This window comes from Camelus ferus, chromosome X (assembly GCF_009834535.1).
Source record: "Camelus ferus isolate YT-003-E chromosome X, BCGSAC_Cfer_1.0, whole genome shotgun sequence".
Classification (NCBI taxonomy): Eukaryota; Metazoa; Chordata; class Mammalia; order Artiodactyla; family Camelidae; genus Camelus; species Camelus ferus.
The window spans coordinates 66,080,026-66,152,114 of record NC_045732.1 but is presented as its reverse complement, the minus strand read 5'-3'; the positions used below and the strand labels follow the sequence as shown (position 1 = coordinate 66,152,114).

Here is a 72,089-nt window from a genome sequence, read left to right as displayed (position 1 = left end):
TTTCTATGTCTGTGAGTCTATTTCTGGCTTGTAAATAAGTTCATTTGTATCATTTTTTTTTAGATTCCACATATAAGTGATGTAGTATTTGTCTTTCTCTGTCTGACTTACTTCACTTAATATGATAATCTCTAGGTCCATTCATGTTGCTGCAAATGGCATTATTTCATTCTTTTTTATGGCTAAGTAATTTTATATATATATATATCTGTTGATGGACATTTAGGTTGCTTCCATGTCTTGGCTATTGTAAAAAGTGCTGCTATGAACATTGGGGTGCAGGTGTCTTTTCGAATTTGAGTTTACTCTGGATATATGCCCAAGAGTGGGATTGCTGGATCATATGGTAACTCCATTTTTAGTTTTTAAAGGAACCTCCATACTGTTTTCTATAGTGGCTGCACCAATCTACATTCCCACCAACAGGGTAAGGGGGTTCCTTTTTATCCATGCCCTTTCCAGTATTTATTATTTGTAGACTTTTTAATAATGGCCATTCTGACTGGTGTAAGGTAATACCTCATTGTAGTTTTGATTTGCATTTCTCTAATAATTAGCGATGTTGAGCATCTTTTCATTTTCATGTGACTATTGGCCATCTGTATGTCTTTTTTGGAGAAATGTCTATTTAGGCCTTTTGCCCATTTTTGATTGGGCTATTTGTTTTTTTGATATTAAGCTGTATGAGCTGTTTGTATATTTTAGAAATTAACCCTTGGAGGTCTCATCTTTTGCAAATATTTTCTCCCATACTACAGGTTGCCTTTTCGTTTAGTTTATATTTTGTCTTTTCAGCTCTATGCTGCATTTTAAGCAGCTCCCATAACTGCTCTTTGGGTCTGAAGTCCTAATGTTGTCAATGACAGAGGTACTGTAAGTGTAAGTAAAAATAATTGTGTCTGTTTGTAAAGGGCAAATAGATCTTTTGCCCTCTCCTTCTAAGTTTGTTTCTTTGGGAAACCCAACTCCACCAAAGTCCTTACTGTAACCTTTTGGAATGTAAATAACTCTCTTCAAGGCTCTGGATTTCATCCACTTCGCAATGAAAACACCTAGCAAAGCCTTCCTGGCACCTTGATAGCTTAACCAGCTATTTGTCTTAGGCTGTAACCATTTGCTTATAGTGGAGATAAGAGAAGATTTAGTATTCCTGTGGGTGAAGGCAATTAACTAAAACAAATAGCAATCTCAATTCTCAAGTGAATTTAAGATGAACTATATGAAAAAAAAATATACACAAATTGTCATATTAAGTCCTCTTATAGGAGACTCAAGGATACCACAAAAGCCTGAAGGACATGCATTATGTATGGCTGCAGACTATTTATATAAATGGGTGTGAAAATGCCCTGACTTCATAGTATTATGCAAACTACCTATGTGCACATAATTTGGACATGCTTATTCAACAGTAAAGCATTGTTCTTTCCTTTCTACACTTTGTGGGGAATACTTTGCATTGTTAGTAGGATTTTTATTTCCGCAATACTACAGACATCCACAGGTTTGAGACATAGTAAAGAATGGACTAAAATTCAAGTGCACAGGCTATGCAGTGCATGGTTATCCAGGCAGGAAAATAGCTGGAAATTTGAAATCACACCCAAATCAAAGGTCAAGGCAAAGATCAAATCAGAAACCAGGTCTGCAAGCAGAAGACACAGGATTGGTAGATACATGTGATGGGGTAATCCTGAGGACAAGGACAGATTGTCATGCTGAAGAAATTCAAGGAAGACCAAAATACAGAAAGATAAGGTAAAGAGGGGGTAGTCAGAAGTTCAGACACAGTTAGGAACTCTATAGAAGCCAAAATAGGTGGGGTGACTTGAAGAGCAAATATATTGTCCCCTATTTTAAGAGACCTGGCCCCAAAGCAAGCTGTCCTGTCCAGAGGATTCACATATTTTCTGCAAGATGAATGCCAGTGTAGGGCTGGCCTACAGCAGATAGAAAAAAAAAATGTGCGGGAAGCTTTTGATTTCCTCTATGAAGTAAGATTGTCTCCATTTTATTGGAGCTAATGTCTACTCTTCTGTTACTTTTTGGTAGTTTGGGGAGAGTGAACTTACGAAACAATGTGTGCAACAAATCTAAAGAGAACTGTTGAGTCTAATTCTAATAAGAAAAAAATGGACACAACCAGAGTACTGGTTAAATAAAGTATGCTAACTCCATACAGTGAGAAATGATACAGCCATTAAAAAGTGTAATGTAGATCTCTTATATTGACATGGAAAATATCTACAATATATATGAATGTATAATTTTTTAAAATTCAATAAGTACACATTGGTAGGGCTACAAAATGTGAGTTTTTTATGACTATTGTCTATTCTGACTGGTATCAATCCTGTACTATTTGTTACATATTTAAAATATCATCTCTCTATATATGCATAGAACATTTACCAAAAGTCTAACTGTGGCCATCTCTGGGTAGGGGCAGGTTTGAGAGATTCTCCCTTATTCTCCTTCAGACAAACAAACATGCTAATTCATTTTGCCCACTTGCCATAAGTGTAGTAAAGTGAATCCCAAACCTTATAGTGCATCTGAACCACAAGATACTTTTAAAAGCTACGAATGCTACGGTGTCAGAGGTTTGTTTTCACGTGGTCTTGGTGGGGATATGAATATATGTTAAAAGCTCTCTGGGTGAGTTTAATGTGTACTCAGGATTGAGAATCAGCCAAGGTTAGGAACACAGGCTAGGAAGCTGGACTGCCTGGGTTTAGATCCTCGCTCTGTCACTTACTCCTCCTCTGATAGTGGGCAAAATAATGTACCATTGTTTTCTCACCTGTAAAAAAAAAAATGAAGATTTTAGTAACATCTGTCTCTTGAGATTACCACAAACACATGCACACACACATTTTTAAATAAAGTAATACAAAGTATGTGTAATAGAGTTAGTTATTATTATGTCAATTTACTTTTTAAAACATGGTACTGATCATATCTTTCAGATGCCATTCCATATTTCCCTACTGCATACTGGACTAGATGAAAACAACTCACCCTGGCATGCCAGCTTTATCTGTCCTTTTACTTCACCTACACTCCATCTATCCAAATAGGAGTAGGGATTTCCAAACCCTTTCAGAACATTCCCACATGTCAAACAAAATAAGTGCTCCATGTTATCATGATGCTCAGATATGCTCAAACGAGCATCTGCCCCAAAGCAGTAATAATAGATAAGACTGATGGCTCATCTGGGTTGTGAAATTATGTTAAAAGTGCCTGCCGACACAGGAGCCAGCATTTTCCACCCAAACATCTACATGCTGCACATGTAAGCATAGTTCCTGATGTCTTTTCCTACCTTCAGCTTTTGAGAAGCTCTCAGAGGGTACCAAAAGGATAATGGATGGTTACATATAGGTGGTGATCATAGGCCCTGGAAAGCCACTTATAAGTGTGTCTATCCCAGAGACAGCAACTATATGGCATTTATATTGCCACTCCTCCTTCTGACAGTCATAGTAGCATCAATAATTGAACATGGTTCTCGGTACCAACGCGCCTTTTTACCACAGTCCTCTGAACAGCTACACCAAACCAACCAGATAGGATATCAGAAAATATGGCAAACCATCCTTTGTCTCTTCAAAATCTGCAGCTCATCCATCATTTCAGTAACATCTTCTGTTTGATTTCTTTGAAGAAAGGTCCGGCTTGATTTTAAGGGGTTAGAAAAGTTTCTTCTCTCCTTACCAATCACATAGGAAGCCCTTTTATTTTCTAGAGGTAACATAAAGTAATAGTATTTTTTTGGTTAAAAAATATAAGATGTCAGTCATCAACAGTTATACATGGTAAAATGCAGCATTCACGCCTTCTCTCTTCTATTTCCCTTTGTTGCATTCTATATTCACACTGGCATGTGAACTTGCCTTCTGGCCAAATGTGTAAGTTGACATGAGTAAGTTCATTTCTTTGAGAGGTTATTTGATAAAGATCTAAAAGAAAGCACTACCAAAATGGCACTGAAAAGGTGAAAATACAAATCTGTCCCCTCCAAAATCTGACCCATCTTTTCTCATAAAGATTTCATCTGAATTTGGAAACAGCATGTTGGAGCCCTCAGGAGCATCTTAGCACTCTTCCTAGAATATTTTCAAGGAAAAAAATTGAAATTCAGGAAGAAAAATAGCTTGAGTATCTTTCTCTGGATGGAATTGTGTTTTCATCTTCTCAGCACCAACTATGTGATTGAAACAGGATTCAAGTCCTGTCTGGCAGGCTGTAAAGTCCATTCTCTTTCTGTTATAAGACACAGCCTGCTGTTAAAACACACACACCACCACCTGACCTGATGTATCTCAAAATATTTTCAAGAATGGAAAGATAGAAGGAAAAGAAAAATAAAGCTAACATTTATTAAATGCTTACTAGATGCAGGCTCTGTAGGAACTGCTTTACATAAAGCACTTTGTAAATAACAAAGCACTTTTCAAATTTTATTCATTATACTAAAAGCTAGGTGAGATTTATCACACCCCAGTACTCCTTTTAGTACTTCTTTAGACTTCATCTCTCCAGTTATTCAATGTCCGTCTTCTGTCCCATTACTTTTGAGGCTGATACTCCAGTGTCTGCCCTGGTCTGCCTTTCTCTAGTTGTACATTTTCCCTTCTTTCTTTTTCCTTATCAAAAATGACTTGGCCTATGTCCCATCAATCAATGGCTTAGCTAAAAAATTTTATAGCAGGCCTTCTCTTTGTGCAAATGATTGATGAAGACAGATGGCTTAACACAAAACCTACATCAAAGAAAGTTACTACTGGTGCAGTAGGCCATTGAAGGAAATTCCTTGTGGGTGGTAGTGGGATTTTGCTGTTGGAGAGACATGGGTTAGATTCTCAGTTCTGCCACTAAGGAGCTTTATGTTATTGAGTTAGTCCCTTTTCTTGTAGTAATCTCATTTTCTTTGTCTATAAAAAAGTGACAAAAAAAGATTGTTACTGTCTATTTTAGTACTAAAATTGTGTGATTTTATTAGTAATGGGCCTTCTTAACAAAAAGTTAAGAAGAGCATTATAAATGGTATATTTCACCGTCTTTTTGCAATCCCCATTAAAAGCAGGTAAAAAAGACACATTTGCACAGTGATTTAGGAACTATAACCTGGTTACCTGCATAGGAATCTTGGGTCCATCACTTAATAGTGCCTCTTAGCTGTATGGTTTGGGCAAATTGATCTCTCAGTTTCCAAATCTGAAAAAAATGGGAGTAACATGAGTACTTTTTAATTAAATTGTTGTATGATATAATGCATGGGAAACACCTAACAAATGTAGTTATTACTGTCATAAAGCTCTCTATAAATTCTAGTATCTTAATCTGTTACAAGAATTCTTAAGAAAAGTAGAAATAACCATTAGAGAGGGATAGTTTAGAAAAGGATGTGTGTTAATGTGTGTGTTGTGGGGGGTCGGATATTAAGTAGTAGTAATCCATGAGTTGCAAGTGACAGGGTGAGGATGAGTCCAGATTGATTCTCATCCATATCTTGTATGTATTTCATGGACTGCTGATCTTTCCTGTCTTTCACCCATTATCCTTTGCCAGTCTCTGTTTTGATTTGGAATACTCAGAGCCTTGACAAACGGGATGGATGATGTCTAATTTCCTCAGATTAGCATGGAGTTATTATGAAGGGGTTGGTTTGTGCCATGTAGGGTTTGCTAAGAGTACTGAAATCTTTTCTAAGTGAGACTTTGGCAGAAATGAGTGGGTGCTCTTCTCAATCTTTGAGGCACTTCATTTTAAAGTCTAAGTGTCAAAAATAATTCCAGAAATATCTCTAGAAGCAAGATATTATCTCCCCACACTCACCCTTTCCACCAACCTATGTGAGTTTTTAAAAATATATGAGATCTATTTGGACACTTTTCGTATCCAAGATTGTTCTGGAGACTGCTTTGGATGATTATAGGATCTGATCAGGGGTGAAGCTGAAGGAAAACCTTAGAAGAGCACATGTCTGATGATTAAGGGTGCCAGTTGAGGCAGCAGAGTTGATTTTCTGGTGTTTTATATGATTATATTGCCAGGGTGGTCTTCATCATTTTACCCCATATCATAGGTCTCCAACAAGTTCAGTGTTGATATTGAACAAATATTACTTCTACATAATTGCTTCCGTTGCATTCCTCCCCAATTCTTTCCACCTCTTAAGGAGCTGCTGCTCTTTTTGTTAGAAGGAATCATCTACTCAGGACCCCTGTACAACTGAGTAAGGATCTTTTCCGAGTTGTAGCCAATCTCTCCCCATTTCCTGGCAGGCTGCTTTTGCTTCTCTGTGAGAAGTGAGGGTCTTGGGATCAATTGGTTCAGTTAACCTGTTACTCTAAACTAGAAATTTTTCTGAGACCTTGAAACATTTCAGCAAAGCCTTCCTCCATCTACTTTTGTATTCTACACCACATGAGACCACACTCGTTCCTGAACTCCATCTAAAATTTTACCTCTGCCCATAATGTTAGCTTTTCCAGTTTCTCATACTTTTATACCTGGAATACTTCTCATCCTCTGAACCCTGTCCACTGGCTGAAAATACCACTGTAATCTCCATCCTTTGCAAAATGCTTGCCACTGACACTCGGCTCTCATTTGAGGACATTTCCTTTTCTTGCGGCTTTTATGGGAAAATTGATAGTCCTTTCAAGCCCCCATACCAGAGTCCTAGAGATGTCTCTGAGACCCAGTTGCCATCTCCAAATCATAATTTTTATACCCTCATATAAAAACTTCCTCTTGTGCCATCTGACTGTATAAAATTAGCTACCCTTCTTGATCATTACTGCCTACCAACCCCCTAGTCATTTCCCTCATATTCATGTCCTTACTACTTATCCTGTCTTTTTCGTCTTCACTGCCTTCAATATCCATTTATGCAAATCACCTAATTCCCTAACTTCATGGATTCTTGGTTGACTCAATTTCAGTTGTCTCCACTTTTCTTTTATACCATGAATACCCTCTCATGACCACATCCTGGACACAATCATAATTCATAACTTCAATTTTACTAACATTTTAAACTGTAGTTCTACTTTCTACTTGCCACCTCCTACCTTTTTACTGATGTTTCCTTTCTTTCCACTAGAATTAGTGTATGGTCTCACAGAGAACTCAATTATTTGACATTCTACTTGCTCTGTCAGCAATCTCCTGTCTTCACGTCCTTCCTTCTCTTGCCAGTTCATAACTTCAGCCACTTTCTTGCTAATGCACTCAACCCTCTATCCTTCTTGACCATTCTACCCCCTTTCTTGGCAGCATTCAAACCCAATTTATTTAACTGCTTTTTTCTACTTCACCTGAGGGTGCTAACCACGCTCAGGAAAATAGCATATCTCCAAGTGCATGTGCCTTTATAAGATCCAGTTCTAGTCTCAACTTGGCCTTCAGTGCTAGCCAGAAATGCTCCAATGAATTAACTTTTTAAAAAATGCTTCTATGTATCTTTCATTGGCTCCCTTTACCCTTTAACTCAGTAGTTACTTCAGACATTCACTACTGTCCTTGAGTCCCCTGTTTTCATCATGACCTCATCTACTTGTCAGAGAAAACAGAGTCCAGAACATGGGATTCCCTAAAGTTCCTCCTCCCACTCTCATGACAGTATCTGTATCTGCACTCATCCTTACAATCTTCCCTAGAAATTTAGTGGAATGGGAAACTTCCTTTTTCAAAACTAAATCCTTTATCTGTGTTCTGAAATTCTTTTCCCCTCCTGTGACTTCAGGATCTTCTTCCCTAAATTATCCTCTCTCCTTCCTGAATCTTTGACATTTCACTATGTACTGGCTTTTTCACGTGGCCAGTAAACAAGATGGAGATTCTTTGATCACTGTTTTCACAATCAAGTATTTTTTTAAAGAATTGTCTCTTATAGTTATCTACACTTTTCACTTTCCATTGCTTCTTCAACCTACTGTAGACTATACCCTCCCTATCCCTCCAGTAAAATGACTTTTACCAAGGCTAACTACAGTAGACACTTTTCAGTCTTTATCTTATTTAAACTCTTCATCAGTTGATACTTCCAACCCTTGATTCTCACTTGCTTGTGATTCTCATCCAATGTGGCTGGCACTTCTCAGTCTCTTTTGCTGTCTTCTTTTCTCTGACTTTCCCTAATGTATTAGCCTTTCCCATGGTGGGCTTTATTTTTAGCTCAATCTCATTTCACTTTATACAAGCTTGTTACATGAGTCCAGTTAGGTCCTTCGCCTTAATGGCCACCTAGAGGATGATGGTTCACAAATCTTAATCTCCTGATCTTGTTCCTAAGCTGTAGACCCATACATTCTATTGTTTCTAAGACACTCTTCAGGGTTCATCAAACTAGGCATACAAAGTAAAAATCTCCTCCCTTTTCCTTTCCTCTCCTTCCACTAAATCTGTTTCTCTCTCTCTCTCTCATATTTTCTATCTTAACAAACAACCACATGGTCCAAGTCAGAAATTTGAGAGTCATTTTTGATCACTTCTTACTATTCTCCTTCATCCACTTAACTATCAAGTCCTACCTCCTACTTATCAATTGGATTTGTCCCCTCCTCCTTATTCCTATCATCAGTGCCTTCATTTCAGCTATTGTTACATCAATAAAACTATGGATTACTGCTAAATTCTTTTAACTGGCCTCTCCCCTTTCTTACTTAAATTGCCCTCAACAGTGCTGTCAAAGTGATATATTGCAAATACAAACCTGACTTTATCACTCCTCTGCTTTAAACTCTTCAGCGACTCCCACTGACCAAAGAATAAAGTCCAGACCCCTTGGCATACCACCTAAGGCCCTTCATGATTTGACTCCTGACATTCCCTTCCTTAGTTTCTTCTCTGTGTGCCCTAGACTTCAGCTAAATCCAGTCACCCACTGAGCTTTGAATGGACCATATTTTCTTGTGCCTCTCTGACATCACACATACTCATCTCTTTTGAATTCTGAAGTGTTATGTCTAAAATACCCTCAAACTGGTCCTCTCCTTTTCACCCTTATTTGCCCAGTTTAGAAGTCACTTCTTTGTGAAGGCTCACTGAATCCCCTGTATGCAGTTAATTAGCCAATAGGGATCTCTCCTTTCATCCTGGAATATCCTCACAACATTCTTCACATGTATTGTAAGCCTGATTACTTGTCTGTCTACTCCACCAGACTATAAACTCCCTGAGTACAAGGACTATGCTCTCTTATTTACATTTCTTTCTCCAACATCTAGTGCAACTCCTGGAACATAGTAGATATTTAGTAAGTGCATGTTGAATTAATGGTTGAATTTGCTTGTATCATAGGAAAAGTCTTTCCCCTGTTTTTGGTTTTTCTCTCCAAAAGACAGAATCCTCCCCCCCCTTATTTGGTTTTCCTCTCCAAAAAAGACAGATTTGTCAGATTATAATATATTCATTATTTCTCAGAGTTCCCATTTCCTCCTTTTCATGCTCTGCCCTTATTGCTTAAGTGGATGTGTATGTGAAATGGTAGTGGTCTCCCTTTTCAGATTTGCTGCATTGAATGGTATAGAATGGAGCCTGGGGACAGTGGGTGGGAGCAGAGGCCTCTGATAAGATTCATCTGGGCATGTGTACCTGCTTGCCTAGGCAGATTTGAACCAGTTGGAGAAACGACAGCCTATTCCGATTGTTTTGGCTGTTGTGGAGGGTGAATAAACCCTCTTGTTATAGCAACTTGACTGAGACTTCTATAAAAAACAAACAAAAAATGAAATTAATGAACGAGTCAAATAAAACAGAAACAGACATATAGATACAGAGAATAGAATAGCAGTTACCATAGGGGTAAGAGTGGAGAGGGTAAAATGGGTAAAGGGAGTTCAACTATATGGTGTTGGATGGAAACTCAGTTTTAGCTGGTGAACACACTGTAGTGTATACAGAGGTAGAAATATAATGTTGTATACATGAAGCTTATGTAATGTTATAAACCAGTGTTACCTCAATAGATAAGTAAATATTTAACAAAATAAAATAAAAGATCCCTGCCTGCAAATATTAGGATCATATATCAAAAATCAAGACAGTAGTTCTTTGGTACAATCAAAGAAGATGTGTTACTCACATAGGTGAGGAAATTCTGAGGCAAGACGCCAGGAAGATGGCTGTCTAGAAGAAAGTCTGAGAAAGAGAGAGAGAGCGACAGTGAGAAGTAAGTCCACAGGCATTTTATAACTAGTGGTTAACTGGCTCGTGGGTGATACCTATAAGGACCCTAGTTGGGGTGTGTCGGAGGGTGGCTGAAAGCTTCTGACATGAATCCTGAGCTATCTTTAAGACTTAAAAAGCAAAGTTTTACATTTGAAAAAATATTACAAAAGTGGTTGAACGTTTCCTTTTTGCCCCCCTCCCCAAAGGTGCTATGGAGTAATTTCTTAGGGGGAAACTGAACTGATTAAATACTCCAAACAAGTAGGATAAAAAGGAGCCCAAGCAGTTTGGCATTGAGCTGAAGTGGTGGAATCCCACATCCAAACCATGAGCCCCTGGTGTGCTGGGAGTGCCTGTTTATTATGATGGAAGTCGCAGGTATTTTCATCCCAGATCCTGTAGAGGCTCCTCATTCGGTATTACTGTAATGAGATGGATCCAGAGCTGGTATCCTATTTAATAATACTAGCCCAGAGAACTAAGTTAAGATCTTTCTTCTTCACTGGAAGATCCACACAGTTGTAAGTATGGTATCAGGTGTGGAGACTTATATTCCAGGGAAAGAGGAAACTCTAGTTAACCAAACTTTAAAACCATCATATTGGGGCAGGACAGCAGACTTTGGTGGAAAGATTCCTTGTGGCATACAGAGTAAATTTGTGGAGGTGGGGCAGACTCAATTTTCAGTGAGTCTCGTTCTATTATTTGCCCTTCATCCAGGCACCAGTTCAGCATGATTTGTACCAGGATAGAAAACAGATAATAGAATGGGGATGTCATTAAGTTGAAGGTGCTATTACATTTAGGTATTGTATACCTAGACCTATAAGTGAGAAGTGCCCATTTATGGCTAGAAAGAGGATGACAAATGGTTAAGGAAACAAATGGCAAATTCTAAAAGAGATCCAGTATATAGAAATATTTAATAAAAAACCTGACTTCAAACTTCTTTCTGATTGCATGATAATTGACCAGAGTTACATATTTTCCCTAAATATTTATTTCCTCGTCTGTGAGCTAGAAGTGGATGTACACATCAAATAACAGTGTAGTAAGAGTAAAAGAAAGAATGCACATAACTTAAGCAGCATTGTTCCTGGCATTTAACAAATTCTCAATGTATGTTAGCTGAACATATAATTACCTGTATTCCTCTCAGCCAACCAGGAAAAGAATAAAGATTAGTGGTTGGAGACTGGGGAAGTTAATGCATTTTGTCCAATCCAGTATTCTCCCCTGGCACTGTTATGTGAACAGACCTGAAGAGATCCTCTGCTGGGAAATGGGCGGTGTGGGAAGTTCCTTGCTGGCTGAAGTGAAACTGGTGAGCTCTGGTTGTAGGTAGTTGACATTCTGGCATCCACTGTTTCAGTCTGCATCCAGGCCATGGTCTTAGGGTTCCTAAGTCCCTGCCCACTGTGGACTCTGCTCTGACTTCAGGCCTTTTACATCAACCGACCCTATCAGCACCATGTGATAATGTAAATGTGAAATTGTACTATTTGCAGCCATAATAATAATGTAAGAGAGAAAAAAGGTTATCACTGAATATGGCTATTAATTATGGGTTTTTTCTATACTTTTCCCACAATCTTTATTTAAAACAGATTGCAATAGATACTGTTTTTAGCCATAGGTCAGTGCCATCTGGTGAAGACATCCAATATTATGACAGAGATTTGAGGGGATGTCAGGGGATTTTATTTGTTATAAATATCACATTTTGTTTTATTTTTTAAAGTTGTGGTTTCTTTTCATTTTATTTACTTTAGGGGGGAGGTAACTAGGCTTATTTATTGATTTTTTAAATGGAGGTACTGGGGATTGAACCCAGGACTTGTGCTTGCTAAGCACTGCACTCTATTACCTATTTTATATACAGTAGTGTGTATCTGTTCATCTCAAACTCCTAGTTTATCCCTGCCCCCTACTTTCCCTTTGGTAACCTTAAGTTTGTTTTCTATGTCTGTGAGTCTATTTCTGTTTTATAAATTCATTTGTATCATTTTTTAGATTCCATATATAAGTGCTATCTTTCTCTGTCTGACCTACTTCACTTAATATGATAATCTCTCCATGTTGCTGCAAATGATATTATGTCATTCTTTTTTATGACTGAGTAATATACATATATATTATACTCTTTATCTATTCATCTGTCAATGGACATTTAGGTTGCTTCCATGTCTTGGCTATTGTAAATAGTGCTGCTATGAACATTGGGGTGTATGTATCTTTTCTAATTAGAGTTTTCATCTTTTCTGGATATATGTCCAGGCGTGGGATTTCAGGATCATATGGTAAGTCTATTTTTAGTTTTTAAAGTAACCTCCCATACTGTTCTCCATAGTGGCTGCACTAATTTACATTCCTACCAACAGTGTAGGAAGGTTCCTTCTTCTCCACACCCTCTCCAGCATTTATTATCTGTAGACTTTTTAATGATGGTGGCAATAATGAATTTTTAATTTCCCTATATTATTCCCAGCAATGCATATTATGTCTCACTGTAGAACATAGTGAAAGAACCACTGGTATGCTTATGTTTTTTGACGTATTTCTCAGATATTCAAAGATGTACTCCTTATTTCTTTTTGACACCTCTGACTTCTGCCTTAGACGCACTCTCCTACCTCCTTCTTCTTTCTGTGATTTGGTGAATCAGTAGTTAAAATTCATTTCAGCCAATACTGTCCTCCTTCCTGTGGCCCAGTGATATAAACAGACCATTTCAGTCAGTAAATTGAAAACCATGGAAAAGTTAATTACATCCATAAGAATGAATGCATTCTTTAAATAAGGTTAATGAGTCCAATGTAACATCACTGTTGTGAGAAGATTGGGAAACTATGGGAAAAGTCTATCCCATAGCAGGCTTTCATCAATTGTTACTCTCTGCCACATTCCACCTCCTCTCTCCTGTGAAAGAAATTACTTTGGCATTCACTTAATCGCATTACTGTCATAGAGAGGGAAACAGGAAAGTAGGTGCTTAGTGTCATAACGTATGACTGAGATGATTGAGATTTGGTGGCATTTTTGTGTTATGGCATGTCACCAAATGGAGTTAGGGAATGGGGAGAAAATTAACTAACTACTTTCTTTTATTTCATGCATTATTCTCTCTCTTCTTTTTACTGTTTGATTGAACAGCAGACAGAGAATTTTCCATGAAGCCTAAGAGGGAAGAAGTAACTCCATAATTTAATATATATTTGTTGACTGCTATAGTCCAAAGACAGAAAATTGTAAGTGCCACACAGAGGTCAGCGGGCTGCAGAAAACCACTGCTAATCTTACAGGTCCTTCAAAGCCTTTGGGTACAAGACTTGAAGAAGAATGTTAAGGCTACCACAAAAACTCATGTTTTATGTCTGTCAGAGTCTATATAAAGAATGGCTTTTATCTCCATTCTATTTTAAAATGTTTATCGTTGATGGGACCTAAAACATATTCAGAATCCTGCTGGCCACAAAGTCTGGGAAGTGTAATTCATAGGCTTCCAGATTCTGCAACACAGGGAAGAGCATAGATAAAGATGGATGCCACATAGAAGTGATATCACATGGTATTTTTCTTTCTCTCTGTGGCTTACTTCACTTAGTATGATGATCTTCAGGTCTATCCATGTTGCTGCAAATTGCATTATTTTATTCTTTCTTTATGGCTGAGTAGTATTCCATTGTATAATTATACCGTAACTTCTTTATCCAGTCATCTGTTAATGGATATGGTGAAATAAGCCACAAAGAGAAATACTATATGGTATCACATGTAGAATGTAAGAAAAAAAGGACATAAATGAACTTATTTACAAAACAGACAGACTTACAGACATAGAAAACAAACTTACGGTTACCAGGGTGAAAGGAGGTGGGGAGGGATAAACTGGGAGTTTGGGATTTGCTGATACTAACTACTATATATAAAATAGACAAACAACAAGGTCTCACTGTATAGCACAGGGAACTATAGTCAATACCTTGTAATGGCCTATAATGAAAAAGAATATGAAAAGGAAAAGATATATGTATAAATGAATCATTATGCTGTACTCCAGAAGCTAACACAACATTGTAAATTGACTATACTTAAATAAAAAAAAAAGCAGGGGATGGAAAGGCTTCCCAGGGCTAGCTGACAATATCTGGAAAAGCCCTCTGAGTTTTATTACTCTAACCTTTCTGATTTAAAAACAAATCCCTGATTCTCTATATTAACTCTTTTCTGTTTGAAATACCTAGTGCAGTTACTATTTTGCTGACTGAATCCTGAGTGATGCACACTCCCCAGAGATTCTGATTGAATAGTTCTTATACAATGGATTGTGATTCATATTTTGAGGAACAATGCTTTTGAGAGAGTTCCCCCTCCCATAGTGAAAGGAATAAAATTACACTCCCCTTTTTATGCTTACCTTGTCCTGCTGGCTATTTCAGTGAACTATTTCCTGTCCATGACCTACCAAGTAAGTTCTTTGATGAGTAAAAGCTGCAATAACTTAGAGAAGGACAGAATAGAAGACTAGAGAAATGACTCAGGTAATAGTGGATCAATTACTAAGCCACAAAAACAACATAAAGATATGTCCTTAAGAGCCCAGCACTCCAAGTTTCTGAATTTGCTATTTAGCTCCAGCCAGTTGTTGCCAGTCAGGAATCCACAACCAATACTGCCAATCTTCAAATGACTTTAAGAGATTTTTTTCCTTTCATGTGAAATGCCTCTTTTAAATGTTGACCAGGAAGTAAATAAATAATTGTGTAGTTAAAACGAAACATATCTGTGGGCCAGATCTGAGGACTTAGGGACCCAGGCCTAGGGACCACTAGTTTGCAGCCTTTGCCCTAGGACTTTACTGTGCTGGATCATGAGGAGTTAAAATAAAACAAACTACCTTTTGTTACAAAATGGTCCCAGGCTATGCAGAAGAGAGTCACACAAAAATATGCACGATATAGGTGTAGCACAGAGGAGGGTGTAATTAAGTTTAAGCAGGGACAGAACATGTTACCTGGAGGAAGTGATCTATTACTTGGGTTTCAAGGGATATGTAGGGATTCAGTAGGCAGGTGCCTAATGTGGGGGAAGGGGCATTTCAGGAAGAAGGAGCAACATATACAATAAAATTACATCATGAAATAGCATAGTTTTTATAGGAATCTGTAAAAAGATTTCATATTGCTGAATCATAAACTAAAAGCAGTGTGGGGAGGTGGGGACTGTGGAAGGGGACAATAGGGAAGTGAAGGGGAGACTAATAGTGTGAAGCTGTGTCCCTTGTCCAACAAGCAGAGGGGGGGCAGTGATAAATGGCAACAATATGGAAATACATTGGAAGGATTGAGATCAGAGGAAAGGAGACCAATGGGACAGATTTCACAGTTCTGGTAAGAGATTATGAGAACTTGAAATAGGTGAATGGAACTGAGACTGGAAAGGAGAGCATATCCAAGAGAAACTTTTGCACAGATGCACCAGGACACATACCCATCAACAGGGAAATGGATGGATATTGTACATCGTTGACAGTAAATTAAACTGTAGTGAGTGAACTACAGCTACATGGATGAATCTTAGGAACAAAATTTTAGTGAAAGAAACAAGTCCCAAAATGCTAGCTAGAAAAATATATCATTTTTTCTGAGATTTTAAAACAAAAAACTGAACAACATTGTGTAGACATACATCTATGTGCTAAGAATTATGGAAATAATATAAATCAAGATACTGATTTCTTTGGGAAGTGAAGTTGTGGAAAAGATGATGAAATTTAAATGATCAGTAATATTCTAGTTTTTTTGTTTGTTTGTTTGTTTGTTTTGTTTGGTACTGGATTCCTAGGTTTTTATTGTAATTTAGATGGGTAGATCCATAGATAAGCCGTCCTTTAGGGTCCCTGATGAAAATACGTCATGACCAAGGCTTCTGCTTTTTTTTGTTCACTGTACTGAGGGCTGTTAAGATAGACAGGAGATGTATTTTTGAGGTATTTTTGAAGTGGACTCAGCTGGTTTTCAGACATTTTTCCCCCTTAATTTGGTTTTAGATTAGCTCTTCCAACGGAGGACGCCTCACTGTGTGAGGCCACGTGCTTTTACATCCCGCGCTTTTTGCCCTTTGCCCTTGGCCACCGTCGCGTCCCCTCCAAAGGGAGGCGGGTGACGCCACGCTGTGGGGGAAGGGGAAGGGTGGCGCGCGAGTCTGAAGCGTTCCTATTGGTGGAGAGAAGGAGCGAAAATGAGGCTTGAGCCCAACCGAGGAAAAGAGGGGTGAGGGGGCGGGGCTAAGCGGGAGGCGGGGCTATAGAAGCTTAACGGGAGCGAGGCGCAAGTGCAGTTGTCGGCGCGTCGCTGCGATGGCCGCGGCGCCGAGCCCATTCACACCGCTGGCGGCAGAGTCTTCCCCTCAGGAAGCTACCGTCTCTGCCGCCTCCTACACCGCCTGCGCAGCGGCGGCGGCGGCGGCGGCAGCGGTTGTGCCTGCCTCCTCCGCCACCACCCCTGCCTGCCCGCCTGCCGGTGGCTGTGGTGACGGCGGCGGCGGCGGCTCCACTATGGCGGCGGCGGGGCGGGGGGGCAGTAGTTTTAAAGTAGACACCCGCCCTTGCCTCAGAGAAGGTGAGTTCCCGTCCCGGGGTGTGGGGGCGGCCCCATCTCCTTTGCTGCCTCTTCTGCCCGTCTGAGATCGGACTGGGCGCGGTTCGCCTCCGCCCCACCCCCCACCTGCTGTGGCGCAGTAATGGCCAAGCTTGCCCCGCCCCGCCCCGCCCCACCGTTGTAGCCAGTGTGTCAGCCGGACTGAAGCAGAGAGGGGCTTTCCTACCTCCCCCTCCCCCGAAATGGATCGGAGGGGCACCCCAGGGAAAGGAACTTAAGGTATTCACAAGGCAGAAGTTCGAAGGGAAAAAACAATACTACATAATTTCTTTCCCAGCCAGGGCGCTTTAGTATTCTCTAGGAAGCTGAGATGTGATTTGGTGAAAGAGAGGAGGCCAGGTAGTGAAGTGCAGTAGAACTAGATGGTCAGGGAAAGGGAAGGGGGACTGACAGAAAAAGGAGACAGAGATGAGAGAGGAAAGGCCAAAGAAATAAGTGGGAGGAAACCTCCCTGTGGTGAAATTCAGCATCTTGTAGTGTAGAAACTTGCCGTAGGGTATTTAAGGAGAGACCAGATTAGAAATTTGAGGAGGTTAGAGTGTATACTTGAGCTTTAAGGTAGGATCGGTTGGATTTTAGGATCTTAGGGTCTGGTGGAGGGGGTTGTATTGAGCAAGAGACTGGCAGAAGCACAGACTTCAGGAACCACTTTGGAGAATTTTCTTTGGCTATTTGAAGGTGTGACCTTGTAAAGCAGGGTTTACAGGCCCATCTTTAAGGTGGTTTGGGTTTTAAAACATGTTGTTTTACTTACCAACACTTATTACTCCTAACAAAAAGATATTTCTTGATTATTTCAGTAGTAGTGGTATTTAGTTCACACAAAGTATTATATACTTGTAAACAGCCTACTAATAGCAAACTGTAAAATTTGCCATTGAAATGTGTTTTAAAGCAGTTTTGGAAATGCTTCTTAGATGGTCGAGACCGAGTCCACCACAGAAGATCTCAGTAAAGCATTTTGCCATTGTAAATTTCATAGTTAATTTCCAGTATTTTCTGTGTTACCTTGTGCTGCTAATTTGCCTCCAAAGTGAAAGGTCGTGGACACCAAAATAGAGTAGAATAATCTAAGTTACTTTTTCTTAGGAGGACACCCCATTAAAATTATCCCATAAAAATAATTTTCTCTTCACATTCTTAAATGATCCCATAACCTTTGACACCTTTCACTTTGGAGGAATGGCAAAGCAGTGAAAAAAAATCCCTTACAGTATTTGTCATAGGCACATTACATAAATGGCACTAATTAAATATGGAAGTTAGAAATACACTGTAATATGATAATGTTTTTTATTTATTAACTCTCATACTGAAGGCAACCTTTGAAAGACTATTTTGTGTCTTCAGTCAGCCTGGAGTTGTACAATTTTTCTGGGATGAAAATATGAAGTCTTCTGAATTTTTTGTTTTTATACCAGAATTTCTGTGTACAACCAGCATGAAGGAGAAAATAGTTTTATAAGTGATCAAGATCACAATTCATTCTGGCTCCCATGGCCTTTTCACAGTAAGGTTTAGGACCAACATCTCATAGAAAAATGGCTTTTTGCCTGGCTCTGTGACTGGCTTGGTTGCAGTATCTTTGAATGTATGCAGTTATTAATGGCTTTAAGAGATATAAATTAAGAAAGCAGCAGCAATACTATGTCTATAATGTTGTTAGCTGGTAAAAAATGAGGATAGCCCTAGAATAGGGGTCTGGTGCAGTGAACCTAGGTTAGATTTTTCTGACTGTTAACAGATCCCAAGCTTCCTGGATTTGGGTTTTGACATTTCTGAAATAGAGGTATTGAACTAACCAGACTCCGAGGTTTATTTCAGATCTGAAAGTATAAACCATGATTTTGCAGTTCTGCATTGCTATTCCTTCGATGGCATTTCCATGGCTGTGCACTAGAACAGTGATTCATAGGCCATAGAAACCTTGATCAAGAGTTATGACCTGACATTCAGTGAGTAATGAAGTCTTTGTTGTTAGTGCTGAGACAATTTACTAGGATATGAGAAACCAAATACAATTGCTACCTAAAAATTACCTCTTGCCATTTCATTTTGGGTAAGTATCCTTCGTTAACTGTTCAGTCCAAGCCAAAACTCTTACCTTTTCACTTAACAAATGGTATAGTACACTGTCCAAAACACTATTGGATCTCAAAATATTTTTGTTTAGATATTTATAAAGGCCATAAAAGATTACCAGTTATGATAGTGGATAAAGGAGAAGAGAGAAAACTGTTTCTATGTGGTATGCCAATATCTTTTGCTTGTTTGTTTTCTAAGTCCTAGTTAGGAGATGGCTCTAAAAGGTGGCAAAGAATTGTTAAGATTCCGATATTACAAGTCCAGTCCAGATAGGACCCTTAAAAGTGATTTGATAAAGCATTTGCTGATCCATTTTCAACTATAATCAATACGCCTGAGGATTTCATCTGTCTTGGGGTTGGTAATGAGCAATGTCAGTGAAGATTAGAAATTGCCAAGCAGGGAAGATTAGCTTTCAAAAGTTAGAAATGGGAAATTGGGCAATCAACTTAAAAACAAATCAGCAAACAAAAGAAATGCCAAGTGAACACATATGAAAAGATACATACTTACCCCAAATTCATGGTAAGGGGAGTCATGAGATTTTGTAGGACCCTTCATATTTCATTCAGTGAAGTTTTTCAAAAATGTTTGATGGCTCAGAAATGAATTTTCACCTACTATTGATGTTGTGATGTAATCATAGTAAAAATCAACACAAAAATAAACAAAATCCCTCTTTTTTTATTTCCCTCTTCCTTTTAAGAAAAATTATTAAATAGATTATCTTTTAGATTGGAGGACATCCTGGCTAATTTTATTTAGTTAATAATCTGCTTACATAGCAATTACCTAACAAGACTTTCCTTTGTCTAAGTAGTATTCAGTAAAGTTTCAAGTACACCATAAGAAAACCTAGTTAATAGCCTTTCCTTCATGTGTTCAAGAATCATTTATTGAACACGTGTGTGTGCACGTGTGCATGTGCCAGGCACTTGGCTCAGTGCCCAGAATATACAAATGAACTAGACCCAGCTATATTATGGAGCTCAATAGTAGTGCTTGATAGTAAAATTATAAAATAAATACAATAATTGTGAAAAATGCAGTCTTAAGTATAACTAGTCAGACTCCTGAACTGTCAAGACTGTTCCATTGTTTATTATAAATCTGTACTCTGCCCATGGTGTCTCAAATACTATACGCACACTTAAACTCATTATATTATACATCTAATGTTAGTACTAAGGAAAAATAACTAGCCAGCTGTCAGAGTTAATTTGTACTTCTCTGCATTTGTCAGGGTGGGGATCTGTGGAGAGAGGTTAATAACCATTTCTTAGTTTCTGACCCTCTGTCTTTATTAGGTGTCAGTATGTGAAAATATTGACTAAGCATCTATATTCATCAGCATCTACTATATTCATCACATATAACTGTTAGGATATGAACTTTGATTCTTTTTCACCTAAAACCAGTCTTGCAGATCCATCCTTCCATTTACTAACCTGTTGGAATGAAGGGCATGGTGGCCTTCTGATGCCATGGGATCAAGTAAGTTAGTGGATTTACACAGGACTTAAATTCAGTTTTTAACTTCACAAGCATTACTCCTGAGCTGGCTAGCCACAGAGTACTTACGATTATGAAGGTCAAGGACTTAGTTTAAATAAAGACAAAGTAAATATTAAACATAAGTACTCCCAATTATTTTGTTAATTCCATTGCATTTTGTAATTGTTAATATGCCAGGAGAAAGTCTTCATTATTTTTTGATTGTGATAATCTGTGCAAAATAGCCAGAACTTGCCAAACTCATAGGTCAGGTACTAATCTTCACTGAGAAAGTAAGCATACTAGATGGCATTATAGCTATGAGTGTTCATAATGCTGACAGGTACAGATCTACATTTCTGGTACAATTAATATATCTGAAAACTCCTTAAATGGAGTGAGTGTGACCTTTAAGAGAAAAAACGAGTTAAAACTCCTTGGCAAGGTTAACATGGTCAGTCTCCTATAACTTAGTGTTGTGTTCTGCTCATTCTTTCCTAACACTATGATGGTATTAAAAGATTGCAAAGGCCAAATCAGCTATTTAGAAAAATCCTTTTTAATCGAGATTGTTTGAGGGAGGTTATCTCTCAAGATACAATCATGGAGAATATAACACATGTGCTCTGTGTAGAACTAAAATGATTATTTCTCAGATTTCTTAATGTCTCCTGATTTCAAATCTGTGACTAAGAATGACATACATGTTTTTAGTATTGAAGCCAACTCTTGAGATTTGTTCCATTCTTGTCACTTAAAATATGATATGCAAGGCATTCATTTACAATGCTAGTTTTTTTTTTTTGCATCAAGATCAGTTGGAATATGAAATTCCCACTTCCACAAAGCATAAAATAGTTAATAGCTATTCTTGCCATAAACATCTGATTGGATTGTCTTGAGGAGGAAATTTTATGTTTTGTACAGCTAAATCTAATTGTCATGTAACAAATGCAAGTAAGATTCATTTTTACTAAATTTAGCCAGTTATAAAGTTGTCACCTAATTTGGATAAGCTTTAACTTCTTATCAGTGTAACTGAAGAAAACGAAACAAGAGTGAGCAGAGAAAGTTCTGTTACTTAGAACTGAAGAGATGTGATGATCTTCTGGTTCCTTTCCTGAGAGATCTTTCAAGGTTTTAAATTCCATTAGCGAGAGTGAACCAAATCATAAGGACAGATTTCATTATTCTTTTCTGACTCAAGCCATAAATGTTACTATTTTGTCATAGAAATCTATTTCATCCTAAATTGTCTGGTGTTATCTAATAGTATTAGAAGAAAATTTCAAATATGATAATATACATTTCACACTCAATTGCGTTTTTTATACAGAAACTTTAGCATAGTAGTGCAACTATTTGGAGTAGGCCCAATCAAACAAAGGCCTCTAAAAAGTGAGTTTCTGGCAAGTGAATCTTTTTTGCTTTTTATATCATCAAAGGCACATATTCTGGTACAAGCTGAGTGGCATATTTTTATATCAACATAGGGGAATTTAGTAATGTCCAAGTCCATAGAATGTGAATTATTAGTACTCATATTTGTATTTCACTGACTTAAGAACATCCCTCTGTTATTACAAATGTTTTCCCCAGACTACTTGGCTTATTTTATGGTCCAAGTCTACCTGAACCTAGAATCATATCTTAAATTGTAGCTTCCCCAATCCTTTATTTTCTATAATCTCTCTGGGTCTTAGCTTCCTCATTTATAAATGAGGACATTAGACTAAATCAGTTATAAACTGAAGGCAGTTTTGCCCCATAAGGGACATATGGCAGTGTCTGGAGATATATTTGATTGTGACAATGGGGAAATGCTACCACCTTCTAGTGGCCAGGGATGCTGCTAAATATTCCTACAATGCATTGAACAGTCCCTCACAACAATGAATTATATGGCCCAAAGTGAAAATAGTGCCAAGACTGAGAAAGTCAGGACTAGATTATCTCTAAAATAACTCTAATATGAAATAAAATGATTATATATAATCTTAAGTAAAAAACTCAAAGCTTCTAGATTAGAAAACAAGCATATTTTGTGTGCCTGCATATGTTAAACATTTTTAAAACTTTTAGTTCATTTAATATTCACCACATCCTGGGAGAAACATTGTATTTCTGTGCTTTTTTGATGGAAAAAAAATGGCTCAGAGTGGTTAAATAATTTTCTCCAGTTTACATAGTTATAGAGATAAGATTTGAATCTGTTTGAGCAACTCAAAAGTTTATTTTTTTCCTACTACTGTCCAATGTTCTACTACTTAGTTTTTACTACTACCCAGTGCTGTAGGTCAGTTCCCCTCATTCCAAATTATATTGAAAGTTTTATTTTCTCAAGGCATGTAATCATTCCTTGAGTAAGGGAATAAAGAATTTAAACACTTTCATTAATAGAAAATTGATTGATTCATTCTGTAACCAAAGGCTACAGCCATACATAAACATAATCAAATTGTAAGAGCATCAAATATACAAACTCTCTTATCAGATCACATTTACAATTTGTCATACAACCACTCTCATTTAAAATAGTCTTCATAAATGTTATTCAATAGAGAATCATTTACGTTGTGATAGCAAAACAGAGGTTTATTACTTGCTCATGCAGTTTCTTCTGAGACGAGGTTGACTCTGCCCTTCATGTTATCCTTTGGGGAGAAGAAGGTGCTTTGTCTTTTTTTTCAACATTTTATTTTATTTTTATAGTAGTATGATATACATAACATAAAACTTTCCATTTTGAGCATTTTTTAAGTGTGTATTTCAGTGACATTCATGTATGCAACCTTCACCACTGTCCATCACCAGAATGTATTCATTGTCCCAAACTGAAACTCTCTCTGTAGGTCATAGTTTTGTCCCATGACCATATTTCTCCATTCTAAAGAACTTGCTGATGTGTCTAATTTCTGGAAAATAGTGGATATTTAAAAGTTATACTTAATCTTTTCCAGATCCTGTCAGTTTAAGCCCTCATTCCATTATCAAACTTAGCTTCTCTTCCCATTGTGAACTTAGTTTTTGACAATATTTGCTTATTCCCCATGGCTTTTGTTTTATGTTAAAACACAAAGAAATGGTATCAGCACCGTAAACTCCTGTATGCTTCAAAGACAGTATGTCCCAATTCATATTTGAGAAAACGCCATTGTATCATAAGATCTCACTATCAGTCTGCACAAAACTGTGCTTCTATTCTGGGTCTAAAATCTTGCTCCCCTATCCAATATCTGTTCTCCAACTTTATGATAGCATACAAAATTCAAATATGTCAGGTAATGAAGAACAGCCTGAGAAGTACTATGCTAGGAATATTAAAAGCAATATGCCTAAAATTAACCAGGAGGTATTTACCTTCCCATGTTTAAAGAAGTTTATTTGCTACATATGAGAAATGAAATCACATTTCACAGCATTCAGTATTTTGTCATTTGATAATCTAATGTGTAATCTACTTATATTTTTACCCTTTGCTCTCAAACCAAATTAGATTGAAAGATGCAGGACCATCTGCCATGAATTTGGTGTATTCATTGTCATTGAAGAAAACTGAGACACTTATACCTAAATTATAACCAAAATAATACTCTCATTTGCTAGAAAGACAATTTCTTTCTGATACTAGCTATAATGATTAAAACCTTATACTTCTTAATAGAAATGCTGTGCATGTTTTGCAAGGAAATATTTTGGAGAGAACTAGCTTTAGTGTTAGGACATAAACAAGGGCATGCAGATAATGGAGGAGTAGGGGAAGAAATACTAGGAGATTTTGAATTTTTAGGCCTCTAAAGTCTATATGAAATATATAGCTGCTTAAAACTTCAAGTCATATCCCAGAGATTCTCATTAATTGGTCTAAGGTGGAGCTTGGGCATTGGTATGTTTTAAAAACAACCTAGGTGATTTGCATGTGCAGCCAGCGTTGAGAACTATCTTGGTGGAAGATTGAACAAGGATCACGAGGTTGGCTGTTTAAAGAGATTACTTGGGGACTCTAAAAACACAGATTCTTTGGCCTCAACCCTGGAGTTTTAAATAGATTTGAGATAGTGCCAAGCAATATTTTCTTTTTCTTTATTTTCTTCCTTCCATACTTTTTTCAAAAATTTCTTCAGGTTAGACTAAAGCTCAGTTAGCTTGGTAAGTATCGTAGATGACAAGACTTTTATATTAATCAGCTTAGTTACTAAATAGATATTGGACAGCCATTTTGTGTAAGGATCTGAGCCTGTCCTATAGCACAGTGATTCTGAACATGGCTGATCATGAGACTCATTTGTGGGTGGATTGGACCACCCACAGAGATTTTTATTTTAATTCAGCATGTTTGATTTTGAAAAGCTGTTCATGTGAATTTGATGTGAAACCCTGATTAAGAATGATTTTTACATGAAGATTATTCCTGAAATTTTGAATGTAGATTTAATCATCTTTAAATTAGGGAAACATGCTATTTAAATAAAATTAGGGTAATGCTTTTAAGTCCCTTTTAATGTGCATGGTCACTCTGCCTTTTTTAATTTAGATTTTTGTATTTTAATTTTTTGATTCACTGAAGTCAGAATATTGACATATTCATTTTATTACATCCACAAAGAGAGTTTGCCATTGACAAGTAATTGTAGATGAATTTACTGGAGGTAAGGTCAAAGCTCCACTTCTTGCACCAGAAACATTACTTAGGCTTAAATGCAATAGATCTAAAGGTTTATATTCATGGCAAGTTTTAAGCTCAGGCTTTAATACTCTCTATGCCTGCAACTGATTCCTAATCCACATCTCTATTTTGTCATTTCTTTTCCCTTATTTAATGCAGAATTAAGTCCAAATGCCCTAATGAAGCCAATTATGATTTGGCCTCATTCCAAACTTTCAATTATTGTCTTTCATACTCTTGTCTCCCTCCAGATACCTTTATTCCACTCTTTTAATCTGAATTTTATACATCTTTTAAAGCTTAGTTCAAAACCTGTTCTCCTCTACAAAGCTTTTCCCAAACTCCTCAGCAGGAACACATTGTACTTATATCACTTATTACATTTTAATCTTGGGATCATAGTTCTTTCTATACACATCTTATCTTCCTTACTAAGTTGTAAATTCCTTGAGATCAGGAATTATTCACTTGCTTTTGTCATTTCCAACATGTGGGACAGTTATGTATGTATAATGGAAGAAGTCAAGATAAAACAAAGTTTGAGTTCCAGCTCCATCAAATAACACATGTGACAAGTTATTTTGATTTCAGTTAATCCCAATTCCCTAACCTTCAGAATGTGGAAAATACCACTTACCTTACAGGTTTTTGCTTTAAGGACTAAAGGGGTAAGCTGTTATCTTGTTTACACATAGAAAACCTTCAATAAATGCCCATTCTTTTTTCTTATCTCTTTCCAAAATATCCACCACAATACTTTGAAACTAACCTCAGTAAATACTAATAAAGCTAAATGATGCCCAAGACAATGAAAATCTGAACTAGGTTAGTGTTTTGGGGAATGAAAAGGAAGAGATGGGTATGAAATAACAATATAAGCTAGAATTTACATGAAACAGTGATTTGCTGGGGAGAAGAGTGGCTGAGATTTTGAGCCTGGAATATTAAATGCCATTTAACAAAGAAAAACAGACCAACAACTTGTTTGAGGAAATGAATCAAAGGCAGTAAGTCTAGGCATACCATTCTAAAGGAAAAGTTGTAGGAGTACCTGTAACTTCGTGGACTTCATAGAAATGATCTGGGGCATCAGTAATGAAAGGCTGGGTTAAAATGCTCAGCCTTGGTATTTCCTATGTTGAGTATCAGTGTCAAACTTTAACTATTAGAAGTGGGGAAATACGGAAATAAAGATTGATCTAGGAAAGAAATGGGTGTTAAATTTTAGGAATTCTTGAACCTCTAAGTTAGTAGTTTCCTTTTGTCTTCTTAACGGAAAATTTCTCACTGTAATAAGTTATATTGCCACCAAATGATAATATATACTTATTTTAATGATTTTATCCTGCAGATACACTAATAAATTTTTGGCAGAATACATTACAGCTGTTAAGAACTTTAGGTAGAAGTGTGGACCTCAAGTGTAAATTCAGAAAGTTTTGGCATATGTTACTTATCACAGTGAGAAGCACTATAGCATAATTTCTAGATGTTAGTATATGAACATTACTTTATAGCTTTGGGGGCTTGTGTGAGACTTGTTTGGCCAGGTGAGTGTGCTAATGTTTGTACAATGATGGAAAATGTTTGCCTACTATGGGCAAAGTTTGTTTGTGGTTCCCTGTAGATTTTAGATAACACTGGAGCCATAGCTCCAGTGGAGCGACAGTCTTATAACAATGCCTTTTTTAGGATTGACTACTGTAAGACAAAATTTCAAGGCCGGGTTTTTTTAATCCTGCCTTCTATTATTGGTGCCCCAAATCATTCCACGAAGCTCATGAAGTTACTGGTACCCCTGTAACTTTCCCTTTGGAATGGCATTGCCTTATCATATTAGGGAAATAACTCTTGCCATATCCTGCATTAGAGGCATACTTAATATGTGCATATTAAATTGCATACTTGATAAGCAAAAAGCTTTTGCTGTAGCCCCACAAGAACTCAGATTTGAGGTGGTATATGAAATAATACATAGTTGAAGAATGAAAATGATACTTCTAAATGTTAATTGATATATAGTCTCATTACCCTTTATTTATTCATAGATATGACTTGGAATGAACAGGAAAAGACTGAATTTTTTAAAGATAACTTTTGTAGTATATGTGGAGTAGTGCTGCAGTTTGAATCACAGCGGATTTCACATTATGAGGTAGGTTAAAATTAACAGGAATAGAGTCTAATAGGTTTTTAAATGTAGTAGATAAAATTTATTTATTATCTTTTTTTTTTTTGATTCTTATGAAAATCCTCTGAAGTAGGTGGTTTTAATTCCCTTTGACGGATGGGATGAGGAGACTGGCTCAGAGGAGGGGCAGTAACTTACTAGCTTAAGCTTGGGGAATTCAGGTTTAAACTCAGCCTTTTTGACTCCAAAGCATGTTTTCTTGTCTTCATACCATTCTGCCTCCCTTTCCATATATCAAGCCACTACTACTTTGTATCCTTGTAGTAAATGTAAGGAAAGTTTTATAAAGCTTGAATAGGATACTGTTACTGTGAATCAAGGGATATTATTGAACTCCAGAGTCTGTCTTCCTTTACAGTAAATGAAGGTTAAAAACAAAATGAACCAGTCTTGCACTTGACGTAGCCACATGCTTTTAGGCACAGAACCGTAGCATTCTAGAGCTAAAAGAGGGAATGTTTAATGTTCTTACTTCTTTAGTTTATTGATTAGAAAACTGAGACCCAGAGGGATAGTGATTCTCCATGGCTTATCTTGGTATGACTAAGCTTAAAAATGATTTCTTCTGGTTTCATATTCAGTGTTCTTTCCTTTCATTTGCTGCTGTCTCCCATTTCTACATCATATTATGAACTAATGAATTTTTTTGTATCTGGTATCTGCAGTACCAAAAGTATTAAAAGAAATGTAAAACCACTTATACTTTTTTAAACACCTCATCTTGTTTTGCCCGTTGCTAATCTTATTGGCAGTAATATTTGAGTCCTTATGTTGGTTGGGATTCAGTTACTATAATTCCAGGTAGTGAAACTATGTTGGCTGTGGATTGAGAGGACCTAGGTTCAAGTCTTAACTCCACCATTGTTGTATAACCCTGGGCAAGTCATTTTATCTCTCTGAGAATGTTTCTTGAACCTGCAAAATCGGGGTGGTAAAATCTGTCTTACAATACTTGTGAGAATTAAATGAAATCAAATATGTGAGCCTGCCTAGCACATCTGGGACCCCAAAGCTCAAAGATTTAGAGTTAGTAAAGAAAGACACATAATCAAAGGGCTCTGTGATAACTGTGGTTGGAACCATTTGAATTTAAATTTAAAAAGTCACTTTTTATGTGCTTATGCAGTGTAGAAAATATACAAAAATACAAGAAAGTAAAAACCAATCATAATTCTATCACTTGTAGGTAACCATCATTTAATTAACTTCTCTTTAGCTTATATGATTCCAGTATGCTTTCTAAACTCACACACACACACATTTTTACAAAAGAGAAGTGTGTATGTCGTTTTGTACTTGTTTTTTCATGAAAGAGCATATTCTGAATACTTTGTCCTATCATTACATATTTTTATTTTTCTATAAACTTTAGTGTCTATAATGCATTATGTTATATGATGCTGTAGCATATTTTTTAATTTAAATTTCAGTGGCATCTGTAAGTTTGGTGCTTAAGCTTGTTAAATAATCAAATCAAAACTATACATGACTTTCCATATATTTGAAAGCATTTCTGTGAAAATATCCTACTTGAAAAGGTGTTTTTTTTTTCTTTTTAATATACAGCTTGGTTAAATACTGTCAGACTATCTCAGCATAGCATTTATTATACATGTAAAATAGAATAGTACTATAGAAGCTTTGAATTTTAATAAGATTGCACTTATTAATATTTCCCTTCATATGTATACTTATATGTTTAAGAAACCATTCTCTGTAATTTTGTCATATAGATATTTCCATTTTCTTCTAATACTTAAAAAATTTATTTGTTATGTTAAAGTGTTTAATCCATCTGGTATTGATTTTCACCTATGGAGGGTGGTAAAATTGTTTTCTATGTAGATAGCCGGGTGTCCCAGCACTGTTTATTCAACAGTCTGTCCTTGCCCACAGATTTGTAGTGGCATCTCTGTCATATGCTAATTTTCATACACACATACATACATATATATGTTTATTCTGTTTTATTCTGTTACTCTGTTTTATTGTATTACTCTATTTGCCTGTCTCTAAAATAATTTCACCTTATTGCTATAGCTTTAAAATATGTCATGATGCCTGGTAGGGAAAATTTATATGAAAAAAAATCATTATAAAGTTAAAAGACAGACCACAGATTGAGTAATATTTATAACCCATGTAACTAACAAAGGATTAGTGTCTAGAATATATAAAGAATTTCACATCAGTTAGAACAAGAAACAACCCAATAGAAAAATGGGAAAGTGATATGAACAGGCTATAGAAGAGATACTCAACTTTACAAGTGATCTTATGGGAAATGCAAGTTAAAGTGATAATGAACTATCTTACCAAAACCATCATGCTGGCAAAAATTAAAATCTAATAGCACTTAACACTTCGGGAGCATATAGGAATTAAAAAGCACTCATATATGCTACATTTAGAGATGTAAACTGCTTCAACATCTTTGGAAAGAAATTTTACAATACCTATTAAAGTTGAAAACCCTCATACCTTACAAGCCAAGAAGTCCATGTCTAGGTATCTACTTTAAAGAAACACTTGGACATGTGTTTTAGGAGATATACATGTTCAGTGCAGAAATGCTTGTAATAGCAAAATAAATATAAACATAACTGCCTTCAATAGGGGAGTTGATGGGTAGCATATGAAGTGGAATATTATGCAGCATGTAATATGAATGAACTAGAGCTATATGTATCAACATGGAAAATCTGATATAATAGTAAAAAAGCAAGTTGAAAAGGATATGAATGGAATGATTCCATTTTCATAAAAATTTTAAAATGACAGTAGTATATAATATTGTTTATGGGTACATGCATATCTAGTAAAAGAATAAAAATATGGAAGAAAATGACATAGACCAACTTTAAGACAGTGGTTACCTATGAGGAGAGACTGAGGAGAAAAGTATTGTTGACATAAAGAGATAGGAGTATATGTAAAATTTTACATCTTTTGAAAAGGAGCTTTGAAAGGAATACAGCAAAATGTTAATATCTGTTAAAACTGGGTAGTGGGTATGTTCTTCAGTTATATTATTTCCTGTGTTTTTTTTTATGTGATTGATAGATATCACAATTTAAAATGCTGCAGAGAGAGAGTGATTGCTGCAGAGTATGTACTCAGGAATATTAGTTTCCTTTCTACCAACACCGGCATTTTAGTTATTATGTATTTTGTTATACATTTGTTGAAAGGTTTTTCTAATATGCTTAACCTAGAAGGGTTAATTTCTTCATATAAAAGAATTTGAGAGGGAAGTAGTGCAGGACTGATGTGACAGCTCCATAACATGAGAAACCTAAGCATTTTCTGTCTTTCTGCTTTGATGAACTAGCTTCTGTCCTCAAGATTCTCCATAGTCCCAGATGACTCCTGGAACTCTGACCTTTACATCTTAATTCCAGAAACAGGAATGAAGAAGGCTAGGAGGGCTTATCACTGAGCCTGTTAGGAGGTTTCCCTCAAGTTCCACCCAGCACTTCAGATTACATCTTATTGGCCAGAGTATAGTCACATGGTTACATCTTGTTGAAAGGGAGGCTGAAACATGCAGTCTTTTAAAAAGCTGGGTATGGAGTTCAAAATTTGAAGATACTGACAGGTATATATAGAATAGATAAACAAGATTATACTGTATAGCACAGGGGAATGTATACAAGATCCTGTGGTAGCTCACAGTGAAAAAGTATGCGACAATGAATATATATATGTTCATGTATGACTGAAAAATTGTGCTCTACACTGGAATTTGACACAACATTGTAAACTGAGTATAACTCAATAAAATAAAACTTAAAAAAATAAATAAAAAGCTGGGTATATTGCCCAAGATGTGTATCTAAAGAAGAAGAAATGTGTTACTGGACAAAAACTAGGAGTCTCAGTCAAAAACAAGAACCTAAAAGTTATTGGCCTCTAAATTATAGCATTGTTTTCATTTTAACTGAGATTTGGAGATTTTAAAGCATGTGAAGCTTTTTCATAGACTTGGTACATACCAAATATATTCCAACTTATAGGTACTGTTCTCAAATGCAAAGAGGTGTAAATTTGGCATCCCTCTGTTATTGAATAAACACAGTCATATCATATCTTTTTTCAGAGTGAAAAACATGCTCAAAATGTTAGGTTTTATTTTCAAATGCATGGGGAACAAAATGAAGTGCCTGTTAAGAAAATGAAGATGGATGTTAGGAATTTCCAGGTGAGTGGCCTGTGTTGCTGTAGTAATTCAAAACTTTTAGTTACTGAATCATTCTAACAAGATTGTGCTTATTTCAGGTGCATAGGAGTGAAGTAGTGGACAGAAACAAATTTTGTGATCTCTGCAACATGATTTTTAGCTCCTCAGTAGTTGCTCAGTCTCACTATGTGGGGAAAGTCCATGCTAAAAAACTGAAGCAATTAATGGAGGAGCGTGATCAGGTATCTCCATCAGGATTTCAGCCGGAGATGGGTAAGATTACGTTTACCTCTTTAGCTTCAATACAGGGTCTCTCTATCGTTGTTTCCTAACTCTGCCATCCATTTTTTGATTGGCGAGACTTTCACTCTGCTTCAATAACTTAATTCTTCTTTTGCTCTGTTAATCCCTTTCTGTGTTCTTGTCTTTTAATATGGGGATCATAATTCCTAGCTGAATTTTAAGAAAAGTTATGACCACTCCTTCTCAATTTATTAAATCCAAATAAAAGCAAGTGATTTGCTATGCTGTTGTAAAGACACAACAATAAGCCTGACATCTCTAGTTTCTAATCAAATCAAAATCTTAGGTCCTTCTTACTTCTTTCCCTTGGCATCTTCTTTTTTTGCTTTAGTACTTTTCAAAACGTTATCTCATAATGTGTTGTCAGACCAGTGTCTTCACCATAATATACTTATAGTGCAGCATTTTCTGACTGTAACTGTAAGGGAAAAAATAGATGTTATGGAATCTCCTTCTACCCTAATAGCTTATTCCTTTCTTCCTATGACTGTAAAGAAAAAGTAACACCAGCATTATCAATCAGCAGTTATTGAGTACTTATTTTATGCTAGATCCCAAAGATAACAGAGAACTGTAAAATGTTGCCTCTTTCCTCCTTCCAGTGATGTTGGGCCACCAGTACATGAGAGAACTGACCCATAGATCTCATTTCTGGCTTGAAGTGGCAGAGTACACCCTGGAAAACCCAACTTGTATTTTGAAAATTTTGTGTGCTGGAACAAAAAATAATATGATTAACCCTCTGGAATAAATAATTTACCACATTCATAGTAGCTTCAACACTTTAGGAATAAAGCATACTTGGTGTGGAAATTTTACTAACATTAATTTCCAACTCACTGTGTAGGCCTCATCAGCATTAAAGTATATTGCCATCTTAATAAATGAAAGTAGAATTATTTTTGAATTTATTCTAGTTTCTCTAATTTTTATATATTTGTTTTTCTGCCTGTCAGTGGAAGGAGGGCCAGAATCAGTGTACTCTACAAGAGAAAGCACATTGTAAAGCCATATCTTTAGTCCCCCAAATCCATTAATTTGGGCTCAGAGAGGAGACTAAATGAAAGAGCTCTGAAATAACTGTAATTGTGGAACTGTATAATTTCATTAGCCTTAAACAACTGTATAAATTTTATTTTGATATAGACATCACAAATCTGAAATGAATAGATGACTTACTTACTTATCAAGAAAGACACCAACTTAGAAGTTGGTACCATCCATTTACCCTCACTAATTTCAACAACCATCCTAAAATAGCTCATGCTTTCATTGATGTTTCAAATGAATATAATTCACTTGAAATGAATGCTTGATGCTGAACATTCCTTCCTGTATCTTTGTTGGAGAAACTTGATAACAGACTTGTATTCAAATTTCTATTCTCAGAGAAGGAAATTCTTTTTAACCTGAGTACGTTTATCCAACAGCCCTGTGTGGAAAAATGTTCAGATATAGTAGGTTTTTAAAGAACTCTAAATTTCCTTAATACTTTATAATGAATGCAACTCTAGTAGCTGAACTCATGTTGATCATTTTCATTACGACTATTTCAGCAGGTGTGCCTATTACTACTTCTGCAGAGTCAACTTTTCTGAAGCCCCTTGCTGTCAAGCCTCCTCCAGGTGGGATTAAAGACAAGACTATGCCTTCCTCTTCCAGCCCTGCTTTGGATTTGAATAATCCAAACAAGTATTGCAAGCTCTGTCCTGCTTCCTTTAATAGTCCATTAATGGCCCAACAACATTATGTTGGGAAAAAACACAAAAGAAATGAAGCTAGGAAGAAGTTTGTAGACAAGATAAGAGAGAAACCTCTTCCAGCAAAATCAGATGCAAATGGTAAACAGTAAAAATATCCCAAATCTCTTTCTTAGGAAGTTTATATTTTATAAAACATACTGGCTTATGTATATACCATTTTACTCTTATTGAATAGGAAGTTGATAATACTCATGGGATCATAGAATTTTAGATAAGTAAGGACTTTTGAGTCCATCTAAGTCTGTTGGTTTTCTAGCAAATGAGACACAGAAAGGTTTAGATGATCCTTATTAATTACAGAATCAAATATAGGTATTCTCATGTTTCATATTATATCATAGGTACCTAAATAAGTATTTTAAATTAGTATCATGTTGTTATATCATTGAATCACTAAGAATGACTTAAGTGTCTCTTGGGTGCTTGGGTAGTCATTCTTGGGAGTACAAATGAGGATATAGCATATTCGTTGAAAGGGCAAGTGTGTAAACTAGTTGGGTTAATAACACATCATTGCAAGAGGCTGCAGACATGGATTTTTGTGTATATATTTCTGGTAACCAGAGGAGTGAAACATTATAGTTCAGACAGTCTTCATAGAGGGAGTATATGATTTAGATTGGTAGAAGTGGGAAGGAGAGAGGATGAACAAAGGAACTGAGAAAGAGTAGCAAGAATTCAGGCACAGTAAAGATTCTGATCCTGACTGGAGTGATCCACTTGCTCTTCTAACCATATTTTTTTTTCATTTTTTTCCTCCACAGGCATCTTCTCACTACTAGTGTATTTTATTACCTTTTCATATTCTCTCTTTCATCCACTTCTTTTCCTCCACTCACTATTATTTTTCAATTCTTTCCTTACTGGACCTTTCTGCTTCATGTGAAAATGTTCATTACTCCCTCCTTGAGGCTCTATTCTTTGTCATACGTAACTCCTTATGCTCTGAATCTTCCCCTGTGTTTCTATTCCTGTTCTGTTTCCTTTGGGGGCTCTTTTTAAAATTCATTGCCTAAATGTGGGTGTTCTCAAGGTTGCATTCTTGACCTTAATCTATAAACATGATATATTCCATTCCCCTGATTTCATCTCTTATCTGTATGCTTATGACCTTTCTGTCAAGCACTAGACTCATATATCCAAATGGCAGCTACTGCTGCACTTGGATACCTCATAGCCGTTTCAGATCCACTCAGTCATTCAAAGTAGAAACCTGTAGTTAACTATATATCCCCCAAACCATGTTCTTCACTTTCTGCATTTAATGAAGCACCAAGCCATTACTGTTTTACCTCCTGTATATTACTGTTCCCTTATCTTCAGCTCTGCTTTTCCCACATTAGTTCAGGCTCTCAACATCTTTTCTAGAGCTTTGCTACTCAAAGTGTGATTTGTGGCTAGCATCTCAAGCATCACTTGGAATCTTGTTAGAAAAAAGAATCTCAGGCCTCATTGCAGACTTACTGAATCATAATCTTCATTTTTAAAAGATCCCTAGGGGATTTGTACTCACAAAAAATTTTGAGAAGCATTGTTCTAGAATATTGCCACAACATCCTAACTACTCTCCTTGCCATCAGTTTTGTCTTCCCAAATCCACCCTCAGTTTAACTACTAGCGTGTTTCACCTAAGTGTACATCTTTGCATGTCATTCCCCTGCTTAAAAATCCTTGTTTCTCTATTTTCTAAGGATAATTATGTGGGTCAGAACCTGCAAACTGCTTATAGTTTCCAGAAACTATTACACCATTTTTTTTATCTCTGTGTCCTTCTTCATGCTGCCATTTGGCATGGAACATCTTCGTGTCCCTTTTCTCTTGACTAACTCCTTCTCATTCTTTATCATGCTACTTCCCTGGAAGCCTTTTTACTTCCTTCAAGGCTTATCTTCTGTGCTTCCTTAACCTGCATATCTAATTCTCTCTCCTTGTGTCTTTATCTCCCATTAGAGTGTAAATTCTTTGAGGGAAGGGACTTCATCTAACTCATCTATATTTCCAGTACTAGAGATAGAAACTGGCACAGAGTAGGCCTACTTCGATAGAGATTAGTTTAATGTATGAATCAGTGAACAATTAGTCTTTATATATTGAGTGCTAACTCTATGTTTGTACTGTTAAGTTTGCTATTTAATGTGATTCAACATATTCCCCCTAAGTTACATACAGATGTATGTTTTTATCTAGGAATTTAAAGAATGTTTATTTAGGCAAGTATAGAAATAGAAGTGGTAGGGCTTCTGAAAGGAGCAGATGTTTGGAGAAATGATAAACTTCCACTTATTAGGGTATTTTTCCTATTGCTGTGCTGAGGCTTATCTGAAGTAAATGGCTTCTAGTTTAGTGGCATTAGGTAAATTAGAACTTAGAAGTGTGTGCACTCTGGTCACTTCTGAAAGGAGGGTCATTTTAGCACTCTGAAGTTTCAAGGTTATTAGAATGAGAGAAGGAGGATTTTGGTGAAATTTTCAACTGGCCAGGGAGTGGGTACTAATCATCAGCATAATTTACTCCAGTCATCAAAATCATTTTACACTAGCCTCTGAAGCTAGAGCTCAAAGTACAGATTTTTAACCCTGCCTTGACTATTTCATTTTGAGAACAGTAAACATTGGAGGATTAAAAAATGGCTGGAGAATTTAAATTAGTTAATGAGAATTTTAAAGAACAGCAGCAGAAGAAGCTCATATTATAAGTGAGCAAGTGGTAAGATAAAAACAATTTAACATGTGCCACCTTCACTATTTTTACTCTTCACCCATTTTCCTCCTTTCTGTCTCTGCCTTCTTTTCTATCTTCTATTATTTATATGTTTCTGCTATATCTAATCTCTTTCTCCTTTTCTTCATCATTCTTATTGCTTCGTTCATGTCCCTCATCCAGCCCAGATCTTTATTAGCACAGGAATGGCTACCATAACGATATGGAACTAAAGTATGTATGTATTTTTTATTTATTGTATTTGTTTTGTTTATTTTACTAATTTCTGGCCCCATTTTTGCACTTAGATGTCTCGCCTTCACCAGTAACTCAACATATCTAAAATTGAATTAATAATCTTCCTTAAAACCATATTGAATTTGCCAAATTTTCTACCCTTGCCAGTAGTACCACTATTTTTTGTCACCTACACTTGAATCTTCGAGGATATCTTTGACTACTTACTTTCCCTATATCCTGTTCATCAACAGTCTTACCAAGTTTTCTTGGAACTGTTTCTCCTTCCTATACCCTTCCATTACATTTTCACTGCATGATCTCACATTTTAATGCTTTAACCACTCCTGGAAGACTTTTCTTATACTTCATTGTTATTCTGTCACAATCTAGTAGCAAGATTTCAACCGTGGATCAGTTCCACAGTCTACCTGTTCTACTTTTACATTCAGGATACTGAGTGATGCTACAGAAAATTATATAAGGCTAGAGATTGGGTACCTCTACAGAGTCTTAGTATCCAGCCTCTATGACTTTTAGTCCTACTTAATCCTTTTCCTTTTCCTTCAGTTTCCTTTCAACAGTGATTTTAAGCCTATACCACTCTCCAAGACTCTATTCTGCTGTTCAACAGTCCCCCTCCTCACACCCCTCAGGCAAGCTTATTTCTTATTTCATCAAGAAAAATTTGGCCATCAGATATGAATTACCAAGTATCTTGCCTTAACCAAATCATTAGGAAAACTTTGGCCATCAAATGTGGATTACCAAGTATTTTACCTTAACCAAATCATCCCTTAACCTTGAGTTTCCCTTTAACTACTGTACTTTCCCCTTTCCTTCTTAGTCATGTTTGTTGTTGTATCTCAAATATATTCTTACTGTCTTCACTCTTATTCACTCCTCAACTCATTGCCATTTTTTGATGCACATTCCCCTAGCCCTCCACACCACCAGTGTATTGTTTCACTGAAACTTCCTCACAGGGTCATTGTGGCCTCTAAATTTCTAAATCCAATGGATATCTTTACTCCATTCACTAAACATTCCTCTTTTAAAAATCTCTACTTTCTTAGCTCCTTTGACGTCACCCTCTCCTGTTCATTCTTATAATTGTCCTTTACTTCGTGACTTTTCATGGGCCCCCTTCTCCTCTACTATCTTAGTTTAAAGAGTGGCACTATCCAGGGTTTTTATCATTATGTTGCTATTCCTGTGCCCACCCATACATTGGCCTCAGGGGATCTCAAGAACTCTGATTGTTTTAACTACCCCTCTGCTCTGACTTCTCCAGAATCACTCTAACCTGTCTTCTGCTTTTCATACTCCCATATCTAACTGCCCGTTGGACACCTTTACATGGAAATCTCACAGATATTATCAGATTCTGTGTGTCCTGATTCAAACTCACCATTGCTTATTCTCCAACCTCCTAAAACAGTACTTCCTTATGAAGTTCCAGTTTCAGTTAACAGGATCACCACCCATTCAGTTGCCAAACTATGCTGAGGGTTATTTTAGACTTCTCTAGAGTCTTCCTTTTCTCTTGTTGCCCACGTTCAGTCAGTCACTAAATTTTGTCTGTGTTAATGGTAAATATTTCACCAATCTCCCTGCTGCTCTCTACTGCTACTGTGACCTTTCTAGCCCATGCCCTCCTTATCTCTTGCCTGGTCTAATATATTTATGTAACTGTGGTCTCCTTACTTCCAGGCTTGCTCCTCTCAAGTTCATCCTCCATATTGTAGTTAGAGGAGAGATTTCTCCAAAACATACACCTGACCATGTCATATAACTACTTAAACCACTTCAGGTTTTCCCAGCCCACAAAATAAAAAGTCTAGGCTCCTTAGCATAACATAGAAGTTGCTTTGATCTGACTCCCTATTGCCTCTCCCATCTCGTCCCCTTATCTTTTGTTCTACAGCAATTCCAGATTTTAACAAGTTCCTGTAAATATTTCTTTGCTTTTTTCATGCTATTTCTTCTGTCTACAGTACTCTTCTCAGCTCTTTTCACCATTAACTATTTTTCATCCTTCCAAGCTTAACTAAGACATCATCTCTTCGTATAGCCTTCTTTATACCTTCATCTTGTACTAAGTGCCTCTGCTTCCTTGAATTCCCATACCTCTTAAGCATACCTCTCTTACCTTTTACCAAATGAAATTGAACTCCTTTGTTCATGTATCTCTTTCTCACTTGGATTTGTGAGCAACCTGCCCATTTTATTCATCTTGTACCCCTAGCATCTAGCATGATGCTTGGTGCCACAGAAGTGTTTAGTGTTTGTTGAACAGATTATTTGAATTCAGCACATCATGTTCATTTCTGTCTTCACCAGACCTGATATTGTTTTCATGCCTTGGAATGCCCTACCTTATTATTTTTTTATAATTCAAATCCTCTTTCCCTCCAAGATCCATCACAACTTCCATCACTGCTCTAGCTCTTGGTGTTCTCCCCTTTCTTTGATTTTTCATAGGCTTTACTGTTCATTGACAGTTGCATTAATTATAGACTTGTAACTGAATCGGCCTCCTTGAGACAAAGGGTTGTATTTTATTCTGCAATATCCTTCTCAGTGCTTTATGTGGTAATGAGTATATAGCGTTTCTAAATATTTAGTAATTGTTTATTGAGGGGCTGGGTCATGTAGTGGGATAAACATAGACTTGGATAAATGTTTGAAGTCACTTGCCCAGTTGCATATCAGCTTCCTCAGGTATAAAATGAAAATTAGACTGCTTCATAGAATTGAAAAAGGATGAAATGAAGCAGTGTATACAGTACCCATCACAGAATAGATCCTCAACAAATGTTAATTATCTTGAAATATTGTTTCCTGTCATAATTTAAAAACAGGTAAATTGGACATTTTCTATTTTTGTTCATAAGCTAAATCCCACATTAAGTTGCATTTTTGCTTACATGCAGCTCTCGATTGATTTTCCCCACTTAAGATATTAGACCAGTGGTTCTCATTCTTGTCTACCTATTAGAATCATGCAGGGATCTTTTAGAAATACCAATGCTCAGGCCATACCTCAAATCAATTAAATTAGAATCCCTGGGACCTACACATCAGGGTTTTGTTTTCTCTTTGTTTTATTCCCCATGTAATTATGATAAAGAACCAAGACTGAGAGCCACAATGTTAGACTATAAAGACATGCATTTACCCAGTCTATGCTTTGTAAACAAAGACCTAAGTCTGGGGAGTTAGGAGATAGGGCTGTGATTAGGAGAAAAGTGGGATCCACAAGTGTTAAATTATGGGTAATTCTGAAAGGTAAAGGGTGCAAAGATGCTTGAGTTTCTGGGTGAAGTCAGAAACAAGGAATCCTAGCAGGGCTGAGGGGAGCACAGCTGGACAGGGCCAAGGAGCAGACTCATATAGGAGAATAGACAGTATAAGAAACATAGTAGAGTTAGGTTTCAAAAGGATTAGGCCAGGAATTTTGCTCTTGGGGGCCAATAAATAGGCTTCATCTCTTCACAGAAAGGGTTTACATTGTTTTTATGTATTATTTTCTGAGATGTCTGTATCCTGGAAAAAAGATTCACTATATGAAAAAGACAAGGGCCAAGGTAATAGAAATCAGATCACAGTTATAGAACTATCTCAGGATCTTTCATATGTGACCTTCAGCTCCTCTAAACTACTGTATTACCTATATTATAATCTTCTGATGTAATTTGTGAAGAAACCAAGGAGGAACTGAGGAGAACATTACATACAATATACCCTATAAGCACTAAACATATAATATCTGAAATATAATGAGAGTTTATAATTATAATGAAGATCATTGGCTTGATAATCTAGGGCAGTGGTGCTCAGCAGTGGCTGCACAGAAAAATAATCTACAGCACTTTCAAAAAGTAAGACTGATTCCACCCCTAGGGATTCTGATTAAATTGGGCTGATGTGGAGCTGTAACATGAATATTTTTAAAGTTCTCCACATGGTTCTAATGTGTAACTAACATTGAGAACCACTAGTCTAGAGGAAAACAGGACTCCTGCTTATCTTGCACAACTTAGGTGTCCTCAATATATATATGGGATTGGCCAAGTGAATCTGAGCTTTAATTTTCACACCTCTTAAATAAGGTTTGTAATGATTTCCTGAAAAGGGTTGTTATGAGCGTGCAGAGTCCTGGATTTAGTCCTCAGCTTTGCAAGAAGTCCAAAATCTTCAGAGTTGATCAGCCTCAAATCAGGGACTCACCAAACCAAAATTGGAAGATGCTGATAAATAACCAAGGAACTGGAAAGGTATTCACTTAGTGTATTTTCTACGCATTCTCTGACAATAGTTAGCTGGGGTATTGTTAAAATATAAATTCACTATCTCAGTGAATCATATTCTCCATTTTCTAGAGGAGAGTTCTGGGTATCTATATTTTTAACTAACTTTCCAGGTGAATCTTATCTGAGAATTCTGGTAAACATTGTAGCTTAAGATAATATATTGTCATTCTGGTAATACTGACTTATGGTAGAAGGAGAAATGATGTATTTCCAGTTTCCAGGTTTTTAAAAAAATACTTTATCATCTAGTGCATTCTCTTTTTGCTACCAAGAATATGAGAAACCAAAGTATAATCAGAAGTGACTTGGTAAACACAAAATCAGAGCACAGGAAGAGAGGATAATTTTGAAGAATCATTCATTAAGACTTTGACATAACCCGTTGAGCTCTCCTGGGCCCATCACAGAGTATATGTCAATAGTAAGCGGAGTCCTCATGTTATTCCAAGTCAGAATCTTTCTTTTCCCTCAACCGTAGTCTCCTGTTTCTATGAATAATCTTTGTTTGAACAAGGCCAGTACACTTAGTAGTGATTAATTTTGTGTCCTTTAAATGATTAAGTTGCTGTTTGATTTAAAAAGATGGCCTTGCCTGACCCTAAAATCTCTGCAGCCATCAATTTATTGCCTCTTCCTTAGGGTGGGATTGTTTTTATATTTAGCTTATTAAGTTTATTAATTTGCTTCTTCTGACCAAAGAGAAGGTGAAAGGATGATAAGATTAAGAAAATAGAAATTAATCTATTTCCTGCTTCCAATTCTACCTAAGAATAAGAATAGAGAAGTAGCTGTATACCTATTCTATAGTTCTTGACACTTATGAAGTGATAACTAGTAGTTTTGTTTAGAATTTTGCTTTCAATATTTATCCTGAGAGTGGAGCTCACTGAACCTCTGTCCTTTCTAAAATCTGTCTGTGGAAATTACTTTTGGTAAACTAATGTACTACAATGATTTCAGGTAAGAGAGTAAAAATTTGTTTTTATTTGTATTTAATATTTTGGGATGTTTCAGATTTTAGTTGGTAGGAAGAGAATTAGGGGCAAACAAAAAGAGGTTGGTTGAGACATTAAGAGGCAAAAATTGATTGGGCATGCTAAATGTGAAGTGTCTGGTGCACTTCTGCGTAGCAACAATAAGCAGGCAGATAGTAGTTTCTTAGGAAAGAGGCCAAGGCTAGAGAAGCAATGCTGTGTAGTGTAACGAATTCTGGGCTCTAAATTAAGAGACATGGGCTCTGAGAGGCTCTCTCTATTATGAACTGCTCTGTGACTTTGACCAAGTCATTTGGCATCTCTGGGCCTTATATTTAAATTGAAGAAGTTAAAGTAGTTGATCTCTAGTTAATTCCTGTCCAGCTATGTGATTCTAAGTCTATTCCTATTGACCTTATTAACTTGTACTCTTTTTTTTTCAGAGTTTAGTATGAGAACCTACGTTTGTCATATTTGTAATATCACCTTTACATCTTTAGAAATGTTCCGGTCCCATATGCAAGGAAGTGAACATCAAATTAAGTAAGTATTTCTTGCCAAAATGCTCCTGTGACATCAAAGACCAGTGCTTCTGTCAAATACCTTTGCATGTATTTTACAAACTTTCTCAGCATTCATTTCCCTAAGAGTTGATCCTGGGTATGGTTGGTGGTATTTGCATGCTAGTACCATCTCCCAGGGAGTTCTCTAGCCATGATAGTATACTGACAGGGCTGGCTAACTAGTACCTCTCCTGACCAGACAGCATTGTTCTTCTTTGAAAAGATGCTAAAGGATCATTCTCAGGCTAGCCATACAAATTCAAATAATCCCTGAATGGTTGGCTGGTTTCAGGGATTCAGTGATCTGGTCATCATCCTTCCAGTGAGGTATAGTGGTTAAGAAAAAAGGTTTTATTATTCGACAGAACTGAATTGGAATACCAGATCCATCTTTCTACCAAATGTGTAACTTTGGACAGCTCTGACTTAAAGTGGTTATAATGAAATATAAAAAAATATATAAGGTGCCTGACCTGGCACATAGTAGGAGCTCAATACACATTTATTCCAGTCCATTCTGTTATTTTAAGGAGGAGAAGATTGTGTGGACTGTTGGGGACTGCATAAGTCAGGTAGCCGGATAGAGGAGCACTTAACTATTGTGTATTTGTTTTGTTGCTTTTAAAACCAAAGCATACTATTTCTTTTTTAACTTTTGTTGTTGTTGTTTGTTTTTGTTTTTTGGTTTTTTTGAGGGGGTGCAATTAGGTTTATTTTTATTTTTTTAACAGATGTACTGGGGATCAAACCCAGTGCATGCTAAGCACACACTCTACCACTGAGCTATACCCCGCCTAAAAAACATACTATTTCTGTTACATTATTTTATTCTAGTAGAAAATATTTATATTATTGAATCTGAATACTAAGGAGCTAAATTGTCTCACTCACCAAATTAACCTTCATTTAGACTCTTTTTTAAAAATCTCAGGTTTCCAGAACAACTAGCTGTCACATTTATAGATCTGTACAAGGAATTAACTAATCAAAACTTTTAAAGCAATGTGACATTCAGATCAGACCATCTTCAGGGCATTAAATATTATTGGTTCTTTCCCACACATCCTTTACATTTCAAGTACTACAGCAGTGTCAGATATGTCTGCTTCTTTGTACCCATCTTCCCTTTCATCCCAAGCCTGAAAATTTTTTTGTGCACAAAAAGTTGTGAGGTGCCTAGGAAATACCTGACTGTCCCTGCTTTTTTTTTTTTTTTTTGGCATACAAAGTCACGATGTATAGCTTTTATATTGAGGTAGGTTTAAAAATTTTGTTTTGGTTTCTGTTACATTTGTTTTTTTCTAATATTTTTGAAAACAAAGCAGCAAAAATAAAGCAATCTAGTGACAAGAACTTTCTACTGTCTTGTTTGCAGAGAATCTATTGTTATTAATCTAGTGAAGAATTCAAAGAAGCCACCAGACTCTTACCAAGATGAATGTACAGATTACGTCAAAGTACAGAAAGCCAGAGGACCAGAACCAAAGACTTGTTTCAGAAAGATGGAAGAGAGTTCTTTGGGAGCCCGTGGGTACAGAGAAGTGGTCGATTTCAGATACAGACATAGAATGTTTGAACAAAGACTCCCATGTAAGACTTTCCAGACATACCCAGGATCATACAGTATTTCACAAACCGTGGAAAACCAGTTACCTCATTGCTTACCAGCTCACTCAAAGAAGATGTATGACTCTTTCCAAGATGAACTGGAAGATTACATCAAAGTGCAGAAAGCCAGGGGACTTGATCCAAAGACTTGTTTCAGAAAGATAAGAAAGAGCTCTATGGAATCCCATGGGTACAGAGAAGTTGATTCTGGACCCAGACCAAGAATGTGGGAGCAAAGATTTTCACTTGAGAATTCCCAGACCTACCAACAACCATACAATATTTCACCAGTGGAAAACCAACTACATCATTGGTTACCAGCTCATTCAAAGAGGACATATGACTCTTTCCAAGATGAACTTGAAGATTATATCAAAGTGCAGAAAGCCAGAGGACTAGAACCAAAGACTTGTTTCAGAAAGATAACTGATAGCTCTGTGGAAACTCACAAATACAGAGAAATGGTTGATTCCAGATCTAGATATAGAATGTTTGAACAAAGACTCCCATGTGAGACTTTCCAGACTTACCCAGGATTATACAATATTTCACAAACAGCAGAAAACCAGTTACCTCATTGCTTACCAGCTCATGACAGCAAACAGAGATCAGACTCTATGACTTACTGTCAACCCACCAGAGACTATTTCCCAGAAAAACCAGTACCCCTGAGCCTTAGTCAGCAGGAAAATAACTCTGGCCCATACAGTGTAGAATCTGAAGTTTACAAGCACCTCTCCTCAGAAAACAATACCAGTGACCATCAATCAAGTCATAAGCGGAGACATCAGAAGAGAAGAAGGCACCTGGAGGAAGGCAAAGAAAGGCCAGAGAAGGAGCAGTCCAAACATAAAAGGAAAAAGAATTGTGGGGATACAGATTTAGACAAGGACAAGAGCATCCGACAAAGTAAAAGAGAGGAAGATAAAGTCAGTGTCAGTTCAGGAAAGCTTAAGCATCGAAAAAAGAAAAAAAGCCATGGTGTACCCTCTGAGAAGGAAGAACGTAAGCACAAGAAAGAGAAAAAGAAATCTGTTGAGGAAAAGACAGAAGAGGAAATGCTTTGGGATGAGTCTATTCTTGGATTTTAAACTTTTAGCTTTGTTTACTTAAGGAGAAATCGGTTAAGAATAGGGAAATTTAGACAAAGACGGGAACATCCAATGAAGAAAAAGAGAGGTGGATACAGCCTGTGTCAGTTTAGGAAAGCTTAGTTTTTTGTGTGTAAAAACTGAAATTAAATTGAAAGAAGAGATAAACAAGCTTAAACCTCGAAGAAAGAACAGAAGAACACAATAAGAACATAAGAGAAAAGGAAGCCTATTGAAGAAAAGACAAAAGTGTCAGTGCTTTGGGTGGAATCTTCTCTTGGATTTTGAAGTTTTCAGTTTTGTTTCCTTAAGGTTGAATTGAAGAAATAAGTTGAAGAGCTTCATTTTATGAAATTCATGTTATTTAAATTTTCCTAAGTGGACAGTTACTTTAACTGCTAACAAAAGCCAAGTGAAGTTAAAGTATTCAATATGCCTTTTCCTCAAATTATTTTTCCTCATTTCTTAACATGAAAGAAAAGTTACATGTTTCTTACATATAATTTTCCTTAATGAGGCTGTCTCTACTCCTATTCATCAAATTGCTGTGATAGTGAATTATTTACCTGTGGGAGATAATTTATTTTAAATGAGAGAATTACCAGGCATTATAGAATCCATCCCTTGTTTGGGTTTGTGTTAGTGTTGGTGGTACTTTACTGTTGTTGTTGTGTGTTTGTTTATGTTTCTTGGTTTTCTCTAGGGAAAATGTGTGAAGTGATTTAGACTGATTTTTGTTTGTTTGTTAAATCTAATTTGCAGTGTATTTTTGTATTTTCTAGTTCTGAAAGTGGAAAATGAAAGTCTATAATAAACTTAGATGATATATAGTTTTAAAAAGTTCTCAAAAGTACTGAAAAAATCAGTCTATATTCTGGAAATGTTTATATTAAAGTGTTTTAATTTCTACATACTTGTTTTATGTAAATGATCATTTCCCAGCTAGTTATTATTTTATTTTGAGAGTGAGAGGGGAAATAATTAAACAGTTTGCACCTCTGGGAAGATCTGACTATAAAGTTGTAATAATTTCATTTCTCCTACATATTGCTTAGAAGGCTGATATTCAGATTTGAGCTCAGTTTTAAGTTAGAAAAATAAAACCAATTAAATACTTGAAACTGAAGAAGGAAGAATTTATAAATGGGAGGGGACAGTGGAGAGGGGGCATTACCTTTAAATTGTTTCATCTTGATTATTTTTTTTTTACTCTGGTTCTCCCTTTTTTATGATAAACATCTCCTTTAAGCATTTCAGCATCACCATGGTATAGTAGAAAAAATAATAGCCTGGGAATCCAAGTCTAGGATTCTGGTCTCAGTTGTACCATCAAGCTGTGTGACCTTGTAGGAAAACCATCAAAATCCAACATGGAGTCATCAGGAATAGGAAACGTAGGCTATACTATTCCCTTGATGTGTTAATCCTATTAAAAGTAAATAAATTTAGATGATGACTTATCTGCACTTAGGCAAATAATTTAATAGTTATTTTTCTTTGAGGTTTGAATAAAATGATAAATATCAATTGAAGCATAATATGATTGGGTGGGCTCATACCTGGTTTGATGAATAGTCCAAAAGGGAGTTAGATGGTGCCCAAATTAACTTTTCTTCCACAAAAGTGTTGGTATAAGATGATTGGTGTTACAGTATCACTTCCCCTGTCTTTAAAAAACACATCTGGTGTACTGATGAAAGGAGAGGGGGAAGAAGAACCAGAGTAGAGCAAATAGGTTATCAATTAGCTACAAAAATGGCAAATTCTCTTTTCTGAACATGCCAAAAAGTAACATTTTTTTTCCACAGAAAGTTCAATATGAGTTCAATTGAATTGTAAACATTTTTAGAATTGATAAATTCTTTTGCAGAAGTCCATTTTGCGTTTAAAGCTGGAAGGGTGGGAATTCAAATTATATATCATAAGAATATTCACTAAGATACCAAATTGCTACTATCTTTCCAAAATAGTTTAAATAGATCAATGAATCATTAAGATTAGCTACACACATTAAAAATTAAAAGTTGAATCAATACTGGGTAAATCATTTAAACTGATGGTGTGGCAAGTTGGGAGAGAGATCAGGGTGTAGTGTTGACTGCATTCTTGGGGAAGTCATCAGTGACTTGTAGTAAATGGTTTTGAAAATTTTTAGGACAAAAACTTTTTTTTCGGCCAAAAATGAACTTTATGTTAACCCCACCATAAAATAAATTTAATTTTAACCAGAAAGCATTATTTTCTGCTTGAAGCTGGGGACAAGGACCTGAAACAACTTTGTCACATTTGCTTTCCTCCAAACTTCTGCCTCTGAGAACTTGGAGGTAAAAGTCAAGATAGTTAAATATATGCAGGATCCAAAATGATCTCCACTTCTGGAGTTGAGTGCTGAATCAGGCAAAATGAAATTTAATAGTATAAATATTAAATCCTGCATTTGGCTGTGGAAGACAATACAAACATGTTTGAGGAGACACAGTTTTTAAGATACTAAATGTGGTGGGGGACAAAAAAAAGATATTAAATGTAAGAACAGTGTTGGGATTTTTATTACATGCTTGATTTGAAAGACTAATATGCTTATCTAGACAAAAATCACATATGACACAAGGAATATTATTGAATTCAGTTGAATTCAGACAAGTGCATTAATAGCACTTAGCTTCATAGGTATATTCTCAACTGAAAAGAAGATAGGCAAATTCTGGCTGAATTTGGAAAATAATTTTTAATAACTGGAGATACAGAAAAAATGGAATTGGCTGCTTTGCTATATGCATGTATTGAACAAACAATAACAGCTGACTGCCAGCATTGAGCCAGGAAGGAAGTTGAGAAAAAAAATGAAGAACATATCTTCTGTTCCACAAACAGCTCACAGTCTAACAGAGAAAATGGACCAATAAATAGGAAACTGCAATATAAATTTGATAAAGTCTACAACAGAAGTGATAAAGGATGTTGTGGGTAACAAGGGTAATAAGCTTAAAGGGATGGGAAGTGGGCATTCAGGAGAGGCTTCCCAAAGGAAGTGACATCTAAGCAGACCTTTTCCTCTCAGTTCAAAGACTTTTTTCTTTGATATATCCACTTTGCTATTTAACAGATACTTCAAACTTAATATAGCCAAACAAGAGTGCCTGCTTCTGCCATTACCAATCACTCACTCCCAGTTTCCCCCATTTCTATAAAACCTTCATCCAGTTGCTCAAGCCAAAAACCATTTTTGAGCACCTCTTTACTCCTATGTTAAACCATAAACATTTCCCCTTGATCATACCACCAAAATATCACTCGTTAATGTCCGATTTCCTTTATCTTCACTGTTTCCACTCTCATCTGAGACATCAGTATTTCTTGATCAAACTGAGAAAATAGGTTTGAGAGCAACAGAAACATTGGAAGAAGTCATCACAGATTCTGAATTACAGGTGAGTGGAGAAAATTACACAGAATCAGCAAGAGATCAAAGAGTGCTGTGGTGAACTAAGCCTTGGAGGATTTCAGAACTATCCAGCATATAGTTTCCTCCAGAAGAAAAAACTCGTACAAAATGAAAACTGCTAGTTTCAGAAATCAAATTCAACAGGGCAGAAACATTGTGGGTAAAAGGAAGGCAAAGTTCAGAGAGCAGTGGCTGGGGGAAGAATTCAGAGAAAGCAGATCCCAGGAAGTATTATGACAGCAAAGTAAACTTCTAAAGGTGAGAGTGTTGCAGCAAAGTGTTACAGCTCAGTGTTACAGCAACCTGGATCCTGGTGAGAGACCAAGCAGCACTCAGAGGGTTGGAGAACTCAGGTTTATTATGCCAGCGGGCCCAGAGGAGTTAACACTCCAAGCTCTGGATCCCTTTTGTAGGTTTACACAGGCTTTTATAGCCTACCAGTAAAGACTTTGCAACATTGCATGCAAATAGGGTGTTAGAAATGGACCAATCAAGAGTGAGCTTTGGGAACCAATAGAATCTTAGGGGTAAGTTCTGTTCTCCTAGAAGCAAGCCATTTTACAGAAGCACAAAACCAAGATAATGCCACTGGGCCAGGGAACCAGACGGCACCAGTTGGAAGGTAGTGGCCCTGACTAGGGGTCCTGCCAGTCTTTTCATGGGGCTTCCACCTCAAGAGTAGCGCCTCGGAAGACAAGACCCATAGAATACAAACACACGAGAAAAACGCAGATTAAAAATTAAATGGAAACTCTAACCTAATCTAGTTTTTCAAAATGAGCGGAAAGAAAGAAAACATTTAGAGCTTTGAAACACAGCTTAAATCAAAAAGAGAACCCAGAAATAGACAACAGAAGGATGTGAAACAAAAACTGATAGAACTAAGGAAATAATTATAAAAAGAAATAATTTATAAACATTAAGTTTGAAGGAATACAAGAGAGAAGAGACTATGATAAAGATAGTACGGGAAATAATAGAAAAAATGATAATGAAGATAAATTTTTGAGAACTACATAGATTGATAGAATAAGTAACAAACAGCAATGGAGATACAAATAAGTTTGTTGTAATGGATGCTCTGTTGTGCTGCCCAGAACTACCCACCGCTGCCATACCTTTTCAGGACAGAGACATTCATTTCCCCAACTTCTGGGGAACTGGCCTGAAGGGAACTGCCTCTCGTAAGGGAATGTCCTCTCCTGGGGGCAGAGCCCTCACTAATGGGGTATACAAAGGCCAGGCCTCCTGTTTCAATTTTGGGCAACTCTGAGAGGATCAGCTGAGGCTTTTGCCTGAACTGTATCACAGTTCAACTTCTCTGCTAATCCCGCTTCCCTCACAACTGTTGATCTTTTGAATATGCCCCTATAAATTACCTACAAACAAATCTCCATCTCATTGTCATCTTCTTCCAGAAACTTACTTGAGATAGGAGGTACTAGGGAGTAGTCCTAGGGAAAAGACTCCAAAAACAGGATCTTTGGAATAGACAATGAGGATCCTGTCATTGGTAGTAAAATACTGGTAGTAAGTAGTTCCTGTCATGCTGTAGCTGTACAATTGTTAAAATTTTCACCTGTGATTAGTGGAAAGTAATGTACGTGTAAGTGTAATATGGTAAGCAGTTAAGACGATTAATGAAAATAGTCATTATATGGAATTATATGGAATCTGCTGACTCTTGCCGAGTGACATTGATGCACTGGAGAAAGAAAATGAAAGGCTTAGAGAATTAATTACCAAATTAAGGCAAAATTTGAATGTCAGAAGGCATCACTGGTAGCACAGAAAGAGACTTCCATCTCTTCATCTTCCACCTCCCCTGAACCCGAAACAGTACACCAATTCTAGAATTGCCAGATAAAATGTGGAATGCTCAGTTAAACTTGAATTTCAGGAAAAGAGCTAATTTTGAGTATAAATATGTCCAATGCAATATTTGGAACACATTTACACTAAAATAAAATTTCATTGTTTATCTGAAATTCGAATTTAGCTGGATGCCCTTGTTTGTTGTTGTTGTTGTTGTTGTTGTTGTTGTTGTTGTTGTTGTTGTTAAATCTGGCAAACTTATCCATTTCTCCCAATTAATGGCTAACATTCCCACCTTGTTTCCAGATGATATGTAGCCCTCTGACTTGCAAGACAACAAGCCCTCTCTCCTAGTATCTATTTCCATCACTCCTGCTGGCTACCAGACAGATAACTATGATCAAATCACAACTTAGCCTGACCTGAAAAGTGCTGGTCTAATAAGGCAAAAAAGGGTTTAGGTGCACTCTAAGGGAAGGAAAGAACTGGGAGAAGCTTGGTGGGCTTGAGCTCAAAGGTCACATAATTTGTGACCAGACTGTAAGAGGGCTAGGGGTTTCCAGGAACAGCCCCATAGTGCAGGGGGGTTAGAGATAGAGAGTGAGGACAGAGGGAGCAGCCAGCCCACTGAAGGGTGTAGAAGAGAATATGCACAGGAAGAGTAGGGTGAAACATGGAAGACTGTGACAAACAGAAGGTCAGGTAAAAGGAGTAGTTGAGAATTTCTAAGCAGAAAAAGGAAATGAGAGGGGGTTGGGCTGGATGGTCTTAAATGAGTGTAATATGCTCATTTTAAAAAGAGTGTTACCGTGAAGCTGGAAAGGTGGACAGGGAAGGAGATCAGACACAGGGTCTGTGTGATATCAGGGACTAGGTGGTGTCAAAGAAAACCTGGAGTAAGAGATGGATGAAGAGAGACTGTGAAATTGTCTTGACAAGACTCTGAAATTCCAGGGCTGAGTCTTAGGTGTCTGAGAGGCAGGAAAGTGGGAAAGCAAAGCCTAGCTTCATACAAGCTAATTTCACAATGACTGATATTAAGAAAGTCAAACTAACATCATGATACCATTAAAGGAAAGAGATAAAATTCACAGTGAAAGAAGCCTAATTAATTTAACTACAGACTCAAGTTTCTCGGGACCTTTTAATTGAGTCCAAGGAGAATTAAAAACTTTAAGTATATAACAATTGACCCATGGGACTTGGGGTCAGTAGTTTCATTCTGCACCTCAATGTAAGACAAGCACTCAGAAAATGGATGTTTAGGAATGGCAATGACAAATCATATTCTGGAAAGGAAGAAAAGGATTCCTCACAGAGCTGCTATTTTATAAACAAAATAAAATTATTAGCATAACCTCACTAGAGGTTTGGTCCATTTATGTTTTCTTCCTTTTGTTTTTTTCTTCCATTAAAAAATAATTTTAGGTGTATTGTGGTAAGATTCAAGGGAGAATTCATAAAATCTTGAATTGGCTCACTGAGGGTAGAACAGTGTGTCAGGGAAATCTAACTTTGTTGTATTTCTTTTCAAAAGATTAGTTGTGTATCAATCTTACCTCATGTAATATGTATACAAGGAGGGAGATTTGTTAGAAAGAGAAAGTGTAGCTGATACTCACACACCATCCCCTGCCACGCAAGAGGTAGAAAAACAAGAAGTATGTAGTACTCTTTTGCCTTCATTGAATAAATAGTCTAAGCAAGTAAGAGATTTATTTGATTTCTCAAATAATCAGCCACCATAAAATGAGTAAATTTATAAATACAGGGACAGCTATGGGGAGAGCAAGAACAAGAGACACACATATCAAGCTTTCATTTATCCTGAAATACTGCATAAAGTAATCAAGTAATTTTGCTTGTATATACTCCACACCATGTTTTTCTTTTCCAGAGCAGACAGAGCCCGTAGAGGGAGTAGGGCTCATTCCCATCCCAGAAAAGAAGAAAATCTTAGCCTTACATATTTCTGCATCTTACAACCATTGAAGCCAGGAGATGATTCCTGAGACTTTTCCTGAATTCAGTTCAATGTATTGTTACTCAGTAATTGGTAGCAACTTACTAAGTGTGCATATGGAGCTTATAGTGCAACAGGGAAAAAAAACCCTACACATTATGGGGAGATGCCATTGAATAGTGCAGGCACTGGATTCAGATTCAGAAGACCTGTGTTTGAAAGACCACTCTAACACTCATTTGCTTTAAGTTAGCTGAAGGCAGGTCACTCAACCTCTGAAAACTTACTTTTCCTCATCTGTGAAATGGAGATTTAAAAAAAACCTCACTTCACATGGCTATTTGAAGATTAAATGAGATAATGTATCAATACAGATTCTGACACACATTGAACTCTCAGTAAATGGTTTTCTTTTTCTTTTTCTTTTTCTTTTTCTTTTTAGTGGGAGAAGATAATTAGATTTACTTATGTATTCTTAGAGGAAGTACTGGAGATTGAGCCCAGGTCCTCATGCATGCTAAGCATGCGTTCTACCGCTTGAGCTCCCTCCCCAGTAAATGCCAATTAAATTAGAATATCAAGTAGAGAGTAATATTAGGGAGATTATGAGTATGAGCTAAATTACATGGTGGCGACCCTAAGAAAAAAGCCCTTTCTAGTGGTCATATCTGTCCAAAAGTAAACTGGGCTATCTCAAGAAGTACTGATTACTGGACGTTTTCAAAGGCTGGGTGATTATTAGGGTAAGTTTTAAAGGGTGCTCTGAAGCATTACATATGGGGTTCAATACCAAACTCACTCTCAGTTTTCACTAACAACTTCACTCATTTTTTCTACTTTCCTTTATCTACACTTTCATCAGTTAATTTTGTTAACCATCAAGCCCCTGTCTTTGTAAGCTGCCCTGGCATTTTTGAAATGAAACGATGTAAACAATATAATTAGGAGGAGGCCAAGATGGCGGAGTAGAAGCATGCTCGTAGCTCACCTTCTCCCACAAATACACCAAGACCCACATCTACAGACCCACTCAGCCAACCAGAGCACCTGCGGAATTCCAACATAACATCGTCCTCTTCGAAAGATAGAGACGCCAAAAATCTGGTAGGAGAAAAGGAAAAAAGAAGAAAAGGCAAAACAGAGCAGGACGGGTCCCGCAGGGACGGAGCAGCAAAGGAGGACTGGCGCACATTCACTGGGTCGCCCCTCTCCAACTGAGAGGCCAGCAGGATGGAGGGGCCACCGGGATGGAGGGGGAGCCTCCAAGGCTCGGATCTGTACAGAGCAGCCCTTGACCGACAGAACTAAGTTAAAAGGGCACAGAGGGTCCCCGTGACACCCAGCCTGAGACGCGGGCTGGCAGCTGGGGGCAGAGCCAGGCTGCCCAAGCTGGGCGGAGGACCGGGACAGCTGCACTGAGGCAGCCCTGGAGGACTGCAAGGGGCTGCGTGTCATGGCTGTGGGTGCACAGGGCAGAACAACCTGGGCTCTCCATAAAACATGGCTGATATGCCCTAGGGGAAAGGGTGCATACCCCCCATCTCTGAAAACCTGTGGAAACTTTTCGGGTGAAGAGAGGTGGGGCTCAAGTACAGCCGCCATATGCTCCGGCGCTTAGCACCCAGGTGGGCGAAGCATGCATCTGCACCTAAGGACTTAGCAGCCTCAAAGGCCAGACGGAGACTTGTCTACAGCCTAGGCAGATAGGATCCTTCCGTCCTGGTCCCTCAGAGAACTTGCTCTGCCAAGACAAACAAGGAGCTGGGTTTTGGCCTGGAGCAGAGACAGGGCTGTTCCTTGGTCTTCCCTGAGCCCGCCTGCGGAGTGGCGACCTGAGGCGGAGTGCGCAGCAGCACAGAGCAGCGGAGCAACTGGCGCCGGGAGAAGGCGGGTGACACCCCCCATCCCGCCTTTCCGGAAGGAACACAACCCCTGACGGAGGTGCTGGGAGGGGGCACAACCCGCCCTCCTACCTGGCCAGTCTGCAACATCTGACTGCGGCATTGGGAGGGGCAGTGACCTGCCCGCCCACAGCAAAGGAGAGCTGCACCTGACCCAGTGTTGAGAGGAGGCATGATCTGCTTGCTGACAGACACTTGGAGCAGCACAGACGAGGGCGCCAACGGAGGGCCTATGGAAAAAGCAAGCTGAGCTTCCAAAACAGGACGAAGAAAGACTTCGAATGAAAAGCACACAGTCTCCAGGGGAACACCGATCCACCACCCCCCCCCTTTTTTTCTTTTCTAAATCTGTTTTACCTGTTCTATTTTCTATTACCCTTTTAATTTTTACTTCTTAAGCAATTATATATACCCCCAGTTTTAATCCCTTTCAAATTTTTAAAAAAATTATTATTACTATTATTTTAAAAAGTCCATATCACTTCATTTTTATTTCTCTTGGTTTTGATGTCCTGTTATTGATTATACACATGTTTGAAATACATCTTTTCCTCTTTTCTCCTCTTTTAAAGGTTTTTAAAGGACGTCTCAACCTAATTACTATTCTGCTTCAACTTGCTCTTCTATTATTCATTATACACTTTTTTCAAAGCTTTTTTCCTCCGTTCTTTTAAAATTCTTTCTCTATTTTTTTTCTAAGTTTTATTCCTACATATGCATTAGATAGATAAACTCCTTAAGGACCACATTAGATAACTGATACTCCATAAACCACAGTGCCAGAGAAATCTGAGCAAGATGAAGAAGCAGAGAAACCATTCCCAATTAAAAGAACAAGAGAAATCCCCTGAAAGAAAGATCAATGAAATAGATATCAATAGCCTACTAGATCAAGATTTCAAAACAGAAGTGATCGAAGTACTGAAGGAACTAAAAGAGGTAGTGTTTAGAGATATAAAATATGTCAAAAATGAAATTGAAGCTATAAAGAAGTGCCAAGTAGAATGGGTACACTCATTGGCTGAGATGAGAACAGATCTAAAGGCTGTGCAAAGCAGACTAGATAATGCAGAGGAACGAATTAGTGACCTAGAAGACAGGATAATAGAAAGCACCCATTCAGAAGAGCTACAAGATAAACAAATAAAAACAAATTAAAATAGCATAAGGGACCTATGGGATAATATAAAGCGTGCCAATCTTTGCATAATAGGGGTCCCAAATGGGGAAGAAAGATCAAAGGGGATTGAAAAGGTTTTTGAAGGAATCATGACTGAAAACTTCCCAAACTTAAAGAAGGAAACAGATATCCAAGTACAGGAAGCTCAGAGGGTCCCAAACAGGAAGAAACAAAATAGGCCCACACCAAGACATATCATAATCAAGATGGCCAGAGTCAAGGATAAAGAAATGATCCTAAAGGCAGCAAGAGAAAGGCAAGGAGTGAGTTACAAGGGAACCCCCATAAGGCTCTCAGCTGATTTCTCTACACAAACACTACAGGCCAGAAGGGAGTGGCAAGATATATTCAAAGTCCTGAATGAAAAAAAGGTGCAGCCTAGGATGCTTTATCCAGCAAGGCTATCCTTTAGGATAGAAGGAGACATAAAGAATTTCACAGACAAGAAAAAGCTACAAGAGCTTAGCAACACTAAACCCATGCTAAAAGAAATATTGAAAGGTCTATTCTAAATAGAAAAGCAGCAGGATGCTACAGAAATGAGAAACTCACAACTGGAAAGGTGATAACTCATGAATTACAAATAAAATAAACACGAAATTATAAAAGAAGACATACAGATCAATGACAGTGGGAGAGGGAGGCAGAAAAAATATACAATTTTTTTTCTTTCTTTTTTAAATTTTTTGTTCTTGGTAGGATGGGTTTGAGGTCATGTTACTATCAGTTTAATAAAAACAGTTATAGTAATGAGCTAATAGATGTACGAAAAAGGGTAACCACAAGCCAAAAACTTACAAGGGAGTCACAAAAACTAAATAAAATCCATGATAATACAAAAGAAGATTACCAAACCACAAAAGGAAGAAGAAAGGAACAAAGAGGATATACCAATTCAACTGCAAAGATAAGTTCAAAATGGCAATAAACACACATCTATCATTAATTACTGTAAATGTTAATGGGCTAAATGCTCCAGTCAAAAGACATAGAGTGGCAGACTGGATAATAAAGCAAGAACCTTCAATATGCTGCATACAAGAGACCCAATTTAGGGAGAAGGACACATATAGATTGAGAGTGAAAGGATGGAAAAGGCTATTCCATGCAAGTGGAAAAGCCAAAACAGCAGGCGTTGCAGTACTGATTTCAGACAAAATAGACTTTAAAACAAAGGCCATAAAGAAAGATAAAGAAGGACATTTTATAATGATTAAAGGAGTGATACAAGATGAGGATATTACACTCGTTAATATATATGCACTCAATATAGGAGAACCTAAGTACATAGAACAATTACTAACAGAGATAAAGGGGGAAATTGATGGGAATACAGTCATAGTTGGAGGTTTTAACACCACATTAACATCACAGGACAGATCTTCCAGACAGAACATAAATGAGGCAACAGGGAAATTAAATAACACAATAGAAAAATTAAATTTGGTGGATATTTTCAGAGCATTACACCCCCCAAAAATAGTATATATATTCTTTTCAAGTACACATGGAACATTTTCTAGGATTGAACATATACTTGGGAACAAAAGAAGCCTCAGCAATTTTAAGAAGATAGAAATTATCTCAAGCATCTTTACTGACCACAATGCCATGAAAGTAGAAATCAACAACAGAGAAACAAAGGAGAAAAAAAGGAAAGCATGGAGATTAAACTATACGTTATTAAAAAGCCAATGGGTCAATGAGAAAATCAAAGCTGAAATTAAAAAATACCTTGAGACAAATGAAAGTGAAAGCACAACCATACAAAATTTATGGGACACAGCAAAGGCAGTGCTAAGAGGGAAGTTTATAGTGATACAGGCCTTCCTCAAAAAACAACAACAAACTCAAACAATTTAACCCACCAGCTGAGAGAACTAGAAAAAGAACAAAAAACCCCAAAATGCAGCAGAAGGAAGGAAATAATAAAGATCAGAGAGGAAATAAATACAATAGAGATAAACAAGACCATAGAAAGAATCAACCAAACCAAAAGCTGGTTTTTTGAAAAAGTAAATAAAATCGACAAACCTCTGGCCAAACTCACAAAGAAGAAAAAAGAGAGAGCACAAATTAGCAAAATAAGATAGGAAAATGGAGAAATTACAACAAATAAAATAGAAATACAGAATATCATATGAGAATATTATGAAAAAACTATATGGAACCAAACTGGATAAACTAGAGGAGATGGACAAGTTTCTGTTTTGTTTTGTTTTTTTTTTTTAACATTTTTTATTGATTTATAATCATTTTACAATGTTGTGTCAAATTCCAGTGTTCAGCACAATTTTTCAGTCATTCATGGAAATATACACACTTCATTGTCACATTTTTTCTCTGTGAGCTACCATAATATTTTGTGTATATTTCCCTGTGCTATACAGTATAATCTTGTTTATCTATTCTACAATTTTGAAATCCCAGTCTATCCCTTCCCACCCTCTGCCCCCCTGGTAACCACAAGTCTGCATTCTCTGTCTATGAGTCTATTTCTGTTTTGTATTTATGCTTGGTTTTTTGTTTGTTGGTTTGTTTGTTTGTTTTGTTTTTTAGATTCCACATATGAGCGATCTCATATGGTATTTTTCTTTCTCTTTCTGGCTTACTTCATTAGAATGACATTCTCCAGGAGCATCCATGCTGCTACAGAAGGTGTTATGTTGTCAGTTTTTATGGCTGAGTAGTATTCCATTGTATAAATATACCACTTCTTCTTTATCCAGTCACCTGTTGATGGACATTTAGGCTGTTTCCATGTTTTGGCTATTGTAAATAGTGCTGCTATGAACATTGGGGTGCAGGTGTCATCCTGAAGTAGATTTCCTTCTGGATACAAGCCCAGGAGTGAGATTCCTTGGTCATAAGGTAAGTCTATTTCTAGCCTTTTGAGGAATCTCCACACTGTTTTCCATAGTGGCTGCACCAAACTGCATTCCCACCAGCAGTGTAGGAGGGTTCCCCTTTCTCCACAGCCTCTCCAGCATTTGTCATTGTGGATTTTTTGAATGACGGCCATTCTGACTAGTGTGAGGTGATACCTCATTGTAGTTTTGACTTGCATTTCTCTGATAATTAGTGATATTGAGCATTTTTTCATGTGCTTTTTTGATCATTTATATGTCTTCCTTGGAGAATTGCTTGTTTAGGTCTTCTGCCCATTTTTGGAATGGGTTGTTTATTTTTTTCTTATTGAGTCATATGAGCTGCTTATATATTCTGGAGATCAAGCCTTTGTCAGTTTCATTTGCAAAAACTTTCTCCCATTCTGTAGGTTGTCTTTTTGTTTTACTTATGGTTTCCTTTACTGTGCAGAAGCTTCTAAGTTTCATTAGGTCCCATTTATTTATTCTTGCTTTTATTTCTTCTAGGAGAACATTTTTGAGATGTATGTCAGATAATGTTTTGCCTATGTTTTCCTGTAGAAGGTTTATTGTATCTTGTCTTATGTTTAAGTCTTTGATCCATTTTGAGTTGATTTTTGTATATGGTGTAAGGGAGAGTTCTAGCTTCATTGTTTTTCATGCTGCTGTCCAGTTTTCCCAACACCATTTGCTGAAGAGACTGTCTTTATTCCATTGTATATTCTTGCCTCCTTTGTCAAAGATTAGTTGACTGAAAGTTTGTGGGTTCATTTCTGGGCTCTCTATTCTGCTCCATTGGTCTATATGTCCGTTTTTGTACCAATACCATGCTGTCTGGATGACTGTAGCTCTATAGTATTGTCTGAAGTCTGGGAGAGTGATTCCTCCAGCCTCTTTCTTTCTCTTCAGTAATGCTTTGGCAATTCTAGGTCTTTGATGGTTCCATATAAGTTTTATTATGATTTGTTCTAGTTCTGTGAAATATGTCCTGAGTAATTTGATAGGGATTGCTTTAAATTTGTAGATTGCCTTGGGCAGTGTGGCCATTTTAACAATTTTGATTCTTCCAATCGAAGAGCATGGGATATCTTTCCATTTTTTAAAGTCTTCTTTAATTTCCTTCATCAATGGTTGATAGTTTTCTGTGTATAATTCTTTCACCTCCTTGGTTAGATTTATTCCTAGGTATTTTATTACTTTGGGTGCTATTTTAAAGGGGATTGTTTCTTTACTTTCTTTTTCTGTTGATTCATTGTTAGTGGAAAGAAATGCAGCTGATTTTTGAACGTTAATTTTGTAACCTGCTACCTTGCTGAATTCTTCCATCAGCTCTAATAGTTTTTGTGTGGACCTTTTAGGGTTTTCTATATATAGTAACATGTTGTCGGCATATAGTGACACTTTTACCTCTTCTTTTCCAATTTAGATCCCTTTTATTTCTCTCTCTTGTCTGATTGCTGTGGCTAGGACTTCCAAGACTATGTTGAATAGGAGTGATGATAGTGGGCAGCCTTGGCTTGTCGCAGATTTTAGTGGGAAGCTTTTGAGTTTTTCACCATTGAGTACTATGCTGGCTGTAGGTTTGTCATATATAACTTTTATTATATTGAGATATGTTCCCTCTATACCCACTTTGGCAAGAGTTTTTATCATAAACGGGTGCTGAATTTTATCAAATGCTTTTTCTGCATTGATTGAGATGATCATGTGGTGTTTGTCCTTTCTCTTGTTGATGTGATGTATTACATTGATTGATTTGTGTATGTTGAACCACCCTTGTGTCCCTGGGATGAACCCCTCTTGGTCATGATGTATAATCTTTTTTATGTGTTGTTGGATTCTATTTGCTAAAATTTTGGTGAGGATTTTGGCATCTATGTTCATCAGAGATATTGGCCTATAATTCTCTTTTTTGGTAGTGTCTTTGCCTGGTTTTGGTATCAGGGTGATGGTGGCTTCATACAATGAGTTTGGGAGTATTCCCTCTTTTTCAATCTTCTGGAAGAGTTTGAGAAGGACTGGCATGAATTCTTCTTTGTATGTTTGGTAGAATTCACCGGTGAAGCCATCTGGTCCTGGGCTTTTATTTGTAGGGAGGTTTTTAATTGCTTTTTCTATTTCCTTTCTAGTGATTAGATTGTTCAAGTGGTCAGTTTCTTCTTGATTCAGTCTTGGTGGACAGTATGTTTCCAGAAACTTGTCCATCTCCTCTAGGTTATCCAGTTTGGTTCCATATAGTTTTTCATAATATTCTCATATGATATTCTGTATTTCTATTTTATTTGTTGTAATTTCTCCATTTTCCTTTCTTATTTTGCTAATTTGTGCTCTCTCTTTTATCTTCTTTGTGAGTTTGGCCAGAGGTTTGTCGATTTTATTTACTTTTTCATAAAACCAGCTTTTGGTTTGGTTGATTCTTTCTATGGTCTTGTTTATCTCTATTGTATTTATTTCCTCTCTGATCTTTATTATTTCCTTCCTTCCTCTGCTTTTTGGGGCTTTTTGTTCTTCTTTTTCTAATTCATTCAGGTGGTGGGTTAAATTGTTTATTTGAGATTGTTCTTCTTTTTTGAGGAAGGCCTGTATCGCTATAAACTTCCCTCTTAGCACTGCCTTTGCTGTGTCCCATAGATTTTGAGTGATTGTGCTTTCACTGTCATTTATCTCAAGGTATTTTTTAATTTCAGCTTTGATTTCCTCATTGACCCATTGTTTTTTCAATAGCATATTGTTTAATCTCCATGCTTTCCTTTTTTTCTCTGTTGTTGATTTCCAGTTTCACAGCATTGTGGTCAGTAAAGATGCTTGAGATAATTTCTATCTTCTTAAAATTGTTGAGGTTTCTTTTGTGCCCAAGTACATGATCGATCCTGTTAAATGTTCCATGTGTACTTGAAAAGAATGTATATCCTATTTTTGGGGGGTGTAATGCTCTGAAAATATCCACCAAATCTAGTTTTTCTATTGTGTTATTTAATTTCCCTGTTGCCTCATTTATGTTCTGTCTGGAAGATCTGTCCTGTGATGTTAATGTGGTGTTAAAATCTCCAACTATGACTGTATTCCCATCAATTTCCCCCTTTATCTCTGTTAGTAATTGTTCTATGTACTTAGGTTCTCCTATATTGAGTGCATATATATTAACGAGTGTAATATCCTCATCTTGTATCACTCCTTTAATCATTATAAAATGTCCTTCTTTATCTTTCTTTATGGCCTTTGTTTTAAAGTCTATTTTGTCTGAAATCAGTACTGCAACGCCTGCTGTTTTGGCTTTTCCACTTGCATGGAATAGCCTTTTCCATCCTTTCACTCTCAATCTATATGTGTCCTTCTCCCTAAATTGGGTCTCTTGTATGCAGCATATTGAAGGTTCTTGCTTTATTATCCAGTCTGCCACTCTATGTCTTTTGACTGGAGCATTTAGCCCATTAACATTTACAGTAATTAATGATAGATGTGTGTTTATTGCCATTTTGAACTTATCTTTGCAGTTGAATTGGTATATCCTCTTTGTTCCTTTCTTCTTCCTTTTGTGGTTTGGTAATCTTCTTTTGTATTATCATGGATTTTATTTAGTTTTTGTGACTCCCTTGTAAGTTTTTGGCTTGTGGTTACCCTTTTTCGTACATCTATTAGCTCATTACTATAACTGTTTTTATTAAACTGATAGTAACATGACCTCAAACCCATCCTACCAAGAACAAAAAATTTAAAAAAAAAGAAAGAAATTCTGTATTTTCCTGCCTCCCTCTCCCACTGTCATTGATTTGTATGTCTTCTTTTATAATTTCGTGTTTATTTTATTTGTAATTCATGAGTTATCACCTTTCCAGTTGTGAGTTTCTCATTTCTGTAGCATCCTGCTGCTTTTCTATTTAGAATAGACCTTTCAATATTTCTTTTAGCATGGGTTTAGTGTTGCTAAACTCCTGCAGCTTTTTCTTGTCTGTGAAATTCTTTATGTCTCCTTCTATCCTAAAGGATAGCCTTGCTGGATAAAGCATCCTAGGCTGCACCTTTTTTTCATTCAGGACTTTGAATATATCTTGCCACTCCCTTCTGGCCTGTAGTGTTTGTGTAGAGAAATCAGCTGAGAGCCTTATGGGGGTTCCCTTGTAACTCACTCCTTGCCTTTCTCTTGCTGCCTTTAGGATCATTTCTTTATCCTTGACTCTGGCCATCTTGATTATGATATGTCTTGGTGTGGGCCTATTTTGTTTCTTCCTGTTTGGGACCCTCTGAGCTTCCTGTACTTGGATATCTGTTTCCTTCTTTAAGTTTGGGAAGTTTTCAGTCATGATTCCTTCAAAAACCTTTTCAATCCACTTTGATCTTTCTTCCCCTTCTGGGACCTCTATTATGCAAAGATTGGCACGCTTTATATTATCCCATAGGTCCCTTATGCTATTTTCATTATGTTTTATTTGTTTATCTTGTAGCTCTTCTGAATGGGTGCTTTCTATTATCCTGTCTTCTAGGTCACTAATTTGTTCCTCTGCATTATCTAGTCGGCTTTGCACAGCTATTAGATCATTCCTCATCTCTGTCAATGAGTTTACCTATTCTACTTGGCTCTTCTTTATAGCTTCAATTTCATTTATGACATATTTTATATCTCTAAACACTATCTCTTTTAATTCCTTCAGCAATTCGATCACTGCTTTTTTGAATTCTTTATCTAGTAAGCTATCGATATCTATTTCATTGATCTTTCTTTCAGGGATTTCTCTTGTTCTTTTTATTGGGAAAATTTCTCTGCTTCTTCATCTTGCTCATACCTCTCTGGCACTGTGGTTTATGGAGTATCAGTTGTTTATTTTGGTCCTTAAGGATTTTATCTATCTGATGCCTATTTAGGAATAGAACTTAGGAAAAAAAGAAAAAATAAGAGAGAAAGAGAAAGAATTTTAAAAGAAGGGGGAAAGAAGGTTTGAAAACAGTGTATAATGAATAATAGAAGAGTGAGTTGAAGCAGAATATCAATCGGGTTGAGACGTCCTTTTAAAACCTTTACAAAAAAGGGGGGGGGGGAGATGAAAAGATGTATTTGCAACCTGTGTCTAATCAATAACAGGTCATCAAAACGCAAGAGAAATAGAAATGAATTAAGAAGTAAAAATTAAGAGGGTAGTAGAAAATAGAACAGGTAAAAACAGGTTTTAAAAAAAGGTGGGGTTGTCAGTGTTTTCCTGAAGTCTGTGTGCTTTTAATGTGAAGTCTTTCTGTCTTCGTCCTGTTTTGAAAGCTCAGCTTGCTGTTTCCAGAGGCCCTCCGTTGGCGCCCTCTTCTGTGCTGCTCTCAGTACCTGTCTGCAAGCAGATCATGCCTCCTCCCAACACTGCGTCAGGTGCAGCTCTCATCTGCTGTGGGCGGGCGGGTCACTGCCCCTCCCGATGCCCCAGTCAGATGTTGCAGACTGGCCGGGTAGGAGGGCAGGTCTTGCTCCCTCTCAGCACCGTGGTCAGGGGCTGTATTCCTGCCCGAAAGGCGGGGGACCGCCCTTCCTCTCCTGGCGCCAGTAGCTCCGCTGCTCTGTGTGGCTGCGCGCTCCGCCTCTGGTCGGTGCTCCACAGGTGGGCTCCGGGAAGACTGAGGGACAGCCTTGTCCCTGCTCCAGGCCGAATCCCAGCTCCTTATCTGTCTTTGTGGAGCAAGTTCTCTGAGGGACCAGGATAGGAGTATCCTATCTGCCTTGGCTGTACACAATTCTCAGTTTAGCCTTCGAGGCTGCTAAGCCCTTCGGTGTGGATGCAGGTTTCGCCCCTGCCCCCGCCTGGATGCTAAGCGCTGGAGGATATGGTGGCTGCGCCTGAGCCTCGCCTCTCTTCCTTTTCCACGGGTTTTCAGAGATGGGGGTATGCACCCTTCCCCCGAGAGCACATCAACTGTGTTGCTTTATGGAGGGCCCAGGTTGTTCTGCCCTGTGCACTCACAGCCACAGCACGCAGCCCGTTGCAGTCCCCCGGGGGCTGCCTCAGTGCATCCGCCCCATCCTCTGCCTGGCTTGGGTAGCCTGGCCCTGCCCCCAGCTGCCAGCCCACGTGTCAGGCTGGGTGTCTGGGGGACCCTCTGTGTCCGTTTAACTTAGTTCTGTCAGTCAAGGGCTGCTCTGAACAGATCTGAGCCTTGGAGGCTCCCCCTCCATCCCGCTGGCCTCTCAGTTGGAGAGCGGAGACCCAGCGAATGAGCGCCAGTCTTCTTTTGCCGCTCCCTCCCCATGGGACCCGTCCCACTCTGCTTTGCCTTTTGTTCTTTCTTTTTTCCTTTTCTCCTACAAGATTTTTGGTGTCTTTATCTTTTGAAGAGGGCGATGTTCTGTTGGAGTTCTGCAGGTGCTCTGGTTGGCTGAGTGGGTCTGTGGATGTGAGTCTTGGTGCATTTGTGGGAGAGGGTGAGCTGCGAGCATCCTTCTACTCTGCCATCTTCTCCAGTCCCTCTGATGGACAAGTTTCTGGAAACATACTGTCTGATGGACAAGTTTCTGGAAACATACTGTCCACCAAGACTGAATCAAGAAGAAACTGACCACTTGAACAAACCGATCATTAGAAATGAACTCGAAATAGCAATCAAAAACCTCCCTACAAATAAAACTCCAGGACCGCACAGCTTCACTGGGGAATTCTACCAAACATACAAAGAAGAATTCATACCAGTCCTTCTCAAACTCTTCCAGATGATTGAAAAGGAGGGAATACTCCCAAACTCATTGTATGAAGCCACCATCACCCTGATACCAAAACCAGGCAATGACACTACCAAAAAAGAGAATTATAGGCCAATATCTCTGATGAACATAGATGCCAAAATCCTCACCAAAATTTTAGCAAATAGAATCCAACAACACATAAAAAAGATTATACATCATGACCAAGAGGGGTTCATCCCAGGGACACAAGGGTGGTTCAACATACACAAATCAATCAATGTAATACATCACATCAACAAGAAAAAGGACAAACACCACATGATCATCTCATTAAATGCAGAAAAAGCATTTGATAAAATTCAACACCCCATTTATGGTAAAAACTCTCACCAAAGTGGGTATAGAGGGAACATATCCCAACACAATAAAAGCTCTATATGACAAACCTACAGCCAGCATAGTACTCAATGGTGAAAAACTCAAAAGCATCTCACTAAAATCTGGGACAAGACAAGGATGCCCACTATCACCACTCCTATTCAACATAGTCTTGGAAGTCCTAGCCACAGCAATCAGACAAGAGAGAGAAATAAAAGGGATCCAAATTGTAAAAGAAGTAAAATTGTCACTATATGCCAATGACATGTTACTATATATAGAAAACCCTAAAAGGTCCACACAAAAACTACAAGAGCTGATTGAAGAATTCAGCAAGGTAGCAGGTTACAAGATTAACGTTCAAAAATCAGCTGCATTTCTTTCCACTAACAATGAATCAACAGAAAAAGAAAGTAAAGAAACAATCCCCTTTAAAATAGCACCCAAAGTAATAAAATACCTAGGAATAAATCTAACCAAGGAGGTGAAAGAATTATACACAGAAAACCATCAACCATTGATGAAGGAAATTAAAGAAGACTTTAAAAAATGGAAAGATATCCCATGCTCTTCGATTGGAAGAATCAATATTGTTAAAATGGTCACACTGCCCAAGGCAATCTACAGATTTAATGCAATCCCTATCAAATTACCCAGGACATATTTCACAGAACTAGAACAAATCATAATAAAACTTATATGGAACCATCAAAGACCTAGAATTGCCAAAGCATTACTGAAGAGAAAGAAAGAGGCTGGAGGAATCACTCTCCCAGACTTCAGACAATACTATAGAGCTACAGTCATCCAGACAGCATGGTATTGGTACAAAAACGGACATATAGACCAATGGAGCAGAATAGAGAGCCCAGAAATGAACCCACAAACTTTCAGTCAACTAATCTTTGACAAAGGAGGCAAGAATATACAATGGAATAAAGACAGTCTCTTCAGCAAATGGTGTTGGGAAAACTGGACAGCAGCATGAAAAACAATGAAGCCAGAACACTCCCTTACACCATATACAAAAATCAACTCAAAATGGATCAAAGACTTAAACATAAGACAAGATACAATAAACCTTCTACAGGAAAACATAGGCAAAACATTATCTGACATACATCTCAAAAATGTTCTCCTAGAACAGCCCACTCAAGCAATAGAAATAAAAGCAAGAATAAATAAATGGGACCTAATGAAACTTAGAAGCTTCTGCACAGTAAAGGAAACCATAAGTAAAACAAAAAGACAACCTACAGAACGGGAGAAAATTTTTGCAAATGAAACTGACAAAGGTTTGATCTCCAGAATATATAAGCAGCCCATATGACTCAATAAGAAAAAAATTAACAACCCAATCCAAAAATGGGCAGAAGACCTAAACAAGCAATTCTCCAAGGAAGAAATACAAATGATCAATAGGCACATGAATAAATGCTCAATATCACTATCAGAGAAATGCAAGTCAAAACTACAATGAGGTATCACCTCACACCAGTCACAATGGCCATCATTCAAAAATCCACAAATGACAAATGCTGGAGAAGCTGTGGAGAAAAGGGAATCCTCCTTCACTGCTGGTGGGAATGCAGTTTGGTGCAGCCACTGTGGAAAACAGTATGGTGATTCCTCAAAAGACTAGGAATAGACTTACCATATGACCCAGGAATCCCACTCCTGGGCTTGTATCCAGAAGGAAATCTACTTCAGGATGACACCTGCACCCCAGTGTTCATAGCAGCACTATTTACAATAGCCAAAACATGGAATCAGCCTAAATGTCCATCAACAGGTGACTGGATAAAGAAGAAGTGGTATATTTATACAATGGAATACTACTCAGCCATAAAAACCGACAACATAATGCCATTTGCAGCAACATGGATGCTCCTGGAGAATGTCATTCTAAGTGAAGTAAGCCAGAAAGAGAAAGAAAAATACCATATGAGATCGCTCATATGTGGAATCTAAAAAAGAAAAAGAAAAACAAACAAACAAACAAAACAAAGCGTAAATACAGGACAGAAATAGACTCACAGACAGAGAATACAGACTTGTGGTTGCCAGGCGGGTGGAGGGTGGGAAGGGATAGACTGGGATTTCAAAATTGTAGAATAGATAAACAAGATTACACTGTATAGCACAGGGAAATATACACAAAATGTTATGATATCTCACAGAGAAAAAAATGTGACAATGAGTGTGTATATGTCCATGAATGACTGAAAAATTGTGCTGAACACTGGAATTTGACACAACATTGTAAAATGATTATAAATCAATAAAAAATGTTAAAAAAAAAAGAAGAAGTGGTATATTTATACAATGGAATACTATTCAGCCATAAAAACCGACAACATAATGCCACTTGCAGCAACATGGATGCTCCTGGAGAATGTCATTCTAATGAAGTAAGCCAGAAAGAGAAAGAAAAATACCATATGAGATCGCTCATATGTGGAATCTAAAAAAACAAACAAACAAAGCATAAATATAAAACAGAAATTGACTCATAGACATAGAACACAAACTTGTGGTTGCCAAGGGGCGGGGGGTGGGAAGAGATAGACTGGGATTTCAAAATTATAGAATAGATAAACAAGATTATACTGTGTAGCACAGGGAAATATATACAAGCTCTTATGGTAGCTCACAGAGAAAAAAATGTGATAATGAATACATATATGTTCATGTATGACTGAAAAATTGTGCTCTACACTTGAATTTGACACAACATTTTAAAATGATTATAAATCAATAAAAAATGTTAGAAAAAAACCCAATATAATTAATTTCACAAAATTATATGTGGAATTAGACCTGGGAATTAAAAATTCTGTGGCTTCATTTTTTGTACTAGGAGAGATTTGACAGTGAAATTCTGCCTTCAAGAAGACCAAAGGAATAAATGTGTCATGAATTCCTTCTATGGACACTTTTAAGGCTATTGCTTGTGGGTAGGCATTTTGTTTTTTTACTATCAACTATGATTTTATAACAATGGATATATAAACGAATAATTATACTGCCTTGCATTGTTTACGTTCGAGTTTGTAAAGTGTTTTCACATGTCACTTTCATTATCTTCAGTTGACAGATGAGCAAAGTTAAAGTTTCAAGTGATGTGCCCCAAATCACACAACTCCCTGCCTGCAGGTAGTTAATATCTGCATATCCATCATAGTGTGGGCTAGGCAATTTTACCTTTGTTATCTCTTTGAATTCTCACATTAATTCTGAGAACCAAATAGAAAAAAAAGGGAAAGCGAATCTCAGAGTAGTTATATCCATCACTCAAGATCGTAGAGTTAGGGGCAGAGCTAGGAATTGAATCCCTTTTTTTCTGATCACTGAAGCTGACCTGGACCAGGAAGTTTGCTATCCCTGGGGAAGAGCTGGCTCAGAATGACCTCTAGGTACCAAGACCCTGGGTAGCCTCAGGGCCATCTTTTCCATTAAGCACAGTAGTCACAATGTCTAGGTCTCATGATACTTTCAGGGGTCCATGAAAATTAAGGGAAGTGATGTCACTCAAAATGGTAGAGTAGCAAACTCCAGGGCCCTGTTCATCTACAAAGGAACTAAGCTGGCAAAAACTGTCAGACTCAACTTTTACAGAACTCTGGAATCTAATCAAAATCTTACAACAAATTAGGGGAAAGCTTAATGAAGAAAGAAGCTGTGACATTTTAGTAAGAGAGAGCTATGGCATTTTAAATAGCTCTCTTCCCACCCTCATCCCTCAGATCAGCAGCAGCCATGAAGATTCCTGGTGCAGGTTGTTAAGTGCCAGAGAGAACAGTGCAGACCTTAATCTCAAAGAATAGTAATTGTGTGCTTTGACTAGTCTGGCAGCTCTGTGAAAGACTATATCAGGGGCTTCCCTTTCTTTTTTTGACTTGGAGAGTTCTCAGGGATAGCTTGACTTCCCAGGCAGCATTTGTTGACAGCATTTGTGATGGTTGGTTTTATGTGTCACTTGGCTGGGCCATGGTGCCAGATATTTGGTCATACGTCTTTCTGTGTGTTTCTATGAAGGTGTTTTTCTGTGTGTGTGTTGATGGAAATTAATCAATAAACCAATCTATAAGAAGAATAGAGGAGAATTTTATTTGAGCCTCTATAGCCCAGGAGACAGCCTCTCAGATAGCTCTGAGGAACTGCTCCAGAGAAGCATGGTTTTCAGCACAGTTTTGTATCTTGTCAGAAAAAAGAACATCGAACATCAAATATAAAAGAAGTACATTCATTCAAGATTTCAAAAAAGGCAGATCAGCACATACACAGCAAGTCAGTATGGCCTTGGTGCCAGGGAAGGAGTACTAGCATTGATGTCCCAGAAAAGGAAGAATGTATCTCTATTTTCCAAATGGACTTTGTTTCTGGACAATGTACCCTTTTCTTTAATGATTAAAGCAGATGCACAATGTATGTTTAATAAGCCACAAAAGAGGCTGTTCTAGTTAGCATAAATCAGCCATCTCAGCAGAAGCCAGGTATAGAGATGGGGTTATATCAGCAGAAACACTGCCAGCCTCTACTGAAGGGGACAGAGATGAGACAAAATGAAGGAAGGCTGTCAGACATCTGGGATTCTACAGGGACGGACAACAGACCTATCCAGCTATGAACATGTGTTATCCTTCAAGAAAACATTCTAAGCGAAGTAAGCCAGAAAGAGAAAGAAAAATACCATATGAGATTGCTCATATATGGAATCTAAAAAATAAAGAACATAAATACAAAACAGAAACAGACTCATATACATAGAATACAAACTTGTGGTTGCCAAAGGGAAGGGGATGGGAAGGGACAGACTAGGATTTCAAAATTTGTAGATACTGACAGGCATATGCAGAATAGAGAAACAAGATTATACTGTATAGCACAGGGAAATATATACGAGATCTTGTGGTAGCTCACAGCAAAAAAAAAAAAAAAATGTAACAATGAATATGTGTTGTTCTTCTCTCCAACCTGGAAGAGTGAGGAATGACAGGATCAGGTTCATGATTAAGTAAACTTTATTGTAGCTCTGGTATCATTGGGGAAAATGTTTACAAGGCTTTCTGAGCATATATGGACCACTTTCTTGTCTCCACTTCCCCACAGTGCTCCCTATGCCATTCCTCCCTCTCATTGGAGAGGCAATTTTCAGGAAGGAGACCAAACTCATGTTAACATGGAGACAGAGGAGAAGCCTCCAGAGAGAAGAGTGGAGATAAGCAGGCGGGCTGAGACCATGGGAAGCTGGTTCAAGATCACAGTGAGTGTCCTGACTAAATGGACCTAATACGTAGAAGAAGGTGAACAGAGGGAGTTGTGTTGGAATCGGGTAGAGATGGTATGAACTTTTCTGGGGCAGAGGAGTTGGTTATGTGTCTTGTTATTATTAGAAGTTAACATCCTAGACCATGTAAGAGAAGATTCAGAGAAGCAATATGAAGGGAACAGACTGACTGCAGGGAGCATGGGAGAGGTTGCCTAAAAGCAAAGGAGGAAACTACTGTCAAGATGGAGCAACTTCATACCACAAAGCTCAGTTTGGCTCAGGCTGAGTGTGGGAGGAGGCTGTGTCTCTGGGGTCCTTGTCAGAGGGGCAGGCCAGGTCTGCCTTAGGTAGGGTCTCTTGGAACTTTACAAAAAGAAGTACGTGTTAAGCATATTAAGTTGATTATTTCAAGAAAAGTGTTTGAGGGGAAAAAACGTTATTTAGGAAATCCACATCTGGTACAAAATTTAGCAATAACAAATACCGACCTAGCGTAAAAAAAATTATTTAAAGCTTGAAAAAAAAGTCTGAAAGGAAGACCTGGTTGGGTCTTATCTTAAACTTATATTCTATTGTATCAATTTCCTCTCCCATTTTTTTCTTTGCCCCCCAGATTCCATTTGGCATAAAATATGAGGAGAAGCGGCTGCTGAATTTGATTCAGAAGCACTGCAGTGTTCCCTTCACCCCAGTTGAAGTAAGAGAGGACGTCGAGGCCAATGAGAGGAAACGGGGTAGATGGATGGTCCAGATGAGAAATGACTCTGGTCTCATTTTCTCTTTCTCTTGTCACTCCCTGTAGTTTCATTATAAGAAAATGCAGGCCCAGTTCTTTGTTGAGAATGCCAACATTGCCTTTGCTCTGAAGAATGTCAGTGGCAAGATTTGCACTGACAACAATGAAAGGGTGTGTGTCAAGGGCACCTGGGAGCAAGAGGGCAGGGCAGGGGCATGGTCTTGCTTGATCCCAAGGCTCAGATTTCTGGTGCTTACCCAGACCCTCTTATGCTCTCTACAGATATCTGTCTTTGTTGACCCCTGTGATGCACCCTATTCTATGCGGAAGGAGCTGCAGTCAGAAAAGGTGGAGCAGATAAAGGTAATGCAGACTGAACGCAAGTTCTGCCCCACAGCCAGATCCACCTATTGCCCCCCAATCAACACCTCAGACTCAGAGCCACTGAACCCCGTCTTTAACTCTGCAGCTGACCATGAACAAACTGTTTGATGCCTCCCAGGCATTTCTTAACAGCCAGAGACTCTGCTTTGGATCTGGTATGGCTATAGCAGTAATTCTAGGGCAGGTGAGGGCAGAGGGGTCTGCCTGGGAAGGCCTTCGGGATTGTAACTCTGGGAGGGGTTGGTGCAGGCAGGACCCTCTCAGCTTTCTGTTTCCCTCCTGCTGGCTTCCTGGAGGCTTGATGACCTGTAATGTTGAAATGCCACGGAATCCGAGATATCGCATGCCTGCCCCTCTGCAGATCCGTGGAGAGAACATGCCCAAGGTGAGGACTTAGGCCCAATGTTGGGACTGATGGTGAGGGTGGGACAGATTAGGCAGAAGAGGCAGATTGGCCTCGAACATCCCCTGTTGGGGTCCT

General features: G+C 37.6%; 2 protein-coding genes across 11 annotated transcripts in view; both read left to right on the top strand.

Moving 5' to 3' along the window:
* Positions 1–16,508: 16,508 nt before the first annotated feature.
* On the top strand, positions 16,509–46,456 carry ZMAT1 (zinc finger matrin-type 1). Of its 10 annotated transcripts, none has more exons than XM_032476072.1 (7): positions 16,509–16,805; positions 27,138–27,244; positions 31,380–31,481; positions 31,559–31,733; positions 33,323–33,604; positions 42,197–42,296; positions 43,692–46,456. In XM_032476072.1, the coding sequence occupies exons 1-7, from the start codon at positions 16,544–16,546 to the stop codon at positions 45,013–45,015; spliced, it is 2,352 nt and encodes a 783-aa protein (XP_032331963.1). In that variant the 5' UTR covers positions 16,509–16,543; the 3' UTR covers positions 45,016–46,456. The 10 variants fall into 10 exon arrangements, with proteins under 10 accessions (XP_032331963.1, XP_032331962.1, XP_032331966.1 ...); XM_032476071.1 differs by having other exon boundaries at positions 33,320–33,604; XM_032476075.1 differs by having other exon boundaries at positions 33,323–33,388; positions 43,692–46,152.
* Positions 46,457–70,398: 23,942 nt separating this feature from the next.
* The window catches only part of LOC116662259 (nuclear RNA export factor 2-like), a 34,769-nt gene continuing 33,078 nt past the window's right edge, over positions 70,399–72,089 (top strand). Inside the window, exons 1-4 of the mRNA XM_032476088.1 lie at positions 70,399–70,482; positions 71,102–71,185; positions 71,291–71,395; positions 71,507–71,587. Coding sequence (XP_032331979.1) covers positions 70,399–70,482; positions 71,102–71,185; positions 71,291–71,395; positions 71,507–71,587 — 354 coding nt within the window. The remainder of the gene's footprint in view (positions 70,483–71,101; positions 71,186–71,290; positions 71,396–71,506; positions 71,588–72,089) is intronic.

Bases quoted from the DNA above. Each gene is read 5' to 3' on its own strand.
- ZMAT1 (XM_032476071.1), top strand. From the start codon at position 16,544: ATGGCCGCGGCGCCGAGCCCATTCACACCGCTGGCGGCAGAGTCTTCC. The intron at 16,806-27,137 runs GTGAGTTCCCGT...ATTTATTCATAG, and splicing joins CCGCCCTTGCCTCAGAGAAG to ATATGACTTGGAATGAACAG. The intron at 42,297-43,691 runs GTAAGTATTTCT...TCTTGTTTGCAG, and splicing joins GGAAGTGAACATCAAATTAA to AGAATCTATTGTTATTAATC.